The sequence below is a fragment of the Bactrocera neohumeralis genome, chromosome 2, assembly GCF_024586455.1.
Source record: "Bactrocera neohumeralis isolate Rockhampton chromosome 2, APGP_CSIRO_Bneo_wtdbg2-racon-allhic-juicebox.fasta_v2, whole genome shotgun sequence".
In the NCBI taxonomy this organism is placed as follows: domain Eukaryota; kingdom Metazoa; phylum Arthropoda; class Insecta; order Diptera; family Tephritidae; genus Bactrocera; species Bactrocera neohumeralis.
Window position 1 is genome coordinate 30,712,590 of NC_065919.1, and position 62,482 is coordinate 30,775,071.

At 37.1% G+C, this 62,482-nt stretch overlaps 1 protein-coding gene across 1 annotated transcript; it reads right to left on the bottom strand.

Annotated features, from left to right (window-relative positions):
- Positions 1–4,432: 4,432 nt before the first annotated feature.
- Positions 4,433–42,056, bottom strand: LOC126763605 (putative tyramine receptor 2). Its single transcript, XM_050481263.1, has 6 exons — positions 40,979–42,056; positions 21,890–22,885; positions 14,562–14,664; positions 10,811–10,936; positions 6,471–6,648; positions 4,433–6,204 (listed from the first exon to the last, which is right to left on the bottom strand). The coding sequence occupies exons 2-6, from the start codon at positions 22,731–22,733 to the stop codon at positions 5,320–5,322; spliced, it is 2,136 nt and encodes a 711-aa protein (XP_050337220.1). The 5' UTR covers positions 22,734–22,885; positions 40,979–42,056; the 3' UTR covers positions 4,433–5,319.
- Between the last annotated feature and the right edge of the window lie 20,426 nt (positions 42,057–62,482).

Here is a 62,482-nt window from a genome sequence, read left to right on the forward strand (position 1 = left end):
GCGGTGGAAATGGAAACTGTATCGGGTCCATAAACTGCACAAATTTTATTGGCGGCTTAAGATGCATTTTTGCCTTTTTTGCCATTTTTGCCTTTATCGTAGTAGTACTGTAAAATATGCCGTATTTTCTCTTTATTTTGCTCCATGTTTGTGACGCTATAACTCACGAACGACTCAAAAGAAACGACAATCAATCAAACACGTGTTAGCGTGTGAAATGAGCTTTCCAAAAAGATATAGCATGACCCGGTGCGACGAATACAACTAGAACTACGCGCTTTCAGCGCCAACTAGCGAAAATACCGCAAGACTTTTTTGACAACCTATTATAAAAATGTCAAAATTGTGACATAAACCATAAAAGACAATTTTCTTGTATATCATCTATATATCTATATACTTACATACATATACCGTAAAGTCAGAGCAGATCCAGAAAAGGATTTGAAAATGGTTTGAATTTGTCTGCACAGAAAACAGCTAAAAAATTGTTAATGCACTACGTTTTTCCCCGTTTGGCTAACTTTAATAACTTTACTAAACTATGTTTATTATCACTTGAAAGAATGTTCTTTGGCATTTATTTTCTGAGGATTATCTCTTTGAAATCTTAGCTGCGTCTGACTCGTTCGAGCATTTCAACTGGTAACTGGCGAATGATACGCATGATGTTTTTTCCAAGGTCTGAATAAAAGCGGGAACTTTAATTCTGCCGGAACCGATAAGACTTCGAGTTCAGGCCTTTGGAATCTTACAGCGAAATTAACGTTGTCATCCTTTTTGTCTTTTGAATTTCGCGGCTATGTATAAAGCGCTACAGAGCTCGTACCTACATCTTTGAAAGGTCTTGACATAACCTACAAAACGACGCTATTAATGGTTAGTTTGGATATTGCGTTCAACAGTTATAGACGTGTAAACATGGAGTTCACTAACGCCGAAATTCACGCTATTTTAAAGTTTTCCTTCGTTAAAGCCAAATCCGCTCGAGAAACGTTCCGTGAGATTATTGGTGTGTTGGGGATGGTACTCTACCACTTCGAACTGTGGAAGAATGGTTTCGACAGTTCAGAGCGGTTGAAAACAACACCATGAATAAGCCAGCCGGCGGAAGAACTGTGACGACGAATACCGATGAATTCATGGAAAACATCCAGTTAGACCGGCATATGGCATCTCCTTACATCGCCCAGAAGATGGGAGTTAGTCACCAAACCATTTTAAACCATTTGCAGAATGCTGAGTACACAAAAAAGTTTGATGTTTGGGTGCCTCATGATTTGACGCAGAAAAACCTTAAGAATCGAACCAACGCCTGAATAAGCTGCTGAAACGGAACGAAATCGACCCATTTTTGAAGCGGATGGTGACTGGCAACAAAAAATGGATCCTATAGGACAATATCAAGCGAAAACGGTCGTGGTCGAAGCCGATGAATTAACCCAAACAGTGGCCAAACCGGGATTGACGACCAGAAAGGTTTTGCTGAGGTTTGGTGGGATTGGAAGGGAATCATCCACTATGAGCTGCTCCCATATGGCCAGACGCTTAATTCTACGATATACTGCGAACCACTGGACCGCTTGAAGCAGGTGATCGACCAGAAGCGTCCAAAATTGGCCAACAGGAAGGGTGTAGTGTTCCACCAAGACAACGCCAGATCACCTACTTCGTTGATGAGTCGACAGAAGCTATGGGAGCTCCGATGGGAGGCTTTATCGATTCCACCATATAGCGCAGACATAGCGCCAAGTGATTACTACGTGTTCCTGTCCATGGCGAACGCCCTTGTTGGTGTAAAGTTGAACTCAAAAGAGGCTTGTGAAAAGAGGCTGTCCGAGTTCTTCGCAAAAAAGGAGGAGGGCTTGTACGAGAGGGGTATTATATTATATATGTATTATAATTAACCTTTTTATACTCTCGCAACAATGTTGCTAACGAGAGTATTATAGCTTTGTTCACATAACGGTTGTTTGTAAGTCCTAAAACTAAAAGAGTCAGATATAGGGTTATATATACCAAAGTGATCAGGGCGACGAGTAGAGTCCAAATCCGGATGTCTGTCTGTCCGTCTGTCCGTCCGTCCGTACAAACTGTAACTTGAGTAAAAATTGAGATATCATGATGAAACTTGGTACACGTATTCCTTGGCTCCATAAGAAGGTTAAGTTCGAAGATGGGCAAAATCGGCCAACTGCCACGCCCACAAAATGGCGGAAACCGAAAACCTATAAAGTGTCATAACTAAGCCATAAATAAAGATATTAAAGTGAAATTTGGCACAAAGGATCGCATTAGGGAGGGGCATATTTGGACGCAATTGTTTTGGAAAAGTGGGCGTGGCCCCGCCCCCTACTAAGTTTTTTGTACATATATCGGAAACTACTATAGCTATGTCAACCAAACTCTACAGAGTCCTTTCCTTCAGGCATTTCCATATACAGTTCAAAAATGGAAGAAATCGGATAATAATTACGCCCACCTCCCATACAAAAGTTATGTTGAAAATCACTAAAAGTGCGTTAACCGACTAACAAAAAACGTCAAAAACACTAAATTTTACGGAAGAAATGGCAGAAGAAAGCTGCACCCAGGCTTTTTTTAAACATTGAAAATGGGCGTGGCGTCGCCCACTTATGAACCAAGAACCATATCTCAGGAGCTACTAGACCGATTTCAATGAAATTCGGTATATAATATTTTCTTAACACCCTGATGACATGTACGAAATATGGGTGAAATCGGTTCACAACCACGCCTTCTTCCAATATAAAGCTATTTTGAATTCCATCTGATGCCTTCTCTGTATAATACGAGTATAAACATTAGGAACCAATGATGATAGCGGAATAAAACTTTACAAAAATACGGTATTTGAAAAATATGTAAATGACGTATAATGAAATCTCGATTATCACTTTATCATGCGAGAGTATAAAATGTTCGGTGACACCCGAACTTAGCCCTTTCTTACTTGTTTTGTTATAAAATAAATTACAAGCATCTGGAAATATTTCACACTTCTTTACTTCTTCTTGGTTATAGTCAAGTTTACAACAGCGCGCCAGTCATTTCTTCCTTTCGCAATTTGACGCCAGTTTCTTCAACTGATCCCTCTAACGGAGGTGAGATCGCTGAACCATTTCAATGTCGTCGTACATCTCAAACATCTCATCGTTCCATCGACTGGGGTATTCGCCATAGCCAATGCACAAAGGAGCATAAATCTTCCCCAGAACCTTTCTCTCGAAACCTCGTAACGCCGACTCATCAGATGCTGTCTTCGTCCATGGAGAATTGTGCCCTCCATAATGTTAGTATACTGTGGGCATCAGTTCTACAAGAATATGTTCCGGGTTTGAGAGTCGAGTCTGTATCTTCTCTGCAACATGATAGTGATCCGAGTCAATGTTAGGACCTCGAGCGTACGTACGTCTAAAATATTGGAAATATGTCTTCCGTCGATAACAACATAATCGATCTGGTAGGTAACTTTTCGATCCGGAGACTGCGGCATAACTTGTTACATTTTCCTGTGCAAGAATCTAGTGCTACAAATAACCATATTTCGGAGCCCGACGGAGTCGATCAGCGATGTTTCATCATGGAGGCTGAATTTACCGACTGCAAAGACACCTTTTTTGCCCATCCTGGCGTTAAAGTCGCCAAGCACGATTTTGGCATCGTGGCCGAGAAGATCTCATACATATGTGCGTTCTAAGCGCTCATAGAAGACATCTTTCGTCACATCGTCCTTCGATATGCTGAAGAATTTCTCTTTGATGCGGATTGTGGTTAGGTGTTTATCTACCGGGGTTCGTACAAAAAAAATATGTAAATTTTACAATAGCGTGTTCTTCGATTATAGTCATGCATAGTGCGTCCTTCAAGTTATAGTTAGGGAAGAACAATAATTGGTAAAGGGTGACTTCTCCTTATGGAATAAAAAATTATTTCTAGAAACTTTATGTAGATGCAAATCTTTCCTTAACCGTTCAGCAGTGACATATTATTTCGGAGACATCGCCAACTTGTTAGCAACCCTGCTTAAATTATTTATTGTTAAACTCTTGGACTTGGACACAAAATTATTCCAATTATTCAAACAACTTTTGATTTCATCACTTTCACAGTCTCAATGTGGAATGCAAGTCTGTCAAAGACAAATCCTTATCAATAATTAGGAATCAGCTCCCAATACTGCAATTGGTATTTTTGAAAGCCGTGGTCACTATGCAGAACTCGAGTTCGATGTTTCAGACCTATAAATAGAATACAGGTTTATATAAAAGGCAAAGATAACAATTTATTTTACCACCTCATAGTTGTTTATTTTCTCTGAATATGATAAATAATATTCAACTAATATTAAATTCATACAAATGCTGCAAATATTTTCTTGAAAGAATAAAGTGAACTAAACAGTTACACATACAGTTTCAAAAGAGAATTGTATTTTTATTTCGCCTAATTGTTAAAGTTTATTTTATGATTTAGAGATAAAATTAGCTAAGCTTACACAGTACTTTGTATATGGCAATATGGTTTCACAAATTGGCTAAGACTTCACCTAAATATGTAAATAGCTACATATGTACATATATATATTTATAAGTATGGTTACAGCTAAGTTTTTGCTCTAGAATATACGCGGTGACCGTTTGTGTTTGGTTTTGAATATTTAATAAATAAATGAAAGGTTTATCTTTTGTTCGCTCGTTTGTAAATCTTCAAGCGTTTGAATGTGCTCAGGAGAAAAGGCACCTGCCACAAATTTATTTTCATTTCTGCTGCCGAACCAGCACACCTCCCCTGCCGACTGAAGAATCTCCGCTGGGCAGATCCAAATAAATGGCAACGCTTTAATTTCCTTGTCAACAGTTTGTATTCTCCCTTGTTGCTCGTTTACAGCATCAATCTTCGGGCTGCTTAGCAGATTTGTTCTTTCCAGGCGTCCTGCCACCAACAACTGACAACGCTTACGGCCGAAATGAAAAACGGAAACGCTCGACAGTTTCTTACTTGTTTCAATCAGCTTGAAATACATTTTACAAACCCCCTGAAGTCTTACACTACTGACCACTACCATCGAACCTCTTGCTATGTCTTTTTCATTTTTATTTCTGCTTGTTTCAGTTTCACATTTCTTAGCTCTTTTTTGATGGCCCTTCAACGGCACTCTAGTACTATTACATTTCAAATACATATATATTTACACCCGCGCATTTTTCTCCACTGGAAAAAATGTAATTTGATTGTCCTGTGACAGAGAACCACTGCCTTGTATAGTGCCTTGTGTTTAATGCTCTGTGCACCATTTTAGCCCCGGAACATGGCCATATGGTTGAGTGGCGGCTTCTGCTTACAAATGCGTCGACAAGTTAAACGCCAAAAGGCGGTGCGAAAATCGGGATTGTAGAAAGCATAGATGAAAGGATTAATGGCGCAGTTCACCCAGCCGACCCATGTCAGAAAGGACATGAGACCCTCAAACACCGCCGGTGGGGGCAGGAATGGCATCAACAAGTAGTAGGTAAAGAACGGCAGCCAACAGGCGATGAAGCCGCCCATAACGATGGTCAGCGTCTTGGCGGTTTTCGAATCCCGCTTCGTTGTGGACACACGCATCGGTATGCGATGGGGATTATGGTGGTGATTGTGGTGATGGTGTGCTTGCGCCTGCTCTTGATTTTGTCCCAACATCGGATTGAATTTCAAACCTCTTGTTGTGGTCATGCTTGTGGTAAGCGCGGAGTTGGCCGCCAGACAATTATCAGAAAACGACGTGCCATCCTCGATGAAGTGCACTTCTTGCATGGGCAATGAGGAGGAGCGCCGTTGGGCCAGCGGTACACCCATCGCACTGGAATGCATACAGACGCCGGCGTATTTACAATTGAGTGCCGAACACTGAATTATTGATGTTAAACGTGACACCTCAACCAACTCGTAGAACGATGCCTGATGCTTGAGACCGCCACCATTAATGCTGGCACTACCACCGTTGACATTGCCGAGGTAGGCCTTATTGCATTTGCTGCAATGTAAACTGAGATTTTTGGCAGAGCAGTTGTTGCTGCTGGCATGGCCGCTGCCCCAACGCGACTTGAAGGAGGGAAATTTCGGCGTGGCACATTGATAATGCTCCGACTCGGAAATAAAGTTGTCACAGTCTATATCATGGTCCGCGGTGCGCTCCGACTTCTAGCGTACGTCAAGAGAGTGCATGTGAAAGATAAAATAAATGATGATAAACTTTCTTAGTACCGTTTTAGTAAGTGTTAAAATATTGTTCCGCGCATTAATCAAATTCACACCCCGAAATTGCACGGCTGGGAATGCGAAATGACACAGACCTTTATCCACACCATTTGAATTAAGCCAAGCGTACTGAAGCTCACTCATACACATAATCTATCACACACACACACCCCCTGTTTGCACACACACGACTAGTTGTCAAAACTTACCGCATCACGCACCATGCGCTGTCTCCGCGACGTGAGGACGTAGCCAATCTTCATGTAAACGTACATCATAACGGCGAGCGGAATGAAAAATGAGCCCATTGCGGAAAACACCACATATCCCTTATTTTGATTGTAGCGGCAAACGACATTACCTTCGTGACGACGGCCCGGATCGTACCTGATAAAAAATAACAAAGAAATAGTTAAAAACCAGCACATTAAATGCGAATATTCAACATAACGGTGAACACTAGTGGATCTCATGCACATAACTAACATACATACATATGTATGCATACTCGAAGCAGGTTTTATGATTTTGCTGGTAGTAATACCTAGTGACGTAAGTACTTTTTAGAGAAAGCTTCGTAAAGGTTGGCGAATTTCCAATGTTATAAAATATAAAGTTATGGAGTTATAAACTTTCCAATAAAATAACATATTTTATTTTGTGAAGTAGAAATGGTTTGAAGCTATGGTCAAATATAACTGATATAACTGTTTTGATGTGATCTAGATAGGAAAGTAGGTAGGTAGTTAGAGTGGATGTATGACAACGCATCTAAGACTTTAGGAGGCCCATTGTGAAACAAACATGGCTGGCCCCTTCTGATTAGGTTCATCAATACAAAAGGTTTTAGTCTTCTCCTTCTGACCATAGTTATTGTATGGTGTTCCCAATCTAATGTCAAATCTGCCAATTATATATTGATCTTTTTAGCATTCGTACTAGAGTTACTATGTCTTTACTTTTGAATTTTAATAGTCGGAATATGTGGACCATATTCTATGCATGCCAAATTTGCCTGCTTGTTGAGCCAGCGATTAACTCCACCGAGACTCAGCTGTATTTATAATATGATTGTCGACTAATATCTACAAGTAGGCAGAGCCATATACATTCCTTCTTTTTCGGATTCTAGGCGTCTAGTACCTGTTCTTGTTAGTTCATCTGCACATTGAAAGTTTACGGTGAAATAGTTTGTTGTATTCGCTACGAGATCAAGGTAATCTTTCCTTATCATTAACGAAACCCTAATACACTTAAGTGATCTCAAAGCCGATTGGTTATTGCGGCGGTATTATTTGGTATATACATGTGTATATACAGAAAAAATGGTTAGACAAAATAGTTCTTGATTTATTTTTCTTTTTTCTCTATGTCGTTCCCCTTAAAGTAATCCCTCTTGGCCACAATACACTTGTGCCAACGTTTGTTCCTAACAAGCTTTACCATGGGTTTTCCGGTTTCGTTTCATCTTTGCCGATTGATCGTCTGTCACAGATCCAAGACTCATCTGCAGTAATAATACGTTTCATAACATCCTGGTAATCGTATTTGTAAAACATTGTTTTCAGGACGTTAACCCAACGCGGTTTTTCGGAAAAATTTAATGATTTTGGAACCAATCGTGTTTTAACTTTCTTTAGGCCCAAATGCTCTTTCGAAATGGTTTTCACTGATCCTTCCGATATTTTAACGATGTCAGTAAGATCCCTGACCATTAATCGTCGATTCTCAAGCACCAATTTCTCTATCTTATGTTTAAAGCTATCGTGGACGTAGTTCCAACATTCTGAACGTTTCGGCACCAGAAATTTGATTCCGCACATTTAAATTAAAATGTCTTACTATTTTTTGCCTACAAAAGTATATTTCTTGTTGTGAGCACACTCCTTGTCAGAACAAGAAGGCTTTCTTTAATACAGTTATCTCTGCTTGTAAGACACTGCAGTGGTGTGATAAATGGAGGCTATTTTGGTATCTAAGTCTGCTGTAAATTCACCATCTCTTTCTCGATCATTAAGTTTGGACCATTTGGACTTAACCTTGCGTCCCCGACATTTTGGCCCTTTCCCATTCTTCTCTGGAAGGGAGGGCAATATTGCGGACTAGAGCTATATTGTGGTCTAGATATAATTGGAAAGAATCGGAATTGTCAAAGTGAATTTCAATTTTATCTAGAAAACTCTCTTCTTTACAAACAAATCAGTCATGTGCAGGAACTAGATGACATAAAATTACATCGACAAAGAAAAAGTAGTGGATAAATATTCCTGAAATGTAGCCAGATATAGTGCGGAGTTTTGAAAATATGAACCTACAGCTGATAGAAAAAAAAGAATATTGGCGAAGAACCGGACTAGAATGTAGAGCTGATGGTTAAGAGATGATTATGAAGTTCTAGCTATAAATTGTTACAAGTCTTAATATGAAAGAAAGAGATTGCCAGCAGCCGAATATATGGAAAGGAATCTGAAAACACATTTAGTTGATTTCAAAAAATTAATTTTTCATTTATTTTCCATGTTTTTAAGTGCTCACACTCAATACTTTTTCATGAGTTCATGGTCTTTTTCTAAAGATCATGGTACCAGAAACTCGGGGAAGAGCAAATATAGTGGTTAATCACATGTCGGCCGATTAGAGGTTTACCGAAACTCTATTTTCCGGAATTTGATAAAAAGCGTGCCTGTATAAAAAATCTATGGCCTTGCATTGCCCCTGTATCTTAACTGGATTAATGTTCCACAAAGCCTCTTTAGTACACCCTCCGTTTTCTTCAGTACATATTTTAATGTGCAATGTATTGTTGGTTTCTATTGCGTCGTTTCACGCATTTTATGTGCATTTCACATTAATAACAGTACAATGTTTTCGGCATTATGTGGGAATATTTTGCGAAATTCACACTGCACGGCACTTTAACTCGTGTGTACATGCACACCTACTTACGAAGTGGCTTTTTTGTGTCGGTACGGATCCATGGAAGACTGACGAAACATTTTAGTGATGTACAAAAACTCTAGTGTGAATGTGTATGTGTTTCATAAGTGAAATGTGCAAAAGTTCACTTTTATTCAGAAGCTTTTCTGGTTTTTTGCCCATGTTGACTGATGCATTGCGGCAAAGGCGGCGAATTTCAGTGTTAAGCAATTCCACCAGATTGTCTGCAGTTAAAAAGTGCCAGTATGGCGATAAAAACGTGAGTCTATGAACAATATAATAGGCATTTTTGCACTGCTTTTTAGTCTTAAAAGTAAGTCTTCAGCCGCAAGGATGCAGCTTAAAATGAAATTTCTGTAGGATTTCCATAATGTGCACAGTGATTTGGAGTTAGAGTGGCCTAGAAAGCTTGTCGCAGGTTCAATTCCATACATATATTTGAGGGTATACTGGTGAGTACGGTTTATTGTAAATGACATCTACTTATACATATATTAACGCAGTTATAAAACTTTTAAGTACGGCTCAGCCCACCTGGCGCCTATGAGAGCACGAGTGAGGAGAACTAATCACCGGTTTGGTTATAAGTACTTACAATGGAGATAACATAACTCATATGTCTGTGTATATCTTCTTAGAATGAAGGTAAACATTGTTTACAACATTTGATTTCATCCATCGTCAGGCGCTTGCTGAACACATAAAAACATAAACCTCGATAGAAGTTAGTAAATGGGAGTGAAAGTAAGACTATGAACTGAATATGCAGTAGCCAAGCTATCTAAGAACACTAGTATGTTAGAACATTGCCTTATATAAATGAATATGTAGAATATATGTATTTATTGGAGAAATCATACATAACTTAATAACTTAACATAACTTAATAGTCTAAAATTGCATTAAGACAAGAAAAAACATTAACTTTGTTGCACCGAATCCATAAAACCTTTCACAAATACAAAAGATTCCTTACAATAACTTGATTTTGTCCTTTGTATGGCAGTTATATGCTATAGTTTCCTGCAGAGATTCTTCTGCCAAAAAACTTCGAGTAAAACTTTAGTTCTTCAAAACATATATAAAAAACAACTTCCAAACACACAAAATTTTAACTTTATTATCTATCAATAAATAAATTATTCATGCATATTCTCTGGACCCGTTTTACTGATCCGATCAACCCACTCCTTCTACACAAGATGATAGAAACAATACATGACGCCATAGCGAAAGAAGATTTAAAATTTCCATATCACTTGCATACAAAGTCTTCTGTACTTCCACTGATGACATCACCAGATTACCTTTATTTTATCTGAATGAAAGTCTTGCAATGTTTTATTCCATTCTTTCGCTTCTTGTCTTTACTTACTGTCTTTTATCAAGGCCTATGAGGCAATCACCTTTGATTGTTGAACGAATACTCCAAGCGCAAAAGATTTATCACTCAAAGATTGCTTAGCTCTATTCAATATTTCATAAGCGTTGTGAAAGACCTTATAGCAACATCCTAATATTATTGGCTTTATCAAGAAACTTAAATTTTAAAGAGTTTGACCATTCATTCTAACTTTTTACGAAAATATGAAGAAAGTAGTAAAATACTCACCAACCCAAGTACGGTGGACATGTGATTAATAGCGCCGTCACCCACACAATGAATATCATGCCCAATGCCAAGCGCTTCGAACGGCGTTTTTTGGAATAATTTAGGGGTTGAGTCACTGCAAGATATCTAAGAATAGTCCATTTTCAGAAATCAAATCGATGTAAATACAAAGGAATGAATTAAATAATAGAGCAATTGTTCCGCGTTGCCACAATGTTGCCGCTGTCAAATACACCCCTAAATTATATTCATTAGAAAAAGTTGCCGTTGCAAAAGCCGCTGAAACGTGCGTGAACAGTTATTGAGTAAATTAGTGAGTACCTTATTAAATTCACCATGAAAAATTATTAAAATGTGGAAAGCTAAAGTCAAATGCCTAGGCAAATGGTAATTCGAGTACTAGTTCTCAGATGGATATTACAGCTGTTATGAGCTTAAAACCAAGACAATTTTGTTATTTAAAAAATAATCCATGGTGAGATTTGTAAACTTAAAAATTTTTTTCTAACCGAAGGTGAATTTGACTATTTCATTAAATTTATAAATCTGCTCCCTTCCGACTATCTTTCAGGATGACTACTAAATGTAAATCCTCCGAGAAAATCGACTATGGCTCTAAAACGTGATAACGACATGGCCACGAAGGAAACTAAGAGTCTATAAAATATACTATATACATACTGATATACATATATAAATAACACCGGTCAACACGATTTTTGGGTCTGACATCTACATGTTAAATTTTAGTTTCTCCTATGACAAAATAAGGAAAACTTTTTTTTTAGATACAAGAGTCGTTTTTATTCAAGATGTGTGATAAACAATAATGGTAAAATAACAAGAAATTACTGTCTGAAAGTGAATATTTTTTATATTTCTTTTATGCTCATATGAGCTCTCTCGTATTAAACCCCAAATATACTTATCGATGTCGATCAGCCCAAAGCAAACTTAAAGAACTAAAGATTAATATTTAAGTGTTTTTCAACGTCTAGAATCAGAATTCAAGCATGAGAACAGAAACCCCAAAAAATATTTTTTTGTTGACCGGTGTAATCAGCATGACGAGTTAAGTTGTCTGTATATACGCAAACTCGTCCCTCAGTTTTAATCGATCTGAAATTTAGAACACTTTTTTCTCATTTGTCGAAAAGCTGAAATTGGATCATTGTTTTTGTGAAGGGTTGCGTGCAACCAAAGTTAATGTTTTCATGTTTCAGAACAAGCATAATAGAAAAATAATTGTGAAAACAGTAAATTCGAACAAAAATAACAGCACTTATCAAACAGTTCTTATTTGTGTTTGATACTTTAGATAACTTGCACTTCGTGCTATCTCAGCTCAGCTCAGCTCCTTTCGCTCGCTGCAATGGAAAACTGACACCTAATAGCGCCATTTTTCTCCCTTTGCTAGTGGCAGGGGCGAACGCAGGGGGGGGGGGGGGGGTTTTGGGGGTGGGGTGTTAAAACCCCCCCCCCCCCCCCCCAAAGTAATTGAATTTTTAAATAATAGAATTTAATTCTACATAGTCATTTGAAAAATTGTAATTTGTTGTTTTCAAAGCAATGGGGTTTTGGGGTGTTAAAACCCCCCCCAAAGTAATTGAATTTTTAAATAATAGAATTTAATTCTACATAGTCATTTGAAAAATTGTAATTTGTTGTTTTCAAAGCAATCTTTCTGCCGACGATGTATGAATACGTAAAATAAATGAATACATTAGTCACTAACAGCGTTGCCGTTTTGATACAACTGTATCTTTTTTGATACTTTTTTTTCTAAATTTTGTGATTTGATACTTTTTTGTTCACAAACGGCCTATTTTGATACTTTTCTGCTGATAGAATTTAACTATGAAAATGTTAAACTAAAAACAAACCTATTGTATCTGGATAGTATTAAAAAGTTGTGGGAATGTAGGCCAATTAAAAAACCCAGAAAAATATAAACTGGACAGAGACATTTTTTTAGTTTGCTTCAAAGTAATGAGCTTGCCTTATAACTCTGTGGCTGCTGAACTGGATTTTTTTAGATTTAAGGGGAATTGTGAGTCGAAAATGGACTTCTTTTGAAAATTAGTTCTGAACTGAAAAGTCACCAATAAGGTTTCTATTATTTTTTTTAGAGTTTATTGTTAATCATAATACAGGAAAAATAAAAACTTATTTATTATGACTTTCAGTTTTCGTTCCATGAGCAAACTGTTGTGAAATAAATTTAAATTAAAAAAAATTATGCTATTTGCAAAAAAATACTTGAGTGTCTTAACTAAAATGTCTATATTTTTAATAAAAACAACCAGAAAAAATTGGTCTGAATTAGATACACAACTTTACTTATTATTTGTTTTTCATTTGCTGAATTTAGAATGTGGAAAAGGTTAAAAATCTTTTCTTCAGATTATATTTTCTAACTAAAATTTTGAATATATTTTCAGGAACTGGTTAAATCAAACAAAGAGATCCAAAACTTTTTTAGTGCATCGTTTTTTAAAGATTGGAGCAACAATCCCTATATCTGTCGCTTCAAGTGAACGCTCGTTTTCCTCACTTCGCAGGCTTAAAACACATTTAAGAAATAAAACTGGAGAAGCACGCCTGAACGGAATGGCTCTCTTGAATATCCATAGAGATATAGACGTGGCGAAGGAAGAGATTTTAAATGTTATGGCCCAAAATAAAAGAAGATTAGACTTCAATTTGTGAATAAAATAATGAAACATTGTCTTTTTACCTAAATCCCCCCCAATTTTTTTTCCTGCGTTCGCCACTGGCTAGTGCGTTTGTATAATACTTTTAGCAGCGAAATAAATAAGATGTTATCAATTCGTTTTCACAGTACCGCTAACTGCACGAGCCCTTTGAGTGTTTTATGGATTTTTCAGCAGAAAATCGAAGGGAGAAGCACTCAGCAATTGATACCATGAGGCTTTCAATAAGGCGTGTAATGAAGCGCTGAACTTTTAAACGCTTGCCTGAATTTCTTCGAAACTTAAACTTAAAAACTTTTAGTGAAACAATAAAAATATACCTTGTAGGACTGTGCTGTATACGACGAATAACGACAAAAATTTAAATAATTATTATTGATTGATTTTGACCTGTAGTCACCGAAGTTGTAATTAATGAGTAGGTTAAAATAATTTCTTTAAACATCCGATATTTTGTTTTCATAAAACTGCGTTTGAAGCGCATTTTCTTATTTCTCTGAAACTTCATTATTTTTCCATTGCAGGTTAGGTTCAGGTCAGTTTGTATGGTTCTTATCTTTATCAAGTCTCAACAAATGCAAGTTTTTGCAACCTTCTATTTACGAAATACGTTAACCATATACCCACATGCTATACATATGTATGTATGTAAGTCAAATATAGACGTGTCATTAAATGGTAATTGAGACTTGTGTAGACCGCATTAAATTTATGAACAACAACAAAAGGTATAAAAGCTAACAAAGCGACGAAAACTCGAATGGCTAGACCTAATAGAAAATATCGGCAAATAGATTTGCGCAATTTTTAGGACACCCTGCTCCCCTATTTGACAATTTGCGACGATGACAGCGGCAGCGATTAGTGGACAGCACAATGACGGAAGAGGTGAAAAATGACTGAGCACAGTTCACCTTTTTTGCAATTATTCCTAAAGCACCGCGCTTTCCTAGGTCACTTTCAATAAAGCAGTGTGTATGTAAATGTATTTTTATTGTGTGTGTTCGCATTGTTAGTATGAGAACGTTGTAAATTACCTGTCCAGGCTAATGGCGCACAAGCTCAGTATGGAGCCGGTGCAGAGCAGAACGTCCAGTGAAATCCAAATGTCACACAAGATCCAACCATAGCGCCAGCTACCTGCCGATGTATGCGTTATATGTCGGTGTGTGTAGAGCAGCCATTAAAGTCGAGTTTCCGTTGAGGCGAATATGTGGAAGATTAAGAGGCTAGGATTAGTAAACATTTGGTGTGGTGTTTTGTTGCGAGGACATTAAATGTTCGCAGTATCCTTGCACAAATTGGCAAATAAACACACATGAGCACACTCATACACAGCCACATACTCGTAAGCGTGCCACCCCACATCGGCATTACCTGCACCTACTGGCTTCCTTGGAAACACTCGCTGCACACAGGCAAATTAGTGAGTTTGTGTAATTAGCAGATGTGACCTAACGAACAAGGTGCAATTATATTACACAGTAACAACAAAAACAAACTGTAAACATACAATAAAATACGCGGCAAAGCACCTAAAGGGATTCCTGCTTGTCTTAATTGCCCTTAATCCTTGTATGTTCATATATTTACTTGTCTAATAGGCGATGTGAGCACATAAACGTAACAACAACACACTTATACACATACACACAGACAGACATGCATACCCAACCAACCATGAGTATATAGTTGTTTTGAGAGTATGTCGAACTCTTGAAATAAGGAAAAAGGATCGACAAGTTAAATGTTTTTGAAAGCCTTCCTTTTATGTTCTTCTTCTACATAGACGGCAAAGTTAACCTCTAATACTCGTTTTAATAAAAAGGTCTGAATGTCAGCGCGAGAAATAGCCAGCTGTAAATGTAGTTGTTCTTCCTAAGTGCACCCCTATCTCATACGAAGGTCATTCGTATTCGTATAGTGGTAGAAGACAAGGATCAACGGGCTCCAACGCTTGTTCTGCACAAAGCTAAGATCATTAGTTAGGTGACATTTAGTTCAAATATCTTTAATAGTACTTCAATTACCACCGTTATTCTCCCTTTAAACGAGTGGAAATCAAAAAGCCCTTGCAGGTCGAGTAGATATTGTTTCCAGTGGTGGATATTCCTTTGTCAGTGGTAGTTCGGACAATGCAGCTCTTCTCAAAATGTATACTAATAGAACCTGATTCATAATGTCGGCGACTTTCGAGGAAGTAATTACTTTTAATTAACTGGGTGGCATTCACATGTGAGTCACTCGTCACTTTTACTTAATTGCTCTTAGCAAATGACCGCGATATGAAGCGCCCACGCGCTCACGCGGACACACCGAGCCGCAATTCAAGCGAGCGGAATTCAAGGAAGTGTCAGCATGTCTGGCGACATGTTGGAAGTTTAATAAAGTCATGCCAAATGTCGCGTTCACTTTCCATGTGAAACTTTGCTCATATTAATTTTTCGCTGTTGTTGTCGTTTTCATCAACTTTCAATTACAACTTTTGCCCTCTAACCTCAAAGCGTTTATATATGGATGTATGTATGTATAAAACATGTTTATTCCTTGCAAGTGCCTTTGTTCTTCCGCGCGTTTTTCATTAGCCCATCCTGCTGGACGCGATATAAGCGCGACCATCAGTATATCAACTATTTCATTCTCCCCCTCCTCTGACTCTCTTTGCCAATATATGCACATCTAAATTGGCAAAGAGAGTCAGAGGAGGGGGAGAGTGAAATACTTGATGTTCTATGGTTTCGTCAACTCCAAACGCAAGATTTCTAATTTGCCGCCCGCTATGAAATATAAGTCTAGTATGCCTAGTGACAATCACACAATTTCTATTATGTTCGCTGAATTCTTTAGGTCCAATTACTTTCCAAAATCTCCAAAAAATGTTCCGCAGCAGCACGAGTTATGTCCGATTTCTGTCATTAATGCACCTACCATTTCCGAAGGAGACGTCTTATATCAGTTAAATATGTGAGAAGAATCATTTAATTATGGCCCAGATATGATTCCTTATGATTTCTTAAAAAATGTGTCAAATATACATATATTCCAACCAATAACAAAACAATTTAAGGGGCTATACCAGTGTGACGCATGAAAAATTAGGCGATTTTCGTGAATTTTTTTAAAAGAAAGTACTAGATTGAATGTTTCGACGTTCTATGGACGTAATAAAGTATATTTTTAGCTATATTAAAAAAAAAAAAAAATTTTGCAAAAATATTGAAAAATAACGGAGTAATGTGCTGTCTGCGGAAGTGCCAAAAAAAAAAGTGCCTCAACTGCTGGCATGATTCCGGTCGATTGAGTAGCTAAAACAAAAAAATTCAAAATGTTTATTAAACTTAAATATATTTTCTATACAATGGACTACGATCTTTGAAAAATATCAAAAATTAAGAAAATGGCGCCATTTTGAAAAAAAAATCGTTTTTTTACGAAAAAAATTGTCGTTTTTTTAATGCCAAATTGACAATTTTCAGCCAATCAAAAAGATCGTAGTCTATTGTGTAGCAAATGTATTCAACTATATCCAGTTTTAATTTGAAGTCGATCGGTTAATTTCTCGTTGAGTTATAATGTCAGCAAATTTGAAAAATTTCGTTTCGAGAAAAACGCGTTTAAAGTTTCACTTATATATGTTTGCACCTCTGAGCGGTCGCTATTTAGAACGCTGCCATTCAAAAACTATTTAAAATACGACCTCGCCGATTTCACAGGATATTTTTGAATATATAAGCTATCGAAAAAAGCAAAAAAACAAAAATTTTTTTTTTGAAAGTGTCACACTGGTATAGCCCCTTAATTCATCTCCTATGCAAGGATTATTTCCATTTACGAGGTGTGTTCAAAAATTATCGCAAATTTTGAATTTTCGCGGGTTACGTAATTAAAAATGGATCTCAACTTATGAACAAGCTCGGCCATTTTGAATGTTCATTTAATTGTTGACAGGTGCTTTGCTTGCACGTATTTTGGATCGTCCTCGATTTTTTCCTATTCAAAAATTAAGTGCGCGGATGCATTCCGAATGTTGACTGTGGCATACGGAGAAGCTACCTTGGACCGAAGCAACGTTTATCGGTGGTACAAAATGTTCTCAGAAGGCCGAGAAGATGTGAACGACGAAGAGCGTGCCGGACGCCCGAGCACTTCAACAACAGACGAAAAAATTAAGGAAGTGGAGAAAATGGTATTGGCCAATCGTCGAATCACCGTTAGAGAAGTTGCTGAGGACCTAAACATATCGACCTGCAAGTTATGCGCAATTTGCGCGAAGCAATCCGCCAGAAACGCCCGGATTTGTGGAAGAACAAAAATTGGCTTTTGCACCACGATAACGCCCCTGCTCACACATCGTTGCTTGTGCGCGACTTTTTGTCCAAAAACAACACACTAATGATGCCGCAGCCACCGTATTCCCCAGATCTGGCCCCCTGTGACTTTTTCTTGTTCCCTAAACTGAAGAGGCCCATGCAAGGACGATGTTACGCTTCTCTTGACGAGATAAAGACGGCATCGAAGGAGATAAAAAAAATGATTTTTTGAAGTGCTTCGAAGATTTGAAAAACCGTTGGCACAAGTGTATAATATCTCATGGGGATTACTTTGAAGGGGACAAAATAGATATTCATGAATAAATAAATAATTTTTGAAAAAACACAAAATTCACGATACATAATGAACACACCTCGTATGTATGTATATGGAAAAAGTCATTTATAATTCCTTTACATAAGAGTGGATTTAGGTCATCTATTGAAAACCATAGGGGAATAGCAAAGTTGTCAGCAACATCTAAATTTTTTTAAGTAATTACAACTGACGGCATAACCTTCCGGATCTCTCCACTAATTTCTTGTTCTCAGCACGTTATTTATTAAAGATATATCATCTGTTGTTAAGTATTCAAAAGTTTTATTCTATGCTGACGATGAAAAACTTTTTAAAACATATACTTCAAACAGCGAAAGATGTCCGTTGGAAACAGATTTAAGCAACATAGTTTCCTTGTTGTGTTAAAAATGACATGCCATTGAACCTTAAAAAATGTAAAACGATGCTCTTCACGTAGATCTGTAGATCCTACGTAGATCTGTAGACCCTGCTTCATACGCAATAGTAAACTTTAGGTTGGAGCAAGTATGCAGTTTTGTTAATCTGGGAGTAACTATGGATCCCAAACTCAATTTTAATTTTCACGCCTCTTTCACGGTTTTTAAAGGTAAAGGCGTTCTTAGTTTTGTTAAACGTTGGTCTAAAGAATTTAGCGATCCGCTACCACAAAAATTCGTTTATATCTTTGGTGAGGACTATATTAGAGTATGCTTCTGTGGTTTGGAACCCTAGTTACCAAGTCCATTCGGATAAGTTAGAATCCGTTCAAAAACAATTTTTACTTTTTGCCTTAAATCATTTGCATTGGGATTCCAGTTTAAATCTTCCCCCTTACACTAACCGTTTAAAACTTATAAATCTCCCGACACTCGCTAGTCGTAGGGAGATGCTTGGTATAATATTTCTTGTAAAACTCATGAATGGGTCAGTCTGTAGCCCATATCTCTTATCTGATATTAATTTTAACGTTCCCGCACGCTCTACCAGGCAGTTTAGACCCTTACTTTTAAAATTTTCTAGAACAAATTTTTAGTTAAACGAACCATTCCGCCGTATATGTCATGATTTCAAATCTCATTCCAGCACATTTGATCTAACAGACTCACTCTTTACCATTAAAAAAATTATTTTGTCGACTCTTAACAAGTAACATTTAAAAATAATAAACTTACTTTAATGTAATTCTTAATTTTGGCTGTTGAAATTTTTGTTTCTGTAGCTGAGCAGCTTATGATCGCAACGCTTAAAACTCTCTTGCCTTTTATGACTCGGCTAATTCCGATCGTTCGCGGATTGCGCCCCTCGCGTCTGTTGGGCGAGAGGAGGGTAACCGTTGGGTATTATTTAACCGTTTTTCGTGCAGTTGAACAATTTTTTACGTTTCATACTCTTTCTATATTTGCTGCACACAGGTCCTTATGTTCGTATATATGTACTATATGTGCGTGTGTCAATATTGCATACTAATACATATGTCGCGCAAAATTTACTCCGCATTGAATTTAAAACATCCAAGATTTTACTAAACTCGTTTCATGCAGAACCACCGTTGTTTAATTGTTCTAGGGCCAACAAAAAAATAAAAGAAATTTTCGTTTCTGAAAAAAATATTTATTCATTTGTCCCATTCGATAATATGCACTTATGCCACCGCTTCTTCCCATCTTCGAAACTCTTCTTAAACTTGATTTTTAGTTTTTTAGCTCTTTCATCTACTAATTCGGTATAACGACGATCCTTTAAGGCTCTCTTTATTTTTGGAAATAGGGAAAGGTCACGCGGAGCCATGTCTGGCGAATATAGACGGTGGGGCATTGTTACAGTATTGTTTTTGGCCAAGAATTCTCAAACAAACAACGAAGTGTGAGCTTTTAAGAAACGAAAATCGCCACACTCAGAAAGATGCGTCTCAACATTTTTTTGTACTTCAGGTACAAGTACATATACGTATATCATATTAAAAATAAAAATTCCTTTTGGACTCTCCAAACTCACATTTAAAATTATTGTTATGTTCTGCACAAACATCTTATGAATAATCGTGACGAGCTAAGTCGATTTGGCCATGTCCGCCTGTCTGTTCGTTCATGTATACGGGAACTAGTCCCACAGTTTTTTTGGTATCGTTTTCTTTTTATTAGGATATATATTTTTCCAAACAATGTCACAACTTCAGCAGAATATTACAAATGTCTTTTGTACAAAGAAAAATTCCGATTTTCTCCCATAAAAGTCCCTGCTTATAATCAAGGTAACGAAATTACCGGAAATTTTTTAAATTTATTCTAAATCATGTTCATTGAAATGGACCCATACACTGCAGCTGCTCCTCAAATAATTCCTAGGAGATGTGGAACAAACAGTTATTTGTGCGCAAATTATCGCTGGAATATGAATGAATAATTACTTTTGAATCAACACTTGCCTCCTTTATTATTCTACGGCGCTATCGGTAAACTAACTTTCGTAACTGATAACAATGTAACCACATGCCACACAACAACAACAAACACGCGCATACACAACAATAACCGCACAAGCAATCGCAAATGAATTTTTCAATCACCGCAAACACAATTCACCTGTCTGTAGGACAATTTCACGGTAATCAGTTTAAACAACTGCCTATTGTAGCAGCACAGAGCGAATGAGCTCGCAAAGCACCTGTAACAAGTCAATCACCTAAAACCACAGACACAATGCCCAGCAGCAATATTATTTTTACCAAATACATTCACACATACATACATATATAGACAGGCACAATGGGTGAAAATGTCCCGTTACCAATGTAGAAATTAAATTCTAGAAAGTTCGCTTCAGAACTTTGAAAATCAATGAGGGTTCTTGTACGCTAAACACATTCGAAAGGACTTTATTGAGCGATTGCAGGATGTTACCTATGTATAATCTTCAATATTTATGAATTCAATATGACATCGAGAGAATGGTTTTGTTATCTTACGATATATTCGGGACCTAGAGCATAAATGTTAAGGGATTAAATAAGTAAATTAAATTCTATATAAAAATGTAAAACTGCGGGGAATTTCATAGTTGAAAACAGTGTGTTTATATATTGAAATTTAACAAGTTATCTATTCTCGGATCCGAGCGCAGACTCCCCTAATTTGAAAGAATTTATGGAGAAATATTGACAGACTTTACTCATTTTTGGTACAACAACACACTAACATTGTTAAATTTATTAATTTTCCCACTCTAAAACTCAATTTCGATAAAATATCTTGTGGATGAAATACAACATGGCTCTTCGTCGGCATCTATCAAATAGAATAAATTCGGTTCTTACCGAGCACCCCGAACTCATGACGAAGGTATTGAGCAAAAATTTCAGGCATTTTATTTATTGTCAAAATGTCATTTATTTTATCAAAACTAACGAATTAATGATTGAGAAAATGTACGTGCTACACTATGAAGCTCTTTTTCCGTTTGAAGAATGTATTAACGTTTTGAAGAACGTATTACGTATTGTCGAAAAGCTTCGATTTTAACCTCCAAGTGTCAGATACAGACCTAATAACATATTTTTTCGAAAGTTTTTTACATATGACAACGTAGTATTCGTACCTACTGTATCTGCCATTTAAAGCACACAGTAAACATCTCGACCAACACACACACACATACAAGCAAATAGAGCTGACTTGCCTCCATTCAATGATGGTTTGTCAACAAACACAAACAACAACAACAATTGCAGGAATGAGCAAATATAATTGTAACTCACCAACAACATAGAGCATAACAGCTGGTGGCATCACACACGTGCCCACAAGCCAATCAGTGATGGCCAGGTTCATCACGAAGCAATTGGTGACGGTTCGGAGCCGGCGTGTGGTCAGCACGGACAGTATGACTAGTGTGTTGCCGACCACCGTCACCAGGATCAGCAGCACGAAAATTGCCACTGCGAGCGCCTTCGGCCAGGGCAACGCCACCAGGTAGGCGTCCATGGAGGCAGCCACGTGAGCGCTGGCAGTGGTGGCGGCATAGCTCACGGTAACACTACTAGCATTCAAAACAGACTCAGTGCTAGAGTCGTAGAGTGTGAATTGGGCGCTGTCATCTGAATAGGGGGGATCCCCGCCGACAGTGGTGGCATTCATTTGAATAAATGCATTTGGGGATGTAACGCTGGGGAATACTGCACTCAGAGTTGTGGCGAAGGTTGTCGGCACAACCGCAAATGAAGTTGCCTTTGTGGCAATTGACGGTGTTGCGGTTGACGCTGTTGCAACATTGATGTGCGTGAGTTGTGAACCTGTTGTCGCTGTCGTGGTGGCTGCAACTGTTGCGGCGGTTGACGTTATTGCCAGGAACTCGTAGAGTAGTGTTTTTAAATGCTGTGCACGGCTTCCGCTGGCAAAGCGACCCTCCGGCACACTGCGCGTCTGCCCGTAGGGTCTATGTAACGTTGAATTTGATTGCTGGCTGTGCGTTTGTCGCTCCGCGGAGCCGGAGAGTCGCGCATTGAAGGACTTCGATGATAGTTGGGTGAAAAAGCCGTTTTTCCTTGGCAATGTAGTCGAGGCAGCTTCGGTGGTGCGAGCAGGCTGGTTCTCGGAAGTCATGCTGAAGGGTTTGCTGTCATCAGTGTGTTTCCATTTGATTGCTGTAAATAAATAAACTGTTGACTCTTGACGCTTTTATTTTTGCTTATTATCGTCTGCGTTTCGCTCTGCTCTTCCTTTCGTACTTCAATAATTTGCGTGGGATGAAAAATCTACGGAACGGAGAAAATAGTAAATAATGCTTAAAAAATATATGTACATATATATATGTATACATAAATAGTATATAATGGGATTTAAGTACTGCACGATTGTTAAAGTGTCTGAAGTGGAGGAAAAAGCGATAAAAATAGTACTTTTTGTACTCTTGCAACTTGTTGCTACAGAGTATTATAGTGTTTTTCACCTAAAGGTTGTACGAATCACCTAAAACTAAGCGAGATAAATATACGGTTATATACAAGTATATACATGTATATATGTATATGTATATATAAACATAAATGATCAAGATGAAGAGAAAAGTTGGAATTCCCTCCGTCCGTGCAAGGTGTAACTTGAGTAAAAATTGAGATATCTTGATGAAACTTGGTATGTGCGCTCCTTACGAGTTCGTAGATGGGCGCAATCGAACCCCTGCCACGCCCACAAACGATTAACATCCATTAACCGAAAACCTGTAACATGCCATAATTTAGGACTCAATTAAGATATAGAACTGTTATATCGCACAGGGGATCGCAGTGGCATGGGGTACCAGTGGAAAAATTTTTTTGAAATATTGCCTCCGCCATCTAATAAGTTTAATGTACATATCTCCTAAACCACCAAAGCCACAACAACCAAATTTAACCAACTCAAATATTATGAAAATCTCTACCAACAGTGTGAAAATGGATGAAATCGGATAACAACCCCGCTCACCCCCCATATAACGGTACAGTTAAAAACTGCTAAAGGCGCAATAAATCAATATTTACTGTAAATACGTCAGAGACATACAAATTTTTCACTGAGATAGTATGCGGGGGCCTTATGAGAGCCGGTGTGAAAATTGGGCACAGCACCGCCCAATTTTTGGTGAAATCATATATCTCGGGATGCACTCAACCGATTTCGATTAAATTTAGTAGGTGGCATTCTTCTTACATCTTTATGTCACAGTGCGAAATCGGACCACAACCGCGCCGACCTCCCGTATAACACAACTCTAATCTATTCATTCGCTTTCCAGTACACAAATTGCTTGGATTCCGATCCCCTGGTTGACGTTTTTCACCGTATGCTATTTGTCTGGTTTTGATTCCTGCAAGTTTCAAGAGTATAAAATAATCGGTTGAACCCGAATTTAGCCTTTCCTTACTCGAAATCTATACAAGTTATTTTTCTATAGAAACTTAAAGGGTCATTCATTTCGAGGTTCCCTAATTTAAACAAAAAGCACAGAAACTTCAAATTCAATGGGGAATGTTTACTATCATTCGAAAAAACGTGTCAGATGGTCTATGCATTCAGTCCAATTTTCGATGACTCGTCCGAGCATTGCGATTAGTAACTGGCGAATGACACGCGTGATCTTGTGCTCCAAAGCCTGAATCCAAGCGGAATTGTCCGCATAGACTTTATATTTTGCATAATCACACAAAAGAAAGTCTAACGATGTGATATCACGCGATCTTGATGGCCAATCGACCGGCCTAAAACGTGAAATTCTCTCAATAAATCCATTGATTGTCGCCAAGATCACGAACTTCAATTTTAGGCATAAAATGAGGACATAAAATTGGCGTGATAAAGATCACCATTGACTTTTACGTTCGCACCTGAATCATTTTTGAAGAAATATGGACCGATGATTCCACCGGCCCACAAACCACACCAATTGCCAAATGCGGAAATTTTGCTTGTTTACATACATACAATGGCGTCGTCTTGTTTAATATTCAAGCAATTTCTAATAAAAAGGCTACATGTCCAATTCGATTAGATAGAGCAGTAAGTAAGTATCCCAGCATTATGAGATTTAACATTTTGAAAATAAATTACTAAACAATAAGATACCAGCCCTAACCCATCTCATCCTAATAAAATTCTAATTAAATGAGAACTAATAATTAATAACATTATAGACAATAGCCCACAGAGCTAAGCGACGTCGCTTCGGAAGGTCGAGCAGCTTCAGTTCATGCACAAGATGTATTTTATACACTTTCAATTAAAGACCTCGATGTAAAATGCGCAAAGTCGTTCCATACGTCAGTCAGAGTTGCTGCGAACGGCGCCTAATCGACTCTTTACGATTCATATAATATATGTTATTATACTGAGTTAATAAGAATATATGTATATAATTTGTTCCAGTTTTGAAAAATATTTATTTGAACTCTTCCTCGCAATGAAAAACAATGAGAAAATATATTTTAGTATTTCTTTTTTTACCGATTTTAGAATCATGCTATTTAATAGGCATCAAAGAAGAGTATGAGTTACCCGTATAAACAAACAAGTGGTGATAATCCACAATATAATGGTTTGTCAAAAAAGTCTTGCGGTATTTTTATTGAATTTTTTTTTTATTGAAATTGAAATGAATTTTTGATGATGCCCAGCTCTTGACCGATGCTACGGCTGCTACTATGCCGGTCTCTTTCGACCAATTCAGCGATTTTATCGCAATTTTCGACAACAGGCCTTCCGGAGCGTGGCGCATCTTCGACCACCTCTACACCAGAACAAAAACGTTGAAACCATCGTTGTGCGGTGGAAATGGAAACTGTATCGGGTCCATAAGCTGCACAAATTTTATTGGCGGCTTGAGATGCATTTTTGCCTTTATCGTAGTAGTACTGTAAAATATGCCGTATTTTCTTTCTTTCTTTCTATTTATTTTGCTCCATGTTTGCGGCGCTATAACTCACGAACGACTTAAAAGTAACGACAATCGTGTTAGCACGTGTTAGCGCGTGAAAAAGGTATAGCATGACCTGATGCGACGAATAAAACTAGAACTACGCGCTTTCAGCGCCAACTAGCGAAAATACCGCAAGACTTTTTTGACAAACTAATACATATTATTAAGACGCCGTTTCATCCTCAAAAAGTCACTATCCGTTGAGCACTGTGGGCTGAGAATATACTGTTACTGTCTTTAGGGAACGCTATAGAGCCATAATTAAACTCAACGAGATGGCATGTATGCCATTCAGCCAACGAAACCATCAATTTATTGAAGGATACTTTTGGTGAGCCCATTATCGTCGTGGGCATGTGGCGTGACCTTCAAGATTACGCAATACAACACCGCTGGCCTATTCTTTCAGGGTTATGTAAAATCGCTTGTTTATTCAGATAAGTTCGATACGGTTGACGCGTTGGAAGAGAATATTCGGCTCGTTATTACTGACATACAGACCCAATTACTGCAAAAGTGGTAGAAAATTGGTCCCCTCGGCTGGAACTTAGCCAGCCACGGCGGTGAGTGAACTCATTTTTAAAATGTAATGGCAAATACTCAGCTTCACAATAGAGATAAATTTTGATCAAAAATTTAAATTATATGCGATATATTTCTTCTTGAAAACCATAAGTCTAAAAAAATCATCCTGTACATGCAAAATGCAGGCGGGCGTGCACTTTCATTGGCAATTCAGACTTATTAAGATTTTAATTCAACTTTCTTTGGGAATGTTTTCGGCATGACTTCCTTTAAAAATCGATTAGGTCAGGAGTAAAGAGGGATTGCCATTGAAAGCTTTTTCTCCAAGACATTAAATATCTCATCATAGGTTTGTATAACTTTTACTGGCAATATTCCTAAAATATATATTGAATAATTGCACAATGAGTGGAAAATAGCCTACATTTAAGTTTCTTTCTTATACATACTGGTATTTAGTGGAGCTAGTAATTACGAACTACTTAAATTCCATTCCATTGCAGTACTCTGAGCGGCACTCAGCACACTTTGTTGCGCATCTCGTATTCAAAGCATTAATGAATGAAATTCTCGAATCATTATTGATATGTCAGACACATATCTACCCGTAGATACTCGAATATACAATGCTTCTGTGTAATATAATAAAAATTTTTTTTTTTTCACAAATTATGAGCATTTATCAACACCGACCTTTATGGACCGAAAAGTAAATCTCTTCGCTTTTTAAACGCGATAATGATGAATATGATGAGTAATTACCTCATTTATATGCAAATATAAATATTCCGCTACTGTTGGGTTCTGCTTTCTTTCAGACAATATACTATGTACTATAAATTTCAGATATGTATATGCAAAGTGGATTTTCACAGAAAATGTTGCCAATGCTAATTTTACAAATTATTTTTTGGTTAATGCAACTTAATTTGGGATTAGATAAATTTCGAATGTGAATATAAATAATTCCATCACTGAGGATATAGTGCGCGGAATTTTATGTGGCGGCAGTGAAGCGGTGCTGATTTAATGGTGTAAGTGGATATTTTACACGTTTTACTTTTGTTTTAACAACATTTATTCGAAACATTTTTTATGATTTGTTTACTATAGCATACATATGTATGTATATGTATGTATGGTATATGAAAAGCATTTATTTGAATTTGTACATATATGTTTGTATAAATGTTAAACAAAGTAATATCGCATTTAAAGTTTATGGGGCAGTTCAGAGATTTATAATAATTGTTCAACGCCCATTTTCGCTGCTGTGGCATTGTGGAAATAATTTTATTATCGTATTCCAAAGGGTTAACAATATGAGTTATTTGTAAAAAAGCTTGTTTAATTATACTGTTGCAAAATATTAAAATAATTAGTAGAAAAGAATACGAAAAGATCACCATTTAAATAAAGGCGTCGCAACTAAAATGCCTCTATTATACCTTATTAACCATCCATGTTTATTAGGTACTTGTACCTGAACTCTTACGCAACTAACTATAAAAAAACGAGAAAAACTTTAACATCGGGTGCACCGAAGCTGTAATACTCTTCGCCCGTGCATTTTTAAGGACATGAAAAGATTGTTTTTTGGTTTTTATCGGTCCGTTTGTATGACAGCTATATGCTGAAGTAGTCCGATCTGAGCAATATGCTCGATCATTTATGTATTTACAGTGGCGGATACAGAGGGGTGAAATTCACCGGCCCCCAGCCCCCCCAAACCTAAATGGCTTATTAAATTTACTACTCTGAAAAAATATGAAGTAACAGAAATATAATTCAGACTTTTGCCTTTTTATTTCAGAAACAAAATAAAAGACTGTCTCCATTTTTTAATTAAATAAATAAATCAATCCTCGAAAATTTGAAGACGCGCTTTTCTGAAGAAGCATTGGATGGATCTCAACTGAGTTTGCTGCTTCCAGAAAAAGTATGTGCTTTGAAAACCACAGAAATGGAAAATATTATTGATTGCTTGATAGATAGATTCAAAGGCCCTTTGGATAATGACAACGTCGTACGACGTTTGAGGCTCAAAGGCGAACTTGACCACTGGCAGTACCATTTGGTGCAAAAGCAAAAGTCAAAAGACAACAACTTACGAAAAACTTGGCCCACATCGTTTTGTATGTTGAAATGTTTCTATTCAAGACACGAACTGACTACAGTATTATACTTAACAATAAAGTATATCATCATCCCCACGTCTACGATTTATAAGGTGTTTTTTAGTAGAATTTGATATTAGAAAGTCGATTTGAAAATTTTCCACAATGCTATTAAACTGTATAAAGACTAATATATTTAACATAATAATCTTCATATTTCAAGTAAATGTTTAATTCCCCCGCCATCCCAAAGACTGGATCCGCCATTGGTATATATGTACATATACATATGTATACTTTATAGAGGCTGCGACCTTTCCTACTGAGCGATACAAATAGTTCCCGGTATAATAATGGCTCCTTGTTATTCAAATGCTTTGGTATCTTTCAATAAATATTTATTGACTATTCACAATAGTAGGGTGTGAAATTTCTTATTTAACTGTAAATTGAATTGGACAAAAATTCTTGCAAATAAACGGCCAAGAAATTGAATCCAAATTTAGTTTGCAAATATTGCTTCGACCTTTATTTTCTACGAGAGCCAAGCCAGAGAGGCTCCGTCAACGTCAAGGCGGAGTATTTTTGGACAAAGATCCGTTTCCAGCTCTCAAAAAATGTAAAAACTTCATATAAAAACGCTTAAGAAATGGTGAAGAAATTTACTGCGGTAAATTTTCTTGTGCTAGTATGCAGCTCTAAAGAAATCTAATACTAATTTTAATAAATTTTTACAGTAAAATGCGTATTTGGCAATCCTTGTTGTTTCATGAGGGAAATTCAAAGTAATCGTTAAATTCATCCTTAATTAGTTAAAATCATTATTATGAAGTATAGTTCACTTTGAAATGTTGTATAAAACTTACCAATCATCAACAGCATTCCTTAAATCGCAATGAAAATATTTATGATATACATACATATGTATGTACATACTTATGTACATAGGTATAGAATTGAAGGCAGAAATAATTTTTCAATTATTATTTAATTAAGATAATAAAATAATTTGAATGAAACATAAACTTATTTCTTATAAAAACATTCACATATTTCGGAGCTATTGATAGGAAAGTATCCCCTAAGATTCATTTTTAAAATTTTAAAATTTTAAGAGAATGCTTCGGTAGCTCAGACGAATTCTATTGGATTTAAAAATTAAATTAGTCTGTTTCCGAAGGCGGCTTGAACAGGTGGAAATCTTACAAAACTCTCAGCACTCAGACTTAATTTTGTTGCACTATATTTATGGATTTTTAAGCAAATTTTCATTTAACCAACTAAACGGTTTTAGTCCAATAAATCATAAATGATTTGCACTTTCCGTAGCACTCTCGAACACAGTCGGAAGCAATGAGATCACAATTTATGCAACAACAGTCCAAACTCCAACAACACAGCCGCATTTCTGTGGAATACAACAGCACATTGTCAACAAATCAACAAATGCCGCAAACGATAATATTTATTGTATTACAACAACAAATGTCAACACTTCATTGAGCATCCAGAACGATGTGTACACCTCGGAATGCAGTCGGCTCTAGTGGGCTCTACAATTCAATCAACTTAACGATGCGTTGAAATGAGATTTCCACACTAGTCTGTATGTACTTATATATACAATACGAGTACATACATATGTATGTACATATGTACTTAAGTTTGTTCGTAAGCAAATTAAACACTCGAGTAAGTTATAGTAATTAGTTCAGCGTTCGAGTACCCTACAGAGGCGGAAAAAGTCAGGGATCAATTTGCTTCCAATAACGAATCTCTGGGCGCATCACTAATCGTTGTGATGCCGTTGCTTGAAGGGGTCGGCATTACTAAAACAGCAACAAACAGGTGCTAGAGGTAAAGAGGTGAGGAAGGCAAATGGTCAAGATTTTTATTGAAAGCATAATTTCTAATTTTGGCCATTAGCAAGAGATTGAGTGAAATATCAGCAGAATTATAATTGCAAAATGCACTAATAATAACAACAACCGATTTGCAATATACCGTAATTTCGCGCTAAAATCGCGCTATTATTTATCTTGAATGTATACAATATGCATTTGTTGAATTCTCACAATATTTATAGCATACTTTTGCACATTTAATTTGCTTTTGCACTTTTTCACCTCACTTCTGCCAATTGTGTGCTATACGCACTAATCGCACTCTCAACGAACAGGTGTCTTGACTCGACGACGAAAAACAAACTTGAAATCACCGTGTAATCGCATGAAGGCAGGCTCCAGTGTTCTCCGGCCTCAGTATATACTGTGTCTCCGGCACCGTGTGCGAAACGAACTGAAGTGGCATCGGTTGCTAAAATGCTCGCAAGCGCCTAAAGCGCGAAGGTGCTGTTGCCGTTGCCGTGGCCGAGCTCGCAAGTGTCGTAAGATTCGTTAGCTGCTTGCGTTCTGTCTTGATGTTTATTTGCTTCAATTTGCACCTTGTCTATGAGTCTGGCTAGCTGTTGTTTTCTTCCCTTGGTCGAAGCAGTTGTTGAGACGACGGTGTAGGCCGTCGCTGGGAAACTTTGCAAAATCAAAATGTACGATACAACAAATAAGAGGAATTTTGAAAATAAATTGAATTTAATGCGAATGCCACAATGGCACAATGCCCTTTGTGCGAAATGAAGATAAAGGGAAGTAAAAGCTAAAAGCCATATTGTACATTCTATTGTTTTCTTAAGCCAAAGATGTGATTTCTACTTTTACGCGCACATATGTAAATACAAGATGCGTTCCAAAGTAAACAGGACATTTTGAATCTAGCGCCCCCTGGTGGCGCCATCTATATGTCGACTGGTGCGTTAGAATCTGCTATCTTTATCGATTGTCCAGTGAGAATTTCATGACATTTCATTGATTGGAAGTGAAGTTATTGCGTTTAAAGTGTCAGTATATTTGTGTTATCGGTGCGAAAATGAGCTTCGTACAAAGAGCCAACATTAATTTTTGTTTATGTAAAATTGGTAAAAAATTTACCGAAACGTTTCTATTGATGAAACAAGTTTATGGCGATGATTGCCTATCCCGTAGCAGAGTCCGCGAGTGGTTTCAACGTTTTCAAAGTGGTCGTGAGGACATAAAGGACGATCAACATGTGGGCCAATCAAAATCCATGATCACCGGAAATTCCATCAAAACTGTGCGTGAATTCACCAAAAATCAGCCGAAATCATCATTGAACTTCATGGAAATGAAATTGACCATCTCCAAAACATTGATTTATCGCACTTTGATTGAACATTTGGGCTTACGAAAGGTGTGTGCACGGTTTGTTCCGCACAAATGACTGACGACCAAAAATTCCTCAGAATTCAACATTCGAAGGACAGAATTGAAGAGGTTTATTTGACAAAAAATCACATTTTAACCATTAACCACTCTCCGTATTCACCTAATATGGCACCGTGCGACTTCTTCCTTTTCGGAAAAATGCACTTGCCCATGAAAGGAAAGCATTATGGAGACGTAGAGGCCATTCAAAAGGCTTGCACCGGTATACTGGCTGCCATACGGGCCAACGAGCTAAAACACTCGTTCGACATGCTTTTGGACCGTGCAAAAAGCTGTATTGAAGCAGAAGGAGACTATTTTGAATAAAATAAATTGATTTTGCCGAAAAAACCATTTGTTCTGTTTTTTTTTTAAAGTCCTGTAATCTTTGGAACGCAACTTGTACAATCTATGGTTTACAGTTATGCTCAATGTTTATCGAGCAAAGACAAGTTTTGGTAAAAGTAAGATTCCAGCATGTTGTTATTCAAGATATGAAATAAATATAAGTATTTTCTTTCGGTCTCACCTAACCCGATATAAGGAAGCTTGGGATTTCTTAATATATGACAAAATCCCCTAAATGATTGAACAAGATAGCCCTTCAATGTCTTTGTATCTACAGAGCTAAGCAATTCCTTACAATCCTCTATTCAGGATATAACAACGCTTTAAATTGTTGGGGTGCAGTCTCAAAACAATAACTCTATGATATGGTATGGTGGTACATCAACACGCTTATAAAGAGTGATCCATTTTGAGTTTCCCTACTTTTTTAAAGACAAAACACAGAAATTTCAAATTTAAGAATGTTTATTACTATTTGAAAGAACATTATTCGGCATTTATTTTTTGGAGATTATCTTTTTCAAACGTTAGCTACGGCTACGTCTCAGAATCCTGCCTTTTGACTGGTAAGTGGCGAATGACACGCGTGATGTTTTGCTCCCAGACGTAAATCACAGCGGGATTGTCAGCATAGGCTATCGACTTTGCAAATCCCTACAGAAAAATCGTCTAACGATGTGATATCAGCGATCTTGGTGGCCAATGGACCGGCCCAAAACGTGAAATTAACTAAATAAATCCATTGAATTATGCGCTGTGTGGGAACTGGCGCCGACTTGTTGAAATCAAACGTCGCCGAGATCACGGGCTTTAATTTCAGGCATCAAATTGTCGGTTATTGAGGGAAACGTTCTCACTGGCATCATTTTTGAAAAATTATGGACCGATGATTCCAACGGCCCACAAACCACACCAAACAGTTGTTTTTATACTCTCGCAACAAAGTTGCTAAGGAGAGTATTACAGTTTTGTTCACATAACGGTTGTTTGTAAGTCCTAAAACTAAAAGAGTCAGATATTGGGTTATATATACCAAAGTGATCAGGGTGACGAGTAGAGTCGAAATCCGGATGTCTGTCTGTCCGTCCGTCCGTCTGTCCGTCCGTCCGTCCGTGCAAGCTGTAACTTGAGCAAAAATTGAGATATCATGATGAAACTTGGTACACGTATTCCTTGGCTCAATAAGAAGGTTAAGTTCGAAGATGGGCAAAATCGGCCAACTGCCACGCCCACAAAATGGCGGAAACCGAAAACCTATAAAGTGTCATAACTAAGCCATAAATAAAGATATTAAAGTGAAATTTGGCACAAAGGATCGCATTAGGGAGGGGTATATTTGGACGCAATTTTTTTGGAAAAGTGGGCGTGGCCCCGCCCCTACTAAGTTTTTTGTACATATCTCGGAAACTACTACAGCTATGTCAACCAAACTCTACACAATCGTTTTTTTAGGCATTTCCATATACAGTTCAAAAATGGAAGAAATCGGATAATAACCACGCCCAACTCCCATACAAAGGTTATGTCGAAAATCACTAAAAGTGCGTTAACCGCCTAACAAAAAACGTCAGAAACACTAAATTTTACGGAAGAAATTGCAGAAGGAAGCTGCACCAAGGCTTTTTTTAAAAATTGAAAATGGGCGTGGCCTCGCCCACTTATGGACCAAAAACCATATCTCGGGAACTACTCCACGATTTCAATGAAATTCGGTATATAATATTTTCTTAACACCCTGGTGACATGTACGAAATATGGGTGAAATCGGTTCACAACCACGCCTTTTTCCAATATAACGCTATTTTGAATTCCATCTGATGCCTTTTCTGTATAATACATACATATGTGACACCCGAACTTAGCCCTTCCTTACTTGTTTCTGAATAAAATAGCAGTTCTAGGATGTCTACAAGTTGCTCTTCGTGCCGAATGCGGCAATTTTGCCTCATCGCTGAACAAATTTATGTTCGAAAACGCCGGATCTTCTTGGAACTTTTCAAGAGCCCATAGAGCGAATCAATGTCGCTTGCGAAGGTCGAGCAGTTTCAGTAGTACAAGTTTATTTTGTATGCTTTCATTTCCATACGTCAGTCCGAGTTGCTCTCTCTCCACGGTCTTCGTGTAAACTCTCAGCCGCTGCTGCTATATATTATATTATATAATGAAAGCTGGGTCTTGTGATGGATGATGGTATTGCGAATAGTACGCTCTTCTTCTTCTTCACTGGTGTAGAAACCGCTTACGAGGTTATAGCCGAGTTAACAACACCGCGCTAGCCGTTTCTTCTTTTCGCTACGTGGTGCCAATTGGAGATTCCAAGCGAAGCCAGGTCCTTCTCCACCTAGTCTTTCCAATGGAGTGGAGGTCTTACTCTGCTTCCCCCGGCGGGGACGTACGCAGTCTTTTCCAAAAAATTGGGAAAATGGGTTTGCAAAATATGTAAATAGTTTTCTTTTCGCATTGCGCCATCAATCTTATGCAATAGTCCAACGTGCCACCACGTAAAGCACCCCCATCCGACTGAAAACGGTTAAACTTAGATTCGTCCGACCAGATAACACGTTTCCAGTCATCTAGAGTCCAGTTTTTATGTTCCTTTGCAAATTTTAACCGAGCCTTACTATTTTTCTCCGATAGAGCTGGTTTACTTTTTTTCACAGATGCGACATATCCAATTCTACGAAGTGCTCTTCTAGCTGTCCACCGACTAGCATTTTTATTAACTTCCATAGAAGCCTCTTTTGGTGTTAAAAGCTTATCTTTCCTCATTTTCGACATCATAAGTCTAGCGTCAGAGCCTGTTAAGATGCGATGGCGCCCATTCAATACGTTTTTGGAAGATACATTTTTTCTTTTTTGCACCTTGACCACCACTGACTGACTAACTTGCAGTTATTTAGCAATAATGCGTGTCGAATAGCAATATTATTTTCTATATCTAGCGATAATTTCTTCATTTTTTATCAGGAATGTAGATACTAATTTGCCAATTCAATGAATTAATTTTAAACAATTAGGAACTATTTAAGACAATGAATATTGAACAAAGAAAACATATTATGAGAAATCTGGAAATCTATTGCTGATAATAAACTAGGGAGAACGAAAGCAAGCGCGAATAACGGAAGGTGCAAAACTGAGTACATGCTTTATGTTTTTGTTTTTGGTTCTTAACTAATACATTTCTTCTCTGTTTATTTCAATAGAAACGCATATTTGTTGTAAACCAAATACATATTCTTGGAAAAAAAGTTTTTTTTTTCATTTACTTCATGCGTTAAGGTTATATGAGCGCTCAAGCACGAAAATGTTGAGCGTGGAATCACTTTTGCTCCATACTGTATGTATTGTTGACCTTAGTGTAATTCGAATCGAAATGAGCTTGCTTTCAACTCTACTGGTGGCTAGGAAGATTGATGTCAAGTTTCTGTCGTTATGCCTACAATAATGCCTTAACAGTTAATTTAACCCTTCAAGCAGAAGAAATATTCATGGGAATATTAATTAGCCTTGTCATGTTGACATCGTGGATTGACATGGAATCTTCATTAATTTGCTTTCGTAAGCTTATTTGTAAACTTCTACGGAATGCTAAGGAAATAAAATATGAAATTAAAATATGCAAAATTGCAGACGCTCTTAAATCAAGGCAAAATAATTTAGTTATAATTCACTTGTAATTATCTCTCTCAAAAATTAGATTTTCTTTTCCAATGGTAAGTATTGTGTTTTGTGTAGAAGAAGCATACATTATCATCAATACATATACATACATCAATGGGCTCAGTTCAACATTGCTGAAAAGTAAAAGGAAGATAAGTAGTGTTGAGGAAATGTGACATACATAAGTATGTATGTATGAATACAACGCTCGTGAAGCCTAATAGCATTGACAGGCGGCAGCGTTAAACCAGATTAATTGCATTTTTCGGGATTAACTCAGGAGTTACCACAGCTAACTCCGTTGCTGAATCCAAAAATAACTCTCAAAATTTTAGGGAGTTTGTGAGATTTTCGTTGGCAACATTGTTAAAAATGGCCAATTTTCATCTATTGTGAATGAAATACAAGCAACCCTGACAGCTGTTTATCAAATTCTCAATATAATATCAATAAAACTTCTATGTTATGATGCAGTTTTAAAAATAATGTGTTGATATGCTTTTGTAATAAAAAATGGTTTGGTAAAAATTGGTCGGCTAACAACCGTAATGTTTATCTTCTATCAATTTTCATTGAAAATATTATAAAAAGGACAATGAGCTGTTTATGAGAGTTTCAAACTCGCATAGCTGCCGTCTGTCACCTACAAATTTGGATCTGATTAAGTGCGCAGTTAATCCGGATTAACGCTGCCGCCTGTCAAGGCTATAATCGCTTATTTGTATACTCTCGCTAATTGTTGCACAGAGTGATAAATATATGTACATATGTATGTACATCAATCCTGATTTTCACAAGAAATTTTTTTTCAATTATAAAGTTCACTTTTGTCTAAATAGGTACTTTAATAAACAAACAAGTAGTGATAATCCACAATATATTATTGAGACTCCGTTACATCGTCAAAAAGGCACTTTTTGGTGTGTTCTATGAGCAAAGAGAATCACCGTTTCTATTTATTCAAAAATGAAGCAGGCCATAATGTCAAAGTCAGTAGTCATAATTAATGACTTTTTCGTGCCTGAGTTGGGGGATACTGATGTGAACGACCTTTGGATCCAACAAGACGGCGCTTCATGCGATATACCTAGATAAGCCCGAAACGATTATTGCCTTGGAAGAGAATATTCGACGCGTTATTGTTGGCATGCGGCCCAATTGCTGCAATAAAAAAATGGTCGAAAATTGGGTCTCTCTGCTTAAATTTATTCGGCGGTCACTTGCCCGAAATAATTTTTAAAACATGTGTATACCTTATCTTTATAATAAAACTAAATTCTTGGCCATAGCACTAATATCTTCTTGAATACCACTCTGTATTATGTTCTGTAAAATAATTTTATTAAATTTTGAAAGACCTATGCGATATATAGACATCATAAGAGGTTCTAAAATGAGAAACAATAAAAATAATATTTTCAATATGAATTACAATAAGTCATTATTTATATTCATAGAGAAAGCCATCGAAGTTGTCGCATAAAACTGCGTGCCATTTTAGGGGATGGGGGTTTTTTCTTCTTATCTCCACGATGGACAAAAATTGCTTAGCCCTTAATATTAGCCGCCATCAATGCTGCTCCGGTGGTAATGACACTCCTCGCACAAACTTCGAAAGAAATAAAACAACTACGTACATATATATCCGACAATATTGACCTCAGATGGAGGTTTTACGGACTTTGATAATGTTTGTCAAGTTTTTAGAGATTCCTGATGCCTTTATTTGAAGCCACGACCAGCCTAGTGGCAATCACACATGCAACGAACTCGTAACCTGGCTTAGCTGACTTTGGCATGCAATAAATATGTGCATGCCGCGACTTAACTAAATAGAACCGAAATGTGTGGCGTTTAGTTCGCTCTATCATTCATTCACCACCAGCGAACGAACAAATATTTGCCAATGACTTTCATAATAAACTCGAGGCATTAAAATGCTCATACATAAAATGCGGCGTTCCAATTACAAACCAACCGCTGGTTAATCGCCACCGCACACCGCCAGGCACGAATTTCCGATGGACAATTTAATCATATCGCCCCAGAGATACACAGGGATTACACACGTATTTATGACCGGCGATCCCCACCACCTGCGCGATTGGCCCCTCAACGCCACGGTACTTTGGCTGCGTGTCGCCCACACCCCGCGTGCTTGCGACGCATTACGAACTCGGACTTTTTTTTATAATCAATTTAATCGGAGCAGATGGTATTTTATTAGTTTTCCCGCTTACACAGAAATACACGCAAAACCAAATTCCAGAGGAAATCTACTTTGAAGCAATAGAAAATCGCAAAATTCTCTTTGTTAAATATGCCCTAATTTTTGCTTCGCGATTCATTTTCACCAGCAGTGAACTGTAAAAGGTCGAGGCAATACATTACCGCCATCACAGCTATCGCTTTCCGGTTCTCCACCCCTCGCTCGCTGTTACGAGCCTTTTTGTACCCTGAAGTGGGTATTCTAAGCTTGTCATGGAGTTTTTAGCACTCACAAGGAAGCGGCTGAAACCCTTTATATATGTATATGCATACATAAATGATCGGCGTGACGAGCTGAGCCGATTTAGCCGCTTTCGTCTCTTCGCCTACATAGTGCAACTGAACCCTCAGTTTCTGAGGTATCGACTGAAATTTTACGCACGCCCTTTTCTGCCTAAGAAGTTGTTCATTTTTTGGGACCGACGCTATCGGACCACTATAGCATATATGTAGCTGTTATACAAACTGACCAATCCAAATCATGTTGTTCTGGGAATCTATTGTATTTGTAAATAGTAGGTACAGGTTCGGTGCAACCAAAGTTAATGTGTCTTCCTGCCTTAGACAGTCATATGGCAATTGTAATCACTTCAATTGTATATTAGTACCAAATCAATAACCCTGTTCGTTTTTATCATTGTTTGATGAATTCTTTGTATCACCATTTGTTACTTTGTTGATAAATGTAAACACACTGAAACCACAAAACTCAGTGAGACAAGCAAAGTTCGCGGTGTGTTTGTTTTTGTTGTTTGTGTTAGCTTATAAAATACTTCACTTGTATTTTCACGCCTTTCCCCTTTACTCTGGAGGCTCATTAATTTCATAAAATTTTATCGACGACGTAATGATACATTTGTGTTGTAGCGCTCTTTTATTTGCATTAACAACAACAAATATATACATCTAAATATGTCGATATGTTTGCACTAATGTAGATATATGTATGGACTACATGGAAGTATGTACATATGTACATATATATATAATGTGAGAAAAGTATTCTAGAGAACATCAATATGTGTGCATATGTCTATCGGCGCTTTGTGCCGCAGATTTCTGTATTCATACTGAAGCGCCTTGGGTCGGTTATAATATTTTTTAAATTTTCAAACATTTCTGTTGTCCAATTGGATTTCTTTTGAGTGTTGCGAAATTTCGTATTTTACGATCAATAAAAATGAAGAAGTATTTTCTGGAAGGCTTCGGTGCTTCCCGTGTTTATTGCTTTTAAGCTTTTCTGGAAATGTTTGTATTTCTCTCTAAAAATATACCTTTTATATGATAAGAGTGTTTTAGCAACATTTTCAAAACAGTGTATGCTACTACAAAAACAAAAAAATATTATTTTTCAACATTCGACATATTCGATTAATGGCTTACAGAAATTGTTTTCTTCATTAGTGAATATGTAGAAGAATTGGGTATAGGGTACCATGGGTTTTTTTGCTCTTTTAACTTGCTGCAGCAGAGTATAATAATTTTGTTCATATAACGGCTGTTTGTATCACCTGAAAATAATCGAAATAGATATAGGGTTATATACAGTATCGGACAAAACTCATTGGGCCAACTTGAGTCTCACACATATTTCGTCATACCTTTTTCCAGAGATGCATTAGAAGAATATCTGTTTTTGCAAAAGGAAGATCGCATTTCTATATTAAGAAACAATTCAATTTTAGTTTTGAACTTTTATGTAAAATTTATGAATTATAACAGAAGGAAAAAAGTAAAAAAATCGTGCTACAAAATTCATTCGGCTTTAGCTGAGTACAAAAATAAATTCGTTTTAAATTAATATTTTATTGGATAGCCATTATTTTTAATGATTTCAGCACTTTTTTAAGCATGGATGATATTACATTACTAATACATATGTATGTGTGTCATTTATTCTTTTCCAGACTCGTTTCAAGGAATCTAATATGTTGTTTTTATTACTGTGGACCTGTTTTCTGTTAATCGGCTTGCTGACAATTTCCTATAAGTTTTCAATCGGGTTTATGTCAGGAGGCTAGGGCTCATATAACATAACGTGTTCTTCCAAAAGCCAATCCTTTACAACTTTGAACGAGTGTTTGGGGTCATTGCCATGTTGAAACTGCCAATCAAGCAGTATTGTTTGGATAGTGTGTGGTAACATTTGGGTTTACAGTATATTTTTATATTGGAACCTATCCATGTTCCCATCTATTTTGTAAATATGTCCTACTCCCTGACCAGGATCCCCAAACCATTATATTATCAAAGTGTTAGTCCAATGAGTTATGTCGCACGAATTTTTTACATTTTTTCCTTCTGTTATAATTCATAAATTTTACATAAAACTTGAAAAATAAAAATTAATTGTTTTTTAATATAGAATATGCGATCTTTCTTTTGCAAATAAAGTAATGCATTATTTATGTAAAAAGTTATGACGGAATATGTGTGAGACTCGAGTAAGTCCAAAGAGTTTTGTCCCACACTGTATATGTATGTATATAAATGATCAGAGTCGCGAGACGAGTTGAAATCCGAGTGACTGTCTGTAACTTGAGTCAATTTAGTGGTTTAAAAGTAAGGATGAGTACGTAGATGGGCGTAATCGGACCACTGCCACTTCCACAAAACTCCATTAATCGACAAAGTATAAAATGCCTCAACTAAGCACAAAATTAAGATATGAAACTGGAATTTAGCACAGGAGATCGCAGTAGTAAGAAGAAAAAGGGTGAAATCGGATTATAAAACTTCCCACTTCTCTCGTAACGGCTTAGCAAAAACTACTAAAAGCGCGATAAATCAATAAAAAAATACTTCAGAGACATAAAATTTTAGACGTATATTTTGGGGCTTACTCTACCGTTTTCAATCAATTTTGGTGCAATATATTCCTGAAATTCCTACACTAAGTTGTGAAAATGGGCAATATTCGACAAAAGCCACGCCTATTTCTCATATAACGTAATTTGACATTCCGTCGGATTCCTTCACTTTTCAGTATATAGAACCAGAACCATTCAATGTATCTGTATAAATCTTTGCACAAATAGCATCCTCAAGAATCCTTGAGTCAAAAATAGGTTGAATTAAATCACCACCTCCCATAGCTAAAATGAAATATGCAAGTTGCAAGAGTATAAAATGTTCGGCTGCACCCGAACATAGCCCCTCCTTGCTTGTTATGGTTATATTTGGATGTGCACTCACATTTAATTTAGCTGAAATAAAAATCGCCATGCGTTTTATTATTTTAGGAAAAGTAATTTATTGAAATATGCAGTTATCATCACTGACGAGCCCTTTTGAAAAAACAACAACATACATGCACTCGTTAAAATTTCGTTTTATCCGTTTCACCGCAACTTGTTGCATCGATTTCACATTCGGTGAATGTTTGTTTTTGTTGTAAGGGATTGTGTCATCACATTGCGATAGTAACGGTATCTCATGGGCAGCTCAAACACTCAACAGCGCTGCGTGGGCAGTTGGGACACACACAGAACTACTTAAAATTATTTGTTGTTGTTGTCTTTTGCGTATGCCAACACTCGAGCGATTACATGTGTACACTTGGGCACATATGTACTAATTTTACCCACAAGTACCTACATATTTATGTATATAGTGTGCGATTGTTTGTGTGTTGGCAAATGCGACCCTTCCGCTGGTTAATGAATTTATCTTAGGAAATTATCTGGTTTTTATCGCGTCTCCACCGATAACGCCACTAATTGGACAAATTTATCAATTATTTTGCATTCAGCGCTCATTAAATCGCGGCGTTGCCAGCCTATGCAGTAATCTGCATATCTATATTTGTTCAGTTGTGTGTTCGATATTGTTGAATGACGGCTCCTCTGATAATTAGTCAATGGCAATGTAGCCGTAAAGATCGCCTGCGAATAACGTCACAAAATGTCGGATAAATGCGCGAGTTGCATGAAGCACACGAAGGCAAATAAAAGCATTTATCTGTATTCACGGTATCAACACAGTCCTGACTTTGTTGCCAGCACGCGATAATACATCGATCATTACAATCACAAACACATCCGAAATTATTCACGCTGAAACATGTGCGCCCACAGCTAACTGGCGCGTCTTTCACTCTCTGTTTTTTTGGTTAGAAAAAAATACAAAAAACTTCTTTTTCACTGTCAGCGCAGCAATCACAAAGCACGAAGACGCGGCGGAAGCGCGTAGAAAAAAACTGTGAAGGCCTCTGTACGCCAGGACGTCTCGCGCGCGACTGATTCCGGTCAACTGCCAAGCGTTGGGTTGCGCGCAGGCCACAGCAAGCCCGAAGGCCAACACCAAAGCCATTGCCAAAGCGAACGCCAACGCTAATGCTACTGCCGACGGCGTCATCCTAACACAGGCGAATAGCGCGCGACGTATGGTATGTGCGCGCGCCTGCCTAATTTATTGGCGTTTGCGAGGAGTCTACTATATCGTTCGCTTTATTTTCATTCACTTTTTATGTGCTGCACCTTTTGTGCGCTCTCATTTAGTCGCCATTAGTTACAAGCCAAGGCACATTATTCGCAGTCGTTTTCACTGTGCTGCCGCTGCTCGTGCTTTCTGCTTCTGATTCGGTTTCGTATTAAATGTTTTTCTTATTTTTTTTTATTTTTGTTATTTACCGTAAGTGGTACTGTTACTAGCACTGATGAATGGGCGCAGCGGCTTTTTGACTTTTCTTCGCCTAACTGATAGAGCAAGTATCCGTATTCGCAGTGAATTAGAGAGGCAATAAGAAAAGTTCAAATGACGCAAAGTTTTCGGGATATAAAAATCGATGCGCCTAATTCATGTAAGGTCACATACGGAAGAATGCATGAACACACATGCAAAAATTTAAAAATGCGCGAAAAATTCCCAAAGCTATATTTCTTGATAGAAAAAATGGCATTTGTGCCACGGCACGGCATCCATAAACCCATCTCTAACTTCCTAAAACTATTCCAGATATGTTACGCGAAACAAAGCCGAAGGGAAGGAGGAAGAAGGAAGCAGATGTATCTTTCAGCTCGTCGCTTTCGAACTAGTGAACTGACGGACAATGTTCACACACCAATTCACTCGCTTCTGTTGTGCGTAAGGCGAATGAATGCTTGGTCCAATTATTCCTTCAGGAATATGTAGCTCGTTAGATGACACCACTTTTTACACATACCCTCTCGGCTTCAAACACTCATCTTTAATGCTTTTAGTATTCGGGCACCTCCATGTCATTGTTATTACAAACTTATTCCGAGTAAAATACTGTTTGCGCTTCACATTGGATTCCGATGCGAAGTTCCCGCGGCAATGGCACATCAGCATTGAACATATTGAGCAGGATGTGCATATATCCACCTGCTTTTCTCTTCTGCTTTCATCTGCTGATTTGCCAATTCCAATACAATTCGATTGCTTGAGGACATGGCTTTTGTTCTGTCATTTCGTTTACGGTTGACACGTCGTATGAGTAACATTTTGATTTAGAAGAAATGAACTCACTTTTTCATTAATCCTGCAGCAGTTCTTAGATGGCTACGCTTCGTCGCCTCGTATCTACCTGGCTTTCACACATTTCCATGGCAGTTTTCGTGTGAATGCCAAGTAATATACCTTTTCGTACACATATATCCAAGCCCACACCACCACGCACCTCTCTTTATCTACAAGAGATGAGTAAGAAAATATACCTATGTATAGATACATGCATATATATATATAGTGCTTACTAGATTATTATTAGTATGGCGTTTGTTCAGAGAACAACGGAAATTTTAAAGAATTTTAAATTTCGCGAAGTTGTGAAAATTTATTTTTACTTGTTTCGGAATTCATGGACAAAGGAGCAGTCTTCTTATTCGCCAGCCACGGCTCCGTGGGTCTTTTCCCAACTTTCATAAAGCAACAGATAGATGCAAATCACTAAAAAGCTAATGACCATCCCAAAAATACAGTTTGAGCAGTTATTCGACGATTGGAAGAAAAACTGATAGAAATGCATAATATCTATTTTAAAGACGACAACATTGATTTAGACAAATGCATAAATATTTTTTTTCAAAAAACCAAAATTCCCGTTATTTTTTGGCACATCTCGTATATAAGTAAAGTTATGATAGCTTTATTACCCAGAATCTTAAAAACGAAGTTGCGCTTGAAAAGAGATCTTCTTCATTATTTTAATATGAAGAAACCCGTCGAAAGCCATGGTAACATATTTTCTGTCGAACATAATCTAGTTGAACGTACTTGTCAAAAATGGTTTGCACGAGTTAAACGTGAGGATTTTGGCTTGGAAGACGAAAAGCGGCTTTAAAGGCCGAAAAAGTTTGAAGATGAGGAATTAAAAGCGTTACTCGATGAAGATGGTTGCGATACGCAAGAAGAGCCATCAGAATCTATTGTTGTCACTCAAGCAGCCTTTTGAAAACATTTTAAAGCAGAGCGGATACATTCACAAGCAGGGAAGTTGAGTGACATATAAATCGAAGACAAGTGACGATTAAAGACGATTTTGCATGGGAAAAATGCTGCTTAAGCGCTATGAAACCTAGTAAACCAGCCGACTTTCCATGACGCCAAGTCTGTATTTGATGGCATCAGGAGGGTCATCGAATTGAAGCAACCGATTACCGAAAACGCCCGGATTTTGGGATTAAACACGGAATAAAATGTTATAGCTTGAGATGGACAATACTAAGAATTCATGTTCTTCTTAAACAAACATAACACGTAAAAAAAGCAGAATGTTTAATTTTTAAAATTGATGTATGGCACTGATCGGGTTTATTTTAGATTTATAGTAATATGTACCATTAAGGAAGAATCCTGTGTACTTCCCAATTCTTTTAAGAATATACAATACACAAAATTTCAGGATAATCTGAAAAGTGGTTTCAGCGTTAAAGTGTAACACACACTTACATTCACAATGATAACAAAATATAAATTTTATAATACTATAGATTTACAAAAACAGAAGAGTTGTTGTTGTGTACTTGAACACTTTTAGAACACCGTATGTTTCCATGCGTTATCAGGCGGCTATCAGCTTTTTTGTAGAATATGGTCGGACAAAAACATGCCGAACGATTGGAATTTAGGTGTGCTCTGTCCAATCTACAAAACTACCGTGGGATAAACCTCCTCAACATCCCATATAAAGCTATATCGAGCGTATTGTGTAAAAGAATAAAGCCCACAGTCAACAAACTCATTGAACCTTATCAGCGTGGCTTCAGGATTCGAAAAGCAACAACCGACCAGATATATACCGACACATCGACATATAATTACCTCCTCCTTTTCGATTTCAAAGCTGAGTCTGAATTTGGTATCCCCGCAAAACTAATACGGCTGAGTAAACTGAGCAATACCAAAAGCTTCGTCAGGATCTGAAAGGACCTCTTCTAGGTTTCAGGCAAGGCGACTACCTATCGTGCGACTTCTTTAATCTACTCTTGGAGAAAAGAATTCGAGCTGCAGATCTGAATAGAGAAGGTACCATCTACTATAAGAGTGTACAGATGCTGGCGTACGCTGATGATATTGATATAATTGGTCATAACAACCGCACCTTTAGTTCTGCTTTCTCCAGACTAGATAAGGAAGCGAAGCAAATGGGTCTGGTAGTGATCGAGGACAAGACAAAATATCCCCTGTCTTCAAACAAACAGTCGTCTCACTCACGACTGGGTTTCCACGTCATTGTTGACAGTCATAACTTCGAAGTCGTAGGTAATTTTGTGTATCTTGCAACCAGCTTCAACCTTAACAACAACGTCAGCTCCAAAATCCAATTAAAGAGTAAAGTCCTCTGTCGACGAACAAAGACCAAATTATACAAGTTACTCATCATTCCCGTCCTACTATATGGTGCAGTGGCATGGACGATCACAACATCTTATGAGTCAACGACCGGTTTTCGAGATAAAGGTTCTGCGGAAGATTTATGGTTCTTTGCGAATACAGCAGTATATGGAACGATGACCTGTATAAGTTATACGTATCATGAATGAAAACACACCAGCTCTGAGAGCATTCGACGTAATACCCGCAGGGGGAGCAGATGAAGAGGAAGATCTCCACTTCGTTGGCAAGACAAGGGTGAGAAGGACCTGGCTACATTTGGAATCTCCAAGTGGCACTAAACAGCGAAAAGGGAGAACGACTGGCGCGTTGTTGTAAGCATGGCTATAACCTCGTAAGTGATGTCTACGCCAATAAAAAGAAGATGAAGAAGTTTTTAATCAAAAATTTCCCGTAATACATGCTCATATTAACATAGAATTTTTTTATGATTCACAGAAATTTTTAAATTTCTACAAGGTCTGATGGTAGAAATTCTGCCCTTAACGGACGTTTGTAGCAATATGTGTTAAAACTGCCATTCATTTAATATGACTGGTTCAATTCCCATTGATGGAAACAATGAAATGTCGTGTGCAATTCACTTGGCGACAACAGGAGTCTTTAATTCAGTCTGGCAGAATAACGTCAACTGGGAGCGTCAAAACAGCGCTGACTTTGCAGTATAAAGTAGATATACATACATATGTACATATGTTTTGCGAGTGTGATGCGATCCGAAGCATGTGAAAAGGGGAAGTGGATGGCTCCATATTCAACAATACCCGCATTACTACCCATTTCCTTTTACTTTGGAATAATTGAATCTCGTGAACTACTCAGAAGGTTACGTGGCACTAAATTTTAAGCAAATGAGCTCAATTTGGATCCAGTTTGACCTCGAGGCTTTCTCAACAATGCGGAGAAGTTAGTTGTGCTATCATCGGTTATATCGACAATCGGAAAGGAAGTATTCAGAAAATTGTGCTACTGCTTTACAGTTCTAATTAAAGTACTGCGTAAGCACACTAAACAACCAAATAATATATACCATAATTACGTAACACATTCACATTAGGCAGAGCAAAATGTTTTCGCACTTTAGCTTCACTTTTACACACATAATTCGGATATAAAACTAATTATTCACAAAAGCTATTAATGCCGCAAATTAATTTCTGTTGCGAAATGTGTTGCTGAAATGATCAAATTCTAAATACATATAAGCACTACATGTAATTTAATTACATTGACCTATATTTAGCACGAGGCAAATATTTGTGGCATGGCAGAGTGGGATGAACGTGGAAGGAATGTTTGTAAAATTTCATTTTAAATTTAATTTGCGTTTAAATACTGTACTACTCAACCAAATATACTTGTAGCCCAATTCTTTAAGTAGTCTCTGGTCACTATTTGAGGCATTTTGAGGTAAAGTCTCAATTTGTGAGAGCTGCGATAATAAACGTATCCGATTGCTGCTAAATTCAAAGTGTTATAGAGAAGACCGCGTCCTCCGACGTGCTATTTATAGGCACACTCCCGCCGCATCGGCCGTCCTGTACCGTCACAAACGCTACGTCTCGTAATTTTTAAATCTATAATAACTTCGAAAATATTCATTTAAGTCATATGCTGTAAAAGGCCATATCTTCTTCTTAATTGGCGTTGACACCGCTTACGCGATTATAGCCGAGTTAACAACAGCGCGCCAGTCGTTTCTTCTTTTCGCTACGTGGCGCCAATTGGATATTCCAAGCGTAGCCAGGTCCTTCTCCACTTGGTCCTTCCAACGGAGTGGAGGTCTTCCTCTTCCTCTGCTTCCCCCGGCGGGTACGGTGTCGAGTGCTTTCAAAGCTGGAGCGTTTTCGTCCATTCGGACAACATGATCTAGCCAGCGTAGCCGCTGTCTTTTAATTCGCTGAACTATGTCAATGTCGTCATATATCTCATACAGCTCATCGTTCCATCGAATGCGATATTTGCCGTGGCCAACGCGCAAAGGACCGTAAATCTTTCGCAGAACTTTTCTCTCGAAAACTCGCAACGTCAACTCATCAGTTGTTGTCATCGTCCAAGCCTCTGCACCATATAGCAGGACGGGAATTATGAGCGACTTATAGAGTTTAGCTTTTGTTCGTCGATAGAGGACTTTACTTCTCAATTGCCTACTCAGTCCGAAGTAGCACCTGTTGGCAAGAGTTATCCTGCGTTGGATTTCCAGGCTAACATTGTTGGTGGGGTTAATACTGGTTCCTAAATAGACGAAATTATCCACAACTTCAAAGTTATGACTGTCAACAGTGACGTGAGAGCCAGGTCGCGAGTGCGACGACTGTTTGTTTGATGAGAGGAGATATTTCGTCTTGCCCTCGTTCACTACCAGACCCATTTTCTGTGCTTCCTTGTCCAGCCTGGAGAAAGCAGAACTAACGGCGCGGGTGTTGAGGCCGATGATATCAATATCAACGGCATACGCCAGCAGCTGTACACTCTTATAGAAGATGGTACCTTCTCTATTTAGTTCTGCAGCTCGAACTATTTTCTCCAGCAGCAGGTTGAAGAAGTCGCACGATAGGGAGTCGCCCTGTCTAAAACCTCGTTTGGTATCGAACGGCTCGGAGAGGTCCTTCCCGATCCTGACGGAGATTTTCGTGTTGCTCAACGTCAGTATACACAGCCGTATTAGTTTTGCGGGGATACCAAATTCAGACATCGCGGCATAAAGGCAGCTCCTTTTCGTGCTGTCAAAAGCAGCTTTGAAATCGACGAAGAGGTGGTGTGTGTCGATTCTCCTTTCACAGGTCTTTTCCAAGATTCGGCGCATGGTGAATATCTGGTCAGTTATTGATTTGCCAGGTCTAAAGCCACACTGATAAGGTCCAATCAGTTTGTTGAGGGTGGGCTTTAATCTTTCACACAATACGCTCGATAGAACCTTATATGCGATGTTGAGGAGGCTTATCCCACGGTAGTTGGCGCAGATTGTGGGGTCTCCTTTTTTATGGATGGGGTAGAGCACACTTAAATTCCAATCTTTGGGCATGCTTTCGTCCGACCATATTTTACAAAGAAACTGATGCATGCACCTTATCAGTTCTTCGCCGCCGTGTTTGAATAGCTCGGCGGTAATCCATCGGCCCCCGCCGCTTTGTTGTTCTTCAGACGGGTAATTGCTATTCGAACTTCTTCATGGTCGGGCAATGGAACGTCTGCTCCGTCGTCATCGATTGGGGAATCGGGTTCTCCTTCTCCTGGCGTTGTGCGTTCACTGCCATTCAGCAGGCTGGAGAAGTGTTCCCTCCATAAATTAAGTATGCTCCGGGCATCGGTGACTAGATCACCTTTGGGGGTTCTACAAGAGTATGCTCCGGTCTTGAAACCTTCTGTAAGCCGCCGCATTTGTTCGTAGAATTTTCGAGCATTATCAAGCTTTTCGTACTCACGCATTTCGGCCTCTTTCTTTTTCTGTTTGCAAATGGTTGGTGGCTTTTCGATCCGGAGACAGCCAGGTAGCTTGATGTATCTTCTTATGCTGGAATCTAGTACTACAGATAACCATATTTCGGGCCCCGGCGAAGTCAATCAGTCTCAACCCATTTGGGGAGGTTTCGTCGTGGGGGCTGAATTTACCGACCGTAGTGCATATACCTTCTTTGCCCATCCTGGCGTTAAAGTCGCCAAGCACGATTTTGACATCGTGGGGGGGGCAGCTCTCATAAGCGCGCTCCAAGCGCTCATAGAAGGCATCTTTGGTCACATCGTCCTTCTCTTCCGTCGGGGCGTAGGCCAACTCAGCGATATGTTGAAGAACATCGCTTTGATGCGGATTGTGGCTAGACGTTCATTCACCGGAGTGAATAATAGTACTCGGCGACAGAGTCTCTCTCCCACCATGAATCCAACAGCAAACTTGCGCTCCTTTATATGGCCACTGTAGTAAATTTCACAAGGCCCTACTCGTCTCTGTCCTTGTCCCGTCCATCGCATTTCTCGGACGGCGGTGATGTCAGTCTTTATTTTCGCGAGAACATCAACCAGCTTCCCAATTAAGGGTCCGGACATTCCAGGTGCATGCCCTGATATCGTAGTCCTTATTTCGTTTGCCATGGTCGTCATGGTTGTTCCTTTTTATTGGGGGTGTTTTTTACGTAGCGGGTCCCAAACCCAGCGCACAACCCTATGGGGGGGATGTTTCGCCTTCTCATTTTAGCTCGCCTTCGAACGGCTGTTCTTAGGCTACCCAGAGGATACTTTCCTCACTTTCGTGAACTTCTACAGACGACTCCATCCTCCATAGGCCATATAGATCAATATAAAATCAAGAATGTACAAAAAGTATTTAATTCAATAAGTATTAATGCTGTATAGGTTAAAATCGCTTCTAAAATTAGTCATTATTTGTCATAAAAAGTAAATTACAAAAAACTGTTACTGTGGGATATCCATAAGAGATAGACATATACCATCGCGAAGTTTCTGTAGACCTTTTCAATATGTAGAATACTTAGTACATCGTTTTAATAAGTATCGTATGGTTCAGCCTGCGTTTTCAACGTAAGCGGAAAAAATGTAATTATTTACGACATCACATTAGAAACCTTAAAATAACAGTATTTCTCCACTATTTAATGAATGTTATTATACATATAAACCTTCCTCTTCAATCACTCTGTCTTTAAAAAAAAACGCATCAAAATTCGTTGTGCAGTTTTAAAGATTTAAGCATACAAAGGGACATAGGGACAGAAAAGGCGACTTTGTTTTATGCTATGTATTGATATAATTATTTTTGAGGGCATAAAACGACTATGGAGGAAATGTCAATAACTTTTTTATAATATATTTACTTAAGCATCAAAATAAGCCTCAGTGTCTGCGATTACCCCTTCGTTGTTCTTAAATTTCTTTCCAACGAACATTCTCTTAAGGTCTGAGAACAAAGAGTAGTAACTGAGGAACAGATCTGTAGAATAAAGTGGATGGGGAAGCAATTAGAAACCCAATTCATAAAATCTTAACAACGTATTCATTGATTTGCGTCTAGGTGCGCTGTCTTGATGAAACAGCACTTTTTTCTTCTTCAAATGGGGTCGTTTTTTATGCTTTTTTCCTTCAAATGCTCCAGTAATACCTTTGTAAGAGTCGCTGTTAATATTTTTCCCTTTTGAATGTAGTCGCTGAATATTAGTTTTGACTGTCGATTAGACTTCGATATGAAACGCTGGAGAGATGTTTCATCCATTGCCACATATCGACGCAAACCTTCGGTTTTATTGCGATAAAAGGGCTTCAAACACTACTCCGAATCATAAAGACGTCGTTGTTTTGGTAAAAAGTGAGCTCACGCGGCACCCACTTGGCACAGAGCTTTCTCATATCCGAATACTAATTCACAGCATATCCAATACATTCCTTTCATATCGTCTCATCTCTCTCGATAAACTTCACTTTCCCGGCATCCAAAATTATTTTGGGACTTTTTTGGTGTTTTCGTCGTTAACAGCCTCTTTAGAGCGTTCACTGTCTGCCCTCGTCCTCATTGCTTATTTCGCCTCTTTCAAACTAAGAAAACCACTTTCAAGAGATTTCAAAATAATATTGCTCAGTCCAAAATATTATTTTAAACATATTATTTATTAATACACGATATTTCTTTAGATCCATTTTTGGTAAACTTAGACAAAACACAAGTTGCTTTACAAAAAATCCTACAATATATAATCCGTACACATATCTTTTAAAGGTAGGGAGTGACTAAAAATCAAATGGATTTAATATTAGTGCTACCATCAATGAATGTATCCGCCTATACAAAAAAAATTATAAGGACATTGCACAGTCTGACAAGTCAGGCACAGGAAAGGATAGTTACGACTATGTGATAAGTACTGTCTATTAGCTGGAACTTTTGGGCCCATACGTAAAAATCATTTAGAAAATGATTTCATACAGAAAGTACTACATTGGCTGAGGAGTCTTTGATGTGACAATTTGGTTAATTTGCGAGGTTTGTAAAAAAGTATCGCGAATTTGGGCTACGTGCATTCGCTTTTCGATTGGTAATCATATGTCTTACTTATGCGAACAAGGTCGGCCATTTGGAATATTTAGTGATTTTTTTACAGCTGCTTTGCTTGGAAGCATGTTAGGTCGTTCTTGATTTTTGCTTATTCCAAAAATTGGTCAAAGAATCTGTAAAAATTGTGTCTAAAAACCTAAATTATGTACGCGGACACATTCCAAAAGTTGGTTGTGACATATGGTGAAGCTACCATGTACAAAAGCAACGTGTATTGGTGGTGTCTTTGGATGGTAGATGTTCTTAGAGAGTAGAGAAGATGTAAACGACAAAAGCATGCCGGACGCCCGAGCACGTCAAGACAAGGCGAAAATATTAATGAAGTGATCAAATACAAGGTGCGTTCCAAAGTAAACAGGACTTTAAAAAAACAGAACAGAAGTTTTGAAAATGTTCAATTCCATTCCCATGAATTTCAATGATGATTTCGGCTGATTTTTGATGAATTCACGCACAGTTTCGAAGAAAAACTTTGAAAACGCTGAAACCACCCGTGCACTCTGCTACGGGATAGGCAATCATCGCCATAAACTTGTTTCAACAATTGAAACGTTTTGGTAAAAGTTTTATCAATTTTAAAACAAAATTTAATGTTGGCTCTTTGTTCGAAGCTCATTATCCCACCGATACACAAACACACTGACACTTAAAACGCAATAACTTCACTTCCAATCGATGAAATGTCATGAATTCTCACTGGACAAGATGGCGCTACCAGGGGCGCAAGATTCAAAAAGTCCTATTTACTTTGGAAAGCACCTTGTAGTATTTGCTATCGTTAGGCAATCATAGCCAAGGGTCGTGCGGACTTGGCTTTTGCACCATGATAAGCCGCTGCTCACGCATCGTTGCTTGTGTGCGAATATTTGTATACAAACAACTCAATAATGGTACCGTAACCGCCGTATTCCCCAGACCTGGCCCTCTGTCACTTTTTTGACTCCAAAACTGAAGAGTTCCATGAAAGGACTACGCTACGCTACGATTGAGAAGATAAAAACTGCTTCGAATGAGGAGAGTCGAAAAAAACGCTGGCAGAAGTGCAATATATCCGTGGGGATTACTTTGAAGAGAACAAAATAGATAATCATGAATAAATAAACATTTTACTATTTACTATAACTTTAACTATTATTATAGGCGGTACAATAGTCATGAAAAGAGCAACTGAAGTTAGTTATTTAAATACGATATCTTCAAGTATCAAAATAAATTAACAATTCCGCAGAAAGCTAAACTTATTACAGCAAATAAATTCAACAAAAACAAGAAAATAAACTTTCGTTCGACGCGGAGAGGCTACGAACCCATAAATTTATGGATTGCGAAATATTTTATAGGAAGCTGATACAAACTGGCGTGCAGCTTTTCTGTGAACTTTCAAGAGAGCTTTAAGCAAGCATGAAAACCGTAAATAGGGTGCTCAAAGTTTATATAAACTGCCTCGCATCATTTGCAACTACACCAGCTTTGGAAAATGGGAATGAGTTACTCAAATATTCACTTATACACTTTACGTTTCTCAAAATTATGTTTTAGGGATTACCATTAGTTAACAAGCTAGTCCAACGACAACATTAAAGTAAATCAAAACTAAGCAATCTCATAGAGTAATCTGGACCAAAGTCACAATGATGCCACTAAAAATGCCAGTATTCAGGGCAACATAACATATGTATGTACATTAGAGGGGGTATACCACATACGTGGGAAATATTCTGCGAATCATACTGAACAACTTTGCCTAATAGCCTATGAGTCTTAAACCGGTTTCAAGCCAGCGATTTTTAAAGCGACGTTTGTTTAGAGCTATATATACCAAGCTGTAATAACCAATTTCGCTTAAGACAAATCTTTTAAGAACACCTACCGACATTGTGAAAATGGACGAAATCCCCGCCTTCTCCCCACAACGGTTAAAAACTACTAAAACTGAGATAAATCAATAACTAAATGCTTCAGAGGCAATCAATTTTACAACTATAATGATTTTCATTAGCCCAGTTTTTTGGTAATTTCCAACGAAGTACGGGTCTTGATATGCAATAAGCGGTAATACTTCGAACGGTTTTCGATATACGTGTACCTTTCTTCCCACAAAATTTTTCAAGAAATATGTGATTACCTCATAATTCACTTTTCTACTAATTTTTTTATATAAGGCATCTATATATCCGATTTAAATAATGTATTCGGGGACTGCAACGTTGCCTTGAGCAATAATTTATGCCAAATTTCGTGAAGATATCTGGTTAAATTAAGGGATCAGTAGGGTAATCTGGCCTGTTTTTTCGACATTTTTTTTATAGAAATTTTTATTCTACAATAGGACTTTTTTTACATGTCATGAGGTATATCGTGGAGAGTATAAACAAATTTTTTCATAATTTTTTGATGACATCTGTCGGAGAAATGGCTGGGTGAATGAGATGCGTTTTTTCACTGGCGGACACGATTTCTCATGTTGTTCTCATCTGAAACATAAAAACCCAATTTATTCTTAAAAAGTACGTGAATGGTTATCGTCCCTACTAGAATCATGAAATAATGTTTATAAATAAACAAGTAATCAACGTTTTTTTTTTAATTTTTCCCCATGTGTTTTTACATAAATTTTGTCATAACATTGTCAATAAATTATAAAAAATTTAAGGACGATAGCCAGGCGTTTTGTGAACATAAAAAAAAATTAAGCAAATCGGTTGAGTAATTCGACCGGAATTATGTCCGCCAAATTAAAAAAGCTTGTTTTGAGGAAAACGCGTTTAAAGTTTGAGGTGTGCACTCCGAGCGCTCCGAACGTCGAGCGGTATTATTATTTTTAGGCCTTTTTCGAAAACTTCCAATGGTAACGTGAATTTCTACATTAATTCTAAGGATAAAAGAGAACAAAAAATGCAAAAAAATTTTTTTTTTGTAAAAAGATTACCCTACTGATGCCTTAACATTTTTCCATACACTAATATAGTTTGGTCGCTGGGGAGAAAAAGGCGTGTGTTACAGATTATTATCTTAAAAAATGATTATATACTTAGCTTGTCATGCTGATCATTTATATACATATATATTTTATAAGTTCTCCCAAGTTTCTAACTATGTGTTAAGTGGCGACTATCCCAAATGAGCTCATAACTTAACTATACTCGTACAACGAATTACCGAAAGTTAAGTCATCTTTACACCGGCAATAAAAATTGCGAACGGACGGTTGCTCAGAGTGTATTTCAACTTAATCAACTTCTCTTCGCGAGAACCTAATTTAATCCCAATCGAATTGTCCTATGAAGTTGTTAATACCTACTTCATGTTCTAAATGTAAAGTAGGTGACAACATCGACCTATTAAAGAAGTTTCGAAATTTGGAGGTTCTTAGAATTGATTTTAGTACGTCATTTCTATTGCTATTACCTCGGACGCCTATATGTGGATCATCAAAACTCATCGCTACAAGATCTTCAGATTAAAAATCTAACAAAATCAAAATCCTGAAACAGGAATGGAGATCTCATTTGGTGATTATTGAAAGCTTTGACAATTCAAAAAAGTAATTTATTCAAAAGCAAAATCAACTCAAAACTATAAAAACATCCAATAATCTTAAAAATCTAGCTTAGTTAACTTAGGAAAATAGACTCCGTGCACTGGACACTATGTTATATATACTTACTATATGTACATACTCTCAGACGAGACCGCTTCAAAATTTCTTGATAAAGAATAAAAAATGTTAATTTAGACATAATAATATATACTTCAGCTATTCTCTGGTACTAACTGGTTATGTTTTTCACTTCTTCTCCCTGGTTCTCTGACCTCTTTGGGTACATATGTATATTTATATTTTCTATATTTTCTTGTCTTCAAAACACTGGGCTTTATTTCACTTCACATTTGGAACAATGTATACATAGTACAAGTAACACTTAGAGGTCAATTAAATGTAGTTACAATAACACTCTTTATTATTTTCAAGCAATCCAAATATTTTAACCACTCCATATAAAATTTTGGCTTGCTACAAAAGATGACCAAGTCATTAATTGACATGTCGTATGTTGAAGGTCTCATTTACCTGACGTCGATATAATTTTCGTTCAATTAGACCCGGTCTCTCAATGGCTCCCCTGGTTCTCACTAGCTCTCTCTGTTTCTGAGTGATTATCAGTGACTCAGGGACTATCTATGTTTCTCACTCGCTTTCGAGGCCCCTTCTTCCCTTTTTCTCCTTCATTCTATCGAGTTTTCTGTGGTTCTCAGTTTTTTTCTGTGACTCTCCTAGTTTCGCCTCAAGTGATCTGTTGTTTTCCGGGTTTCTTTGGTTCTCCGTATTTCTACCGTGATTCTCCCTACTTTAATATAAACTTGGGCCAACACCTGATGGCATTTCCCCGGCTTTGATCCTTGCATGTTGTGACAGTTTTAAATGTTCGATTACACCTGAACTTAGCCCTTCTATACATGTTTTAAATTGAATATTGCGTATCTTATATAGTTATAATATGGATTCGGGAAATTCCTATTTTACGATTTTATATAAAGCAGCATAGAAAAATCTTCAAAATACACATTATTCACGTTTTTAATAAATCTACAGAAGCCCGTGGCTGTGTTTCCGAATAAAGCAATTTGACTGTTCAGCAATAAGTATGTAACAATAATTATCTATGTATATATATATAAAAGAAAGTCATGTTAGTTACTAATTTACCATTTATAACTCAAGATCGACTGAACCTATTTGGCTGAAAATTGGTGGGGAGGTAGCTTAGAACCAGGGGATGGGCAAAGAGTACTTTTTGCTTCAAATTCGTATCCTCTCCAGAAATGACGATCTTGATATGAATAAAGAGATATGTAACAGGGCTTTACTCTTGATCGAAGACATGTGTTATGTCATGTGCAATAGTTTATTTGTCAGGTTAGGAATTCCAGCGCCAAATTGTGCATGACTGCATTGCTTAATGGCAAATCTGCTGAAGATTTCTTTGAGCAATTGCTGCCTATCTATAATTTCTTTAACCTTGTCTCATCGAAAAACGGACTTATCAACAAACATCATTACAAACCACAAGGGTAATGAATTGTTGAGTGAGCGAGCAATTTTCAATGCATGAATTTAAATCTATTGGTTAAGCAAGAAGATAAAGCCACTAACTAATCAACTCCTTGGATGAGCCTGGCTTGCGCAATTTACGAATAACGGTTGGCTCCATAGTAATATCGCTTCGAAACATAAACCAAACGGTACGCGTTTGGTGGTAAGTAAATTGAATAACAATGTGATTTGCGTTACAATACTCAAAGGAAAATTCAAAGGCGAGGAAGTTTTTATTCGGAGTATACCCATGATCCCAACCGATATGCCGTTTGAGGTTAAAATACTTAAATTTCCGATTCTGTCATTTGTAATGACCATTAACAAATCACAAGGTCAATCTTTTAAAGTTTGTTGTTTGAATCTGGAATATCCATGTTTTCGCATGGTCATTTATATGTGGCATGTTCAAGGGACGGATGGTCATCTGGGTTGTTTGTTCTTGCGGATGATAATTTAACAGAAAATATCGTATAACACAAGATACTTAACTGAAGAGTACGTCCTCTGCACTAGAATACATGAACAATAAAGAATCCATAAAATGCTTAAAAATTTTATTTGTATTTCCTCAAAAATAACTTAACAAAACAGAGTTGTCCGGGTCCTCTATTTATAAAAGAACGTAATATTGGTTAGTCGAAAAAGTATTTTCGTATTTTTTCAATAGATTTCATGGCAGTCGTATAGCACCTTCACTGCTATCAATCAGATTGTATCAAACGATATGTAGGAAAGGTGAGATTTTAAGCTTAATTTAACCAAAAAAAAAAATAAAATTCGGGGAAGTTGAAAAAAGTTACAGCTGTTCAAAAAAAAGAAAATAATGAAGAAGAAAGGGAAATGCCACACAAGCCACCAATGAAATTTGTGAAGTTTACGGAGACGATGCTGCATCAGTTCATGTAGCACAACAAGGGTTTGCTCGTTCCGCTGAAAATTTCGAAATTTCGATTTACACTGATGGAATAATGTTTCTAGCGGAAAAATGGCAAAAAGTGGTCGACCAAAATGGTAAATATTTGTTTATTTATTTATTATTATAATTTTTTTTTTGTTCCAATATCTTTTTATTTATTGAATCTGCTTTTTGTTTTAAAAGCCTAACAATAAGTTATAAAATGTTAAGTCTATTTAAAAACTATACTAGCTCAAGCAAGTGTTTGAGCTGTTTTGGTGATACGTTGCTCCTTCCTTTAAGGCGTGTTTGATCGCAGGAATGTACCAAAGCATTAGCCAAAGGGTTTGGGTGATCGCGGAGTTTAGATATATATTTAATTCTGCTGTCTTCTACTTCTTTCTTTACCATAGAAATACCAATGTTTTTAAGGATATTTTCAAGTCAATATAAGTCAATTTAAATTTGCAGTTGTTATCTTCATGCAAGTTATTTTACTAGATATATGTTTTCTCCACGTAAGTCTTCTATCTAGGTGAATACCAAGATAAGTTACTTCGTTCGCTTGGGGTACTAAAATATTGTTCATTTTTACTGCCGGACACATTTTAGGTCTTAGCAAAATGTAACATGCTTACACTTTTGTTCATTCACATTTATACGTCAGTTGGCTAGCCACTCTCCGACAGACCTTAAGTGCTCGGCTAATATTCTTGATGCTATTATGTGGCATTTGTTACGGCTCACTAAAGCTGTGTCATCCGCAAATGTTGAAGTTAATATATTATTAGCTGTTGCAAGATCTGCCGTATATATGATGTATAGAGTTGGGCCTAAAACACTGCTCTGTAGTACACCAGCCCTTATCTGTCGTTCATCAGATATGAAATCTCCCACTTTTACCATAAATTGTCTATTTTTTAAATAAGACTCCAATGTTTTATACAATTCTAAAGGTAGAATGTTTTTAATCTTATACAAAAGGCCTTCATGCCACACCTTATCAAACGCCTGAGCCACGTCTAGAAATAAAGCTGAACAGTACTCTCTGTGCTCAAATACTTTTCTTATCTCGTTAGTAATTCTATTTACTTGCTCTATCGTGCTATGTTTTTCACGAAACCCGAATTGGTGCGTTGGTATTATATTATTTTCGTGGAGGAAAGGAGACATCTTTGATAGTAACACTTTTTCAAATATTTTAGAAAGACAGGGTAGAAGACTGATTGGTCTGTATGAAGACGGCTGTGTTAAGTCTTTCCCAGGTTTATCTATCAAGATAATCTGCGACTTTTTCCATGATTAGGATAGTATCCGAGATTAAGAATTGCATCAAAGAGAGCACTTCTGCAGCAATATTTGGTAACTCAATTAGCATTTCTGGGGTAATATTATCATGTCCTGGTGATTTTTTTGGTTTAAGTTCTTTTATTATTCTAATAATTTCAGGAGGTGAATTCTTAAAAGACTGAGTGACTCGTTAACTGTGTTTGGTAAGCTATACAACTCGATGTTGTTCTTTGGGCAATTTGGTTGAAATACCTTTTCTAGGTGATTTGCAAAACAATTAGCCTTTTTCGTCGTCACCTCGAGCCCAATTTCCACCCATGTCTCGGATAGGCATGTTGGAGTTAGTTGGTGGCTTCAGGACTTTTGGGCTTTCCAAAGAGAATTTTGCTTGCTTGAATTTGGACACAGCTTCTTTATATACTTTTCGGTATTGAATTCTTCCTCACTTTTAAGCGCTTTTTTTAATTTACGTGCTGCTGATTTCAATTGAAGCTGAGTGGAAGAGGAGCTATTTATCTGCCATTCACGCCTTGCGCCTTATATATTTAAAAAAATATGTTGAAGTTTGATTAGAAATACGAAAAGACTTTTTCGACCACCCAATATTACGTTATTAATGATATTATATGATATACATAATTTTTTTCCAAAAATGTTCCCATTATGACTTTTTAGGAATCTTCTGATTTTTTTCAAATACATTAAAGCCATATTATTTATTTTCTTTATTGTTGTTTATATTATATTTATTTATAGTCAACATTCATAACAGATTTTCACAATCATATTTTTATAAATAAGTTAAAAACATTTATAATTCCCTATATATAAAACAGATTAATATATAAAATAGTACTTATATACATTTACATATATGTTTATACATATATAGATATATATTTAATAGAGAAGCGCTAAATAAATACAATAAATTAGTTGAAGAGACGAAAACTTTCAAAAACATTTAAGTCGACATTACATATTTGCAGTAATATCCAAATACATATATTTTTTATTTTTTTATTCCGTCCAAGACATTATGTATAAAGCATTGAACTGTCAAGTTCAAGCAAAGAGCTTAAAAGTTATTAAAAGCTCCACTATTTGTGACAATAAAGGGAAAAGTTGCTTATAAACTTGGTTAAATGTAAAGAAATGTGTGTGATATTTATTATATTTTAATTTAGCTTATAAATAATTTCTTTTTCGAATATTTTAACTAACTCAGGTATCACAAGATATCTTACGAAATATGAATATAACGATTTCAAGACAAAATATAATTAGGTGATTATATATATAACTAAACTTAAGTACCGTTTTATGAAGATTTACATGCCAGTTTTTAAATGATTTTCAAATAATAGACATTATTTATTATTTAAAAATTTATTTATGTACGTATTTTTCGTTAGACTTCGGGCTTCATCTATAACTAAAAATATATAAATGCTTACTCAACGCAGAATTCAGTGTAAGTTTATAGAACGGACTCTTAGTTCGCAACGATTTTGGGTAGGAATGGAGAACTGATTTGCTCCAAAGAGCTTTTCAATCATTTCGAACACGACTAAACGGGTTTCTCGAAACGATTCGGGTTGAATTCTGCTTTTATTAGGTTTTTGCGAAAATTGTATGCTTCCCTAAATGTCGTTGACTGAAAACTAACTAATTGGAGTAGTGACTATCTATGTAGGTACAAAAATACATTTTGATTATAAATACAAAATCTCCGAAATGCATGTAAATTTTTTTGATATCTACATTCAGCAGCACTTTAAGTTGTCTTAATAGCTAACTATAATACAAGTACATGATGTAAATATTTGTAATCTGATATATGTGTATTTATTCCACGTTTCTTCTAATATTTGGCCTCAAGAATCTGTAAGAGACTCAGCATTTAATGTTGCTAAAATTTAATGGTTTACGAAACCACGCTTAGCGAACTAGATAGGTTCAAAATTGCTAAGTGTTTAAAATATCTTTTAAAAGCAGTTAGCAGCTTCGCTTGAAGATATTTAATATGAAGTAATTAAATCGAAATCAGTCAAAATAAAGGTATTCACAATACTTTCATGCATATAGAGAAACTTTCAGTAGGCTTAAAACCTATTTGAATAATTGCAAGTGGTTTTTCAACTTAAAACTCAAGAAATGTAGAAATGGTTTAGTAAAGGATTGCCATATATCCTGGTTTCGCAAAGAAACATGAAATCAATCAAAAGTACTTGACTAGAGATCATGAAATAAGGAATTTTTTTTCTTGACCATTTACTTGAGAGCTGGAAACTAACCTTAAGGGGTTATATGGGTTTACGTGTTTCAAACAAAGACTTTTTTTGCCTTAATAAATTCTACAACACTTCTGGAATATTGCTATAAATTTTCAAGTTGATCCGAGTAATAGTTTCGGAGATACAGCCTTGAATGCTTGTGCACTTGTGTCTCACTTTTATCGCCACTCAAATCTTTAAACGGGTTTTTCTCGAAACTGCGTTTTTGAAGTCGGTAGGTAAGATTTTTCGGGAACTATTCAACCGATATTTATGAAATTTTACACTAGTTCTTAAATACTTGGACGAAGGGTTTTTTGTAAAAATATCTGTCAAAAATCTTGACATTCGCTACATTTCCTATATGATATTCTCAACTTGGTAGCAAAAGTAAAAAATTTCTGATTTTCTTTATTAATAGTGTATGTTTGTAACAATAAACAATTTTAATAAAATATTTCATTTTTTATAAAAGAAAGAAAATTTTGAAAAAAGCCCGTTTTTTATCCGAGGAAACCCATGTAACTCCTTAGATATTATAATATAGGTATCCAAACTCTTTGAATCATTCATCTTTCCAAATACGCAGGAATTTATGTCAAGCAAGAGTGACTGAAATATAAATTACGATATTTTGGTGCCGTTATTTCGTTTGCTGTGTTCCTGACAATAAGATGCATTAGTTGGTGACGCCATCAACGAAAGAATGTAAGACTTCGTTGCGTGTCGCCATCTTACCTCTAGCCATAAATGAACTCTGTTATCAAACAGCCCGAGACGTTTCACTTGTAACACCCACATTTTTTTTACTGTGACTCTTTGATTCAAAACTGAAGTAGATTTATGAGTCCTTTTTGAAGTCTATCCGAGTCTGGCATATAACATCAGATCTTACAAAAACTTGATTTTTAAATTGACTCAACTCGTCACGCTGATCAGTTATACTTTATACACAAGGTGTGTTCCGAAGTAAACAGGACTTTAAAAAAAAAACAGAACAGATGGTTTTTTCGGCAAAATCAATTTATTTTATTCAAAATAGTCTCCTTCTGCTTCAATACAGTTTTTGCACGGTCCAAAAGCATGTCGAACGAGTGTTTTAGCTCGTTGGCCGGTATGGCCGCCAGTATACCGGTGCAAGCCTTTTGAATGGCCTCTACGTCAAATAATCGGTCACAATAATGTCCTTCGAAGGTTGGATTCTGAGCAATTTTTGGTCGTC

Coding starts and splice junctions, on each gene's coding strand:
- LOC126763605 (XM_050481263.1), bottom strand. CDS start 22,733: ATGACTTCCGAGAACCAGCCTGCTCGCACCACCGAAGCTGCCTCGACT. Junction 14,665..21,889: donor TGTTATGCTCTATGTTGTTG/GTGAGTTACAAT, acceptor ATACATCGGCAG/GTAGCTGGCGCTATGGTTGG. Junction 10,937..14,561: donor TGCGCCATTAGCCTGGACAG/GTAATTTACAAC, acceptor GACTATTCTTAG/ATATCTTGCAGTGACTCAAC.